The 72,089-nt window shown below is 41.1% G+C and overlaps 1 non-coding gene across 1 annotated transcript; it reads left to right on the top strand.

The window, feature by feature from the left end:
- The first annotated feature begins 37,328 nt into the window (after window positions 1-37,328).
- Window positions 37,329-37,403, top strand: Trnas-cga (transfer RNA serine (anticodon CGA)). The gene has a single exon. It is a non-coding gene; the product is annotated as a tRNA-Ser (tRNA).
- Window positions 37,404-72,089: the final 34,686 nt, after the last annotated feature.

Genomic DNA, 72,089 nt, shown 5'->3' with positions numbered 1-72,089 from the left:
CGGCATTATTACCCGGTTAGAAACAACATACTCTTCAAACGCTGCACTGTTGATGACAAGTTATGGGTACTTTGCATTCCAGACGATTTTGTTAATAAGCTCATTTGGTACATTCATTTCAGCTACGCACATTTTGGTCCACGAAAATGTTAGCATATTCTTCGAACGACTTGTTATTTTAACAATATGGAAAAGAGAATTCGAAGAGTCCTGTCTATTTGTAAACTTTGTCAAAAGGCGAAACCATCTACTATCTCACATCGTGCTCCGTTGTTTCCTATCATTCCTTCTAAATTAAAAGAATTTGCTGCTGTTGATCTCTTGGGACCGCTTGTCAGAACATCTAATAGATTTTCCTACGTTATGGTCGCTGTTGAACTTACTTCAAAATTTGTTTCTTTCACTCCGTTACGTAAGGCCACTGGACGATCTGTATCCAACGCCTTTGTTAAAAATTTCTTACGGGAAGTTGGCCACGTTGCTAAAGTCATTTCAGATAACGGACCGCAATTCAGATCTGCTGTTTGGTCACGCATGCTTCGCAACCATAAAATTAAACCTGTTTTTATTTCATTGTACTCACCACATTGTAACCCCTCCGAACGGATTATGAAAGAAATCAATAAGCTTTGCAGACTTTATTGTCACAGAAAGCATCAATATTGGGACAGATATTTACACTTATTTCAAAACGTGCTGAATGAAATGCCTCATGACTCCACTGCTTTACCACCTACTCTTGTACTGAAGAATGAAAAACCACCGAACAGGATCAGAGAGCTTGTACCTTTTCCGAATACACGTAAACTTCGAAACAAAGACATAATTGATTTGGCTATTAAAAATATAAAATCTGCAGCAGACAAAAGGAGAAAACTACACGGTAAAGCAAATGCAAAGAAATTATATATTGGTCAGAAAGTTCTCATTAAAGCTCATTCATTGTCACATAAGAAGAAACACTTGAGTCACAAATTCTTTCTAGTTTACAATGGACCTTACAGAATCCGACGTATACCACATGATAATTGCGTTGAAGTTGAAACCCTGCGTACTAGGAAGAGTAAAGGTTTACACCACATTTCACATCTAAAACCGTTTATTGAAAGATAATCTGCTTTTTAACTTTGTCTTTGCCATAAAACGTTTCACTTCACATTTCTAGTATGCTTTGTCAGACTTAAGAAACTGTTAACATGCAACAATGTTTGAAGTTAAACATCCAGTCAAGAACCAAGAGAACTTATTTAAACAGAAATTACGAATGCATTGTTATAGTGAACAGACGACACAGTGTTATTGTGTGTGTACATTCTTGCTTGTTAGTTGCACGATTACGTAACGACTATCATGCTTACATACTTAGGACACATACTGGTACTGCTAATGAGATTTTAATGCAACATTTTGGTTTACTTGAATATACATTCTGGAGTTGGTGTGTCAGCTACACGACTATATCACGACGCTACTGATGTGTGACAATTTACAATGTTGCTTTTGCAGTGTTTCTGTTTTATATCTGCACAGTTTTCTGTTTTAATCTGGAAAGTAAAACATGTTTTAGTATTTAACTTTTGTGGTATAGCTACAATGAGACAGCCTTGTCCGTGGCACAACAATACGTCACAGCACAGTACTTTCTTCATCACAACAATAAGCGTAATAACTAAGATATCTATACGCAAAGCATTTCACTTTTGTTTATCATGAGGTAAGTACATTGACTTCTGCAGAACTTTGCTTACAGAGGACGATAACTATGACAGTTCCACAGAGATTATCTTACAACATGACGCACAGTTTAGCGCTACAGTACACGTATTTGAGTGATTAATTTCGCACTTAAAACATTTTTTTTTAAGATATTTGAAGTGCAATGATACAAGGGTTTTCCGTGATACATTTCATTCCATTGCTGTAATCTGTAACACCTGAGGGTATAATTACATTAATCCTCAGGGGGGTACACGCCTACTTTGTGTACCATGTTGTAGGGAAGCAGCCTACTCACGCTGCAGCAAATTCACATCAGTTTCCATTGTGTGTTAGTCAGTCTGCTAGCTCTGACGTCATAGATGTTGCGCAATACCTTAAAAATCAAGCAAATGACATAAAACTTTCCTAGTATGTCTGGAATAATGATAAACTAATGTGTGTTAAATATCAGCTTGATAACTTCAGCCGTTTCCTTTATTTGGACGTTTTTCTATAAAAATAATTGGCGGCACAGAAAAGAGCTAGAGACTGCAAAATTTGTATTTAGATTCAGCTTTCATAATGATTTAATAAAAATAGTACTTTGGATTTCACAAATTAAGATGTTAGTGTAAATTCATGATTTTGTGGTTTTCATCTCAAAACTAGAGGAAGCAAGATAGATTAAGTGAGCTTATAAATCATACTAGGATGTTTAGATTTTAATAGGTTGGAGGTCCGCTATGATGATGAAGCTGTAAAAAGTTTCTTTCAAATATCTATTAAATTATAGCAATAGCGGATCTCAGAAGGGACAGTTCAGAGCCCATCTGCTGCGTGCAGTGCAATTAAATTAAGTCTCTCGCCTAAGTTATTAAAGTTAGCCACGTCAAAAATTTATTATCAATACTTCCCTGCGTGCTGAATGCACAGTTAAATTAGGAGCTTCATCGGCCTTCAGCAAGAGAAGCTAAAATTTATTATGCAACTTGAAGTGGTGCGTTACTAGCACAGCGGCTAGTCGAGACAGCCGATTTGATCGAGCGTTTTCTCAGCGGTCCGCACCCCGGCTTTATATATATAAGAGCACTGTGCGAGGAAGCCAAGGCCCCAGTTCTCTCCAGACGCTGAATGACACGCCATCTGTGTCGGGAATCGCGCCGCGCCAGGATCAGTGCTACTATCAGCCTCGGGTGCCGTTTTCTGTTACTCGAGATGCGCGTAACCAGTAAAGCGTTTCAAGTAATGTGTTAATTCGGGAATGATTTTCATTATCTAGCCTCAGTGTGCGTATTGTCGTATTTTCACGTGCCGTCGCGGGACAGACATTCTACTACTAATATAGCGTGGCGTTTGATGAGATATTTCATCAAATTATGGCGAGCATTCATTTCAACAATTATTTCGGACATTTATAGTTGCATTGGCGCAATAGACTCTGAACTGTTCTGTTAGTTAGGTTGGAGGGATATTTGTGTGTATATTTGTGATTTTGAGAATATACTCAACTATTTTGGAAAGTCGTCTTTGATTAGAAATCCCGAACAACTTCCTGACTCTACAGAGCTACAAGCTGCAGCTATAATTGTAATCTCAAGGAAGTGGGCACTAGGAACTCTATTTACAGGCTTCAGGTTTTGTCAAATCGCTTTCTGGGGGTCTACAAAGTAAATAGAGAGCCAGTGTTGAGAACGGCGAAAGACAGCATTAACAATATTTTAATAGCCAGGAACTGATACAACAAGCAAACATTTGTACAGTCATCATTATTTTTCTCCCAACTTAACCGCCGCCCCACATATGGTGCATCGGCCGGGAAATACTAAGTGAAAGTGATTTGTAACTATTCGGATTCGCGAGCAAAAGAACAGTGAAAGTGTTACGTGTGCATGTGAACGACGCAATTGGATTAACATCGCATCTGGATTCACGGAGCTGGCACTGAGTTTAGCGGTGCAGCCGGCATCGCGGGAAGCAAGTTTCACCTCACCGCAGTCATCCGACGCAGCGGCCGGAGACGCGCCTGCCATTGCGGGCCACGCAAACACATCACAGCCGTCGGAGTGCCATCTGCAGTTCAACGCGTCACGTCGCCTCAGTAATCCTGGTACGCCGCGCCGACAACGTCGTGCAGAAGGAACTAAGTTAAGTGAAAAGCTGTTAAAATTTTTACTAACCTGCACTAAAAGACTGTCAGCGATGGAAACACCAAAAGAAACTGAGTTTAAAATTAAATTAGAACCTATGTCTGTTGAGGGAAATGTAAATTCAGACCATGATTCAATTGGAAATATGCATGAAAGTAGTGTTAAAGTAAAATATGAAGTATTGTCTCCTGACAGTAGTGTGAGAAGGGGCAATGATTCAGTGATAGAGACCCCTGTAGTAAAGCCGAAAATTGAAATTGTAAATTTATTGGAGGATAGTTTCTCTGGTGAATTAAAAATGAAACAGTCATCAGAGATAGTTGAATTTAAACAAAAGAAGTTAGACATGTCTGATCAATCAGATGTTTCATGTAGTTTTGATGATTCTGGTATTGGAGCTAGTTTTTCGTCACCTGAGTGTGAAAAGAAACCAGCTATTGAGGCACCTAAAGATACTGGGGCTGTTGATTTAAATGTTATATTACAAGCAATAGCCGCCTGTAATGCAAAAATGTCAGCCAGTAATGCTCAAATGACAGCTGATTTAAAAGCTGAAATAACTGAGGTCAAAAGTAGTCATGCAGAAATGTCAGCTAGAATGAATGCTGAATTAAAGTCTGAAATTATGGCCAGCCAAACAAATTTTAATAAACGGTTTGAGGCAATGGATAATAAATTAGAATCCAATAAAGTTGAATTAGAAAATTCTTTCAAGGCTAGTTGCAATAAGTTGAAAGACGATCTGGACAGTTTGAATAATAAAATAGATTGCAACCATGAGGATATTAAGAAGAAGGTTGCTCAACAGTTTTCTGAAATGTATAAAACAGTTAAATCCGAAGTTGCTGAGGTTCGCAAAGACTTCCAAATGGAAGATGCGAAGCTGGAGCACAAGTTAACAGAAAAGATCGAAGCGGAATCTGAACTGTGCTCAGATAGATTTAAAGATGTTAATATAAAAATAAACATATGTCAAGCAGACGTAGATGCAATCAAAACTGACACTACTCATATTGTGCAAAGAGTAGATAATGTTGAGATGAAAGTAGAAAATATAAGTACTAACATTGCTAACATTGAAAGTAAAGTAGCTTCGGTAACTTCTGGTAATGGTAGTGTACAACAAGTTGTAGCTGCAAACGCCGCTTTTATCGGGTGTCGGCAGTTCTTGCGGTTCGATCAAGATAAAAATATCCATCCGCTAGATTTCTGGAACGATTTTGAAGATGTGATTCCACCGACTTGGTCTGAAAGAGAGAAAATCTCATTTATTAGAAGTCATTTAGCAGGTGATGCCATGCGTTGGTCAGCTGATGTAATGTTAAAGTGTAAAACATTAGCGGAATTTAAAACAGCTTTTATTAATGAGTATTGGTCTAGCCATAAGCAAAATGATGTGTTAAGAGAATTTTGGAGTGGGAAACGCTTCAATGCAGGCAAAGAATCTATTAAAGAATTTGCTAGGTCATGGATTTCACGGTTGTCACATTTGGACGAAAAGCTAAAACCAGAAATGATTATACTAGGTCTTGAAGCCAAACTGCCATGGTATTGGCAAACTAGAATTATCTCTGCCCCTAGAGACAATCTTGATCGTTTCATTGAATATCTGGAACGTGTAGAACGTGTTGCTGCCAATGAGGAGCAAGCACGTAATAACAGGAATGCCAATAACAATAATAATAATTTTAGGAACGAGCAAAATGGCAATGTAAACATTAGAACAGTAGGTGTTCGCCAGCCTAGGAGAGGTAGGAATTGGGGAAATGATTATCAGAACCAACAATGGCGTCCAAGGGATAATTTTGTTCCAAACAGAAATATGCATGTAAACAACAGTACGGAAAGTAATGCTCAGCCAGTTAACTATAATGAAACTGAAGGAAACAGTAGTAGGCCGAGGCAGGAAAACTAGTTCCCGTCTATGAGGACACTGGCGCTCACCAGGCGGTTACTTTTCCTAGGCCAGTAGTTAAGGGAATTGGTAAGACAGATCAAAATACTCAAACTGAACGTGTGGATGAAGAGTCGGTAGCACCTAAGGATACAACAGAAATAATAGATCACTCACAATATTTGATAGATACCGTGTTAGAGACGCTTTCTAAGTGGGAAGAGAAAGAGAAGGCGCAGCAGTGTAATGATAGGGAGGAGCTACAAAATAATGAATTGACAGGTGAAGAAGCAGAAGAAATTCATGCTTATATTTACGATGAAGATGATGTGCTCTTATCTAAAGTGCCTGTGCAGGATGTTGATAATATACTAATAGATTTAGGACAGGAGATAAGTGAAAATGTAGAGGGTAGGCTGTTGAGGGTCGATGAACCCAGTAGCTGTGACCAGTTGTCACTTGAGAAGGAAACCGACGATAATGGTAAAAGTGGTTTAGCTGTAACTAATGTTATGCCCGGTCTGGAGGCGCAGAATCGCTCAGACTACAGTAATTTGGGTCATGTTCAGCAAACTAAATGTAATGAAGTCGTGCGGTGTTTCGATTTAAAATTAATAGACTGACTGGAAAAGGCAGCGGAAAATGTAATTCAGGAAACCCCTACTCACTGTGACCTAAATGTAATGAAGACAGATGTCGATCACTTTAGTTGGAGAAGAATTCAAAAGGAACTATTAGATGAAATTGAGGAACCACCTGTACAACCTAGAATAAGCCACCCTATAATAATAGTGAATATATTGGGTATCAATGTACGTTGTCTCTTAGACAGTGGAAGTGAGGTGAGTGCAATATCTCAGTCCTTCTTTGACGCATTACCTGGTAAGGACAAGTTTACAGTAATGAGGGTATCAGGACTAAGAATAATTGGTGCTACTGGCAAAGTGTCAAAAACGGTAAAGCAAGAAGCTTTACTGCCCTTTAACATTAATGGTAATTTAATTGATCATCCCTGTTTAATTGTAAACAATCTCAGTATTGAGGTTTTAATTGGCATAGATTTTTTGTCAAAATATCAGAGTGTTGTTGACTTTGAAAGAAGTCAGTTAAAAATGGTCTTGCCAATAACAGGAGTAATTACAGTCCCTTTTAGTGATAAACATGTAGTAACTGATGATGAAACTTGGGAGCTGCCTATACGAGTTCTGAAAAATAGGAGGTATTGGGACGAGGATGTTAACCTTAGTACAAATAAGCTAACTACAGAAGAAGAAGAAGCAATTATTTTAGACAAGATAGAAGCTAAATTGCAGGAAATCGATAAGATTTCAGACGATCAGAAGGAAGAACTGAGACAGGTTCTAAAAAGGCACCATAAAGTATTTTCAGATCGACGTGGCGTGTTCATAGGCAGCCAATGAATGCTGTAGGGAGGAGGTTGTTCTGTAACCTCTACACAGTGTGGCAGCTGTGCAGTCCCAGCTGTGTGAGATCTTCTTTCCCTTTTCAGGTCTCACTCACTCTTCATCTTTCCTATCCATCAAAATTTCGGCTCTTATTTCAAATATTAAATTTTCCGTTGATTATCAAAACAGCATTCAACTAATGAATGCTGTAGGGAGGAGGTTGTTCTGTAACCTCTACACAGTGTGGCAGCTGTGCAGTCCCAGCTGTGTGAGATCTTCTTTCCCTTTCAGGTCTCACTCATTCTTCATCTTTCATATCTACAAAAATTTCGACCTCTTCTTCAAAACAAAATTTTCTGTTATGGCTATCAAGCCATGAGTTATGTAACCATTCTATCTACCGATTAGTGAAGAAAAATACCTGATATGACAAACCTAATAGTGACAAACAATAGAGAAGTATGACGTAATTAAGATACAACTGTATTTGAGTAACAATTATGTATAGTACCCTGGTAAAATAATAAGTACAAAGTGTTGTTTTATTGGAAATGGCCCACCAACAGTAATTTAAAAAGATATATGAATTCGTGTACGAGTAGGATCTGAAGTGGTAGTGAAATCTAGTGTATGCATTAGAGCCAACTAAGAAATAGTAAGGAAGAGATTGCTTAGTGTTATAAGAAAAATATGCAGATAAGTTGTAAAAATAAACTCACCTGGTGTAGCAAGGAAAGGCAATGTAGGAGAATTGAGCAGTGTTTGTGGTTGAGACGTGAAGGACACGTCCCTGAAGTATTTATAAGGTTGGAGCTGGCCGTTATTTTAGAGTAGTGTGTGACAGGATACACCTACACATATTGAGGTTATAAGGTGGAGGCGTGAATGCGACCATAGGTACCCTTATGTTAGATGAGACAGAGTAGCTCATGGTGTCCTATAGGTTTAAGGAAATTAGCATTACGCTCGTCCATAATTATTTGATGCATTTGGTGGTAGGTCTGAGAGAGACTACCTGTGGTTTCAGCGTCCGATCGAGTGGAAATGGATTGCCACGTGAGCAAACTAATCAGCTGCAATACACTATGAATATGAAATAGATGTGCTATCCTATGCTTTAAATATTAATAGAGTGAGTGTTAAATGAGTAATACACTAAGCAAAGTAAATTGAATAACATACTGACAGACGTGAAACATTATTTTAGCTCAGCATAAATACACTTCAAAGTAAGTAAGTACCTAATTGCAGATGTGGAACTGACAACAGCAGAGGACCAATAAGTGGATTTAGTAGTCAACTGAACGTAGTGTGTTTTGCACACTCAGAACTGTAATATTACCAAAAGTTACTCACATGTACAAAGAAGCTAAGAAAACAACTACTAATCAAATATACTCATACTATCTCTAAGAATAAAAAAAAAATGAGTCAGTTAAGTGAATAAAATACAAAGGTGTCAGTGAATGTACCGAGCATTGGTTCAGTGTTCCGGCCCAGAAATAATAAATTCAGACTAAATATGATTTATGATTGTATGTCTTGAGCATAAATTTTATCTAGTACATGACTAAAGGCGTTTTGAGCCATTTGTTTACCAATTTATGACAATTAAGTAACCTCGAGAGTATTATTGAAAAAGATTCTGTTAACTTTGTTCCAGCAACATATTGAAGGCTAAGATGTATATATCCCCATTTCATTGTGACCCACCCTTAGATGTTAAGTGAACAGAGTCTGAGGCACTCTTTTTGTTTGTTCTACAGGACAAACCAGATAATGGCAGCCTGGTAGCTGCGTGAAAGCGTGGAGTGACTTGGACGCAACTCACAGTGACCCCTCCCCTTTCCCCTTGTAATTTAGAGAGATCGAGAAGGACGCACACCATAGCAACTTCCCCTCCTCTACCCTTGTGAATGGAAGTGTAGGACGCCAGCCAAAGCGGCTACAACCACGTGTGTAAAAATTTAGTTGTGAACTTTTCTTTCAGGTTTATAAAAGACTGATAAGGAATAATCATCTGTTTATGTATCATGTTATCTTCCTTGAATTTGTGTGTGTAAAAATGTATTTGATGTATTTAATGTAACTAAGATTTTCACAGTTTTTCAATTTCTATGTGTTTGTTAGTCTAAGGCAATATGTATGCCACATTGTAACCCCTCCGAACGGATTATGAAAGAAATCAATAAGCTTTGCAGACTTTATTGTCACAGAAAGCATCAGCATTGGGACAGATATTTACACTTATTTCAAAACGTGCTGAATGAAATGCCTCATGACTCCACTGCTTTACCACCTACTCTTGTACTGAAGAATGAAAAACCACCGAACAGGATCAGAGAGCTTGTACCTTTTCCGAATACACGTAAACTTCGAAACAAAGACATAATTGATTTGGCTATTAAAAATATAAAATCTGCAGCAGACAAAAGGAGAAAACTACACGGTAAAGCAAATGCAAAGAAATTATATATTGGTCAGAAAGTTCTCATTAAAGCTCATTCATTGTCACATAAGAAGAAACACTTGAGTCACAAATTCTTTCTAGTTTACAATGGACCTTACAGAATCCGACGTATACCACATGATAATTGCGTTGAAGTTGAAACCCTGCGTACTAGGAAGAGTAAAGGTTTACACCACATTTCACATCTAAAACCGTTTATTGAAAGATAATCTGCTTTTTAACTTTGTCTTTGCCATAAAACGTTTCACTTCACATTTCTAGTATGCTTTGTCAGACTTAAGAAACTGTTAACATGCAACAATGTTTGAAGTTAAACATCCAGTCAAGAACCAAGAGAACTTATTTAAACAGAAATTACGAATGCATTGTTATAGTGAACAGACGACACAGTGTTATTGTGTGTGTACATTCTTGCTTGTTAGTTGCACGATTACGTAACGACTATCATGCTTACATACTTAGGACACATACTGGTACTGCTAATGAGATTTTAATGCAACATTTTGGTTTACTTGAATATACATTCTGGAGTTGGTGTGTCAGCTACACGACTATATCACGACGCTACTGATGTGTGACAATTTACAATGTTGCTTTTGCAGTGTTTCTGTTTTATATCTGCACAGTTTTCTGTTTTAATCTGGAAAGTAAAACATGTTTTAGTATTTAACTTTTGTGGTATAGCTACAATGAGACAGCCTTGTCCGTGGCACAACAATACGTCACAGCACAGTACTTTCTTCATCACAACAATAAGCGTAATAACTAAGATATCTATACGCAAAGCATTTCACTTTTGTTTATCATGAGGTAAGTACATTGACTTCTGCAGAACTTTGCTTACAGAGGACGATAACTATGACAGTTCCACAGAGATTATCTTACAACATGACGCACAGTTTAGCGCTACAGTACACGTATTTGAGTGATTAATTTCGCACTTAAAACATTTTTTTTAAGATATTTGAAGTGCAATGATACAAGGGTTTTCCGTGATACATTTCATTCCATTGCTGTAATCTGTAACACCTGAGGGTATAATTACATTAATCCTCAGGGGGGTACACGCCTACTTTGTGTACCATGTTGTAGGGAAGCAGCCTACTCACGCTGCAGCAAATTCACATCAGTTTCCATTGTGTGTTAGTCAGTCTGCTAGCTCTGACGTCATAGATGTTGCGCAATACCTTAAAAATCAAGCAAATGACATAAAACTTTCCTAGTATGTCTGGAATAATGATAAACTAATGTGTGTTAAATATCAGCTTGATAACTTCAGCCGTTTCCTTTATTTGGACGTTTTTCTATAAAAATAATTGGCGGCACAGAAAAGAGCTAGAGACTGCAAAATTTGTATTTAGATTCAGCTTTCATAATGATTTAATAAAAATAGTACTTTGGATTTCACAAATTAAGATGTTAGTGTAAATTCATGATTTTGTGGTTTTCATCTCAAAACTAGAGGAAGCAAGATAGATTAAGTGAGCTTATAAATCATACTAGGATGTTTAGATTTTAATAGGTTGGAGGTCCGCTATGATGATGAAGCTGTAAAAAGTTTCTTTCAAATATCTATTAAATTATAGCAATAGCGGATCTCAGAAGGGACAGTTCAGAGCCCATCTGCTGCGTGCAGTGCAATTAAATTAAGTCTCTCGCCTAAGTTATTAAAGTTAGCCACGTCAAAAATTTATTATCAATACTTCCCTGCGTGCTGAATGCACAGTTAAATTAGGAGCTTCATCGGCCTTCAGCAAGAGAAGCTAAAATTTATTATGCAACTTGAAGTGGTGCGTTACTAGCACAGCGGCTAGTCGAGACAGCCGATTTGATCGAGCGTTTTCTCAGCGGTCCGCACCCCGGCTTTATATATATAAGAGCACTGTGCGAGGAAGCCAAGGCCCCAGTTCTCTCCAGACGCTGAATGACACGCCATCTGTGTCGGGAATCGCGCCGCGCCAGGATCAGTGCTACTATCAGCCTCGGGTGCCGTTTTCTGTTACTCGAGATGCGCGTAACCAGTAAAGCGTTTCAAGTAATGTGTTAATTCGGGAATGATTTTCATTATCTAGCCTCAGTGTGCGTATTGTCGTATTTTCACGTGCCGTCGCGGGACAGACATTCTACTACTAATATAGCGTGGCGTTTGATGAGATATTTCATCAAATTATGGCGAGCATTCATTTCAACAATTATTTCGGACATTTATAGTTGCATTGGCGCAATAGACTCTGAACTGTTCTGTTAGTTAGGTTGGAGGGATATTTGTGTGTATATTTGTGATTTTGAGAATATACTCAACTATTTTGGAAAGTCGTCTTTGATTAGAAATCCCGAACAACTTCCTGACTCTACAGAGCTACAAGCTGCAGCTATAATTGTAATCTCAAGGAAGTGGGCACTAGGAACTCTATTTACAGGCTTCAGGTTTTGTCAAATCGCTTTCTGGGGGTCTACAAAGTAAATAGAGAGCCAGTGTTGAGAACGGCGAAAGACAGCATTAACAATATTCTAATAGCCAGGAACTGATACAACAAGCAAACATTTGTACAGTCATCATTATTTTTCTCCCAACTTAACCGCCGCCCCACAATGTGTTTGGCAAGCACAAGGAGTCCTAGCTATTATGGTATTTGCTTATACAACTTTACACATCGGTACCATATTTCTCTAACACATAAATTACACAGCTATCTGATTATTTAACAAAGAAACAAACATTTTTTTACTACCTCAGTGACAGATGTTTATGTCATTATTCTGTTGGATAACTTCACACTTATGAAATTGCATTTTGTCAGTACTTTGTGAACTGTTCATATTTTTTCAGAACCATTGTGATACTATGAGAGCTTTGAATGATGTATTTGGTATGAGATCATGATTTTTAAGGTACGTTTGAGGTAGATGATACTATTGAAATGAGCAGAGAATATTTTTTAGGGTTTGAAATTATTGCAGAAAGCTATGACGTTTTTGAGATTTGACTGAGGTGTTATGATGTTATTTTTATGACGACGATGTGTATTATGCTGTTGAGGTATGTTTATGATCAATAAGCTGATGCTATATAAGGAATGTGATTACGTGTTTATATGTATATGAATAATGAATAGAAGTTAGGGACAATGGTTTGTGAAAAAGGTTGTTGGAAACCAAGTATCGTACTTTAAGAGTTATGAAATGTGTGTATATGCGTGAATGTATCACAATGCTGGCGAAAATTTTTTGGACGCTGTTATATTTATAGGATTTTGTTTCTACAGATTTGTAACCCAAATTCTTGACCTGTGAAATATACACTCCTGGAAATTGAAATAAGAACACCGTGAATTCATTGTCCCAGGAAGGGGAAACTCTATTGACACATTCCTGGGGTCAGATACATCACATGATCACACTGACAGAACCACAGGCACATAGACACAGGCAACAGAGCATGCACAATGTCGCCACTAGTACAGTGTATATCCACCTTTCGCAGCAATGCAGGCTGCTATTCTCCCATGGAGACGATCGTAGAGATGCTGGATGTAGTCCTGTGGAACGGCTTGCCATGCCATTTCCACCTGGCGCCTCAGTTGGACCAGCGTTCGTGCTGGACGTGCAGACCGCGTGAGACGACGCTTCATCCAGTCCCAAACATGCTCAATGGGGGACAGATCCGGAGATCTTGCTGGCCAGGGTAGTTGACTTACACCTTCTAGAGCACGTTGGGTGGCACGGGATACATGCGGACGTGCATTGTCCTGTTGGAACAGCAAGTTCCCTTGCCGGTCTAGGAATGGTAGAACGATGGGTTCGATGACGGTTTGGATGTACCGTGCACTATTCAGTGTCCCCTCGACGATCACCAGTGGTGTACGGCAAGTGTAGGAGATCGCTCCCCACACCATGATGCCGGGTGTTGGCCCTGTGTGCCTCAGTCATATGCAGTCCTGATTGTGGCGCTCACCTGCACGGCGCCAAACACGCATACGACCATCATTGGCACCAAGGCAGAAGCGACTCTCATCGCTGAAGACGACACGTCTCCATTCGTCCCTCCATTCACGCCTGTCGCGACACCACTGGAGGCGGGCTGCACGATGTTGGGGCGTGAGCGGAAGACGGCCTAACGGTGTGCGGGACCGTAGCCCAGCTTCATGGAGACGGTTGCGAATGGTCCTCGCCGATACCCCAGGAGCAACAGTGTCCCTAATTTGCTGGGAAGTGGCAGTGCGGTCCCCTACGGCACTGCGTAGGATCCTACGGTCTTGGCGTGCATCCGTGCGTCGCTGCGGTCCGGTCCCAGGTCGATGGGCACGTGCACCTTCCGCCGACCACTGGCGACAACATCGATGTACTGTGGAGACCTCACGCCCCACGTGTTGAGCAATTCGGCGGTACGTCCACCCGGCCTCCCGCATGCCCACTATACGCCCTTGCTCAAAGTCCGTCAACTGCACATACGGTTCACGTCCACGCTGTCGCGGCATGCTACCAGTGTTAAAGACTGCGATGGAGCTCCGTATGCCACGGCAAACTGGCTGACACTGATGGCGGCGGTGCACAAATGCTGCGCAGCTAGCGCCATTCGACGGCCAACACCGCAGTTCCTGGTGTGTCCGCTGTGCCGTGCGTGTGATCATTGCTTGTACAGCCCTCTCGCAGTGTCCGGAGCAAGTATGGTGGGTCTGACACACCGGTGTCAATGTGTTCTTTTTTCCATTTCCAGGAGTGTAATTATATGAGACCGTCACTCTAGCAGAAACTGGTGTCATAAATATTTCGGTAAGAAAGTTCAGTGACCACCTGCACGTAATGCATCGTGGGCACCGAGCTGAGTGGCCAGGTGTGTCAGACGCCTGGAGAAAAAGCCATTATTGCGAGCCCTTTGCAGCGGCACAGGTAAAAAAAAAAGGGGGAGGCCATTATCCTCGCTATTGACGTTCCTTTGTAGAGAGCATCGCAAAAACGACAAGGTCGAACTTGAAAACATATGTTTACACTATGGAGCTCTTAATTTATGATATTTACAGAAATGCCTAATGAAATGACGAGAAATATTTTTACATCTGCACACCTGATTCTGACAAGCGTCTTTCTACGAGAGTTGAGAGAATTTCTACTAACTTATGAAATGTCACATGACTATTGAATGATATTTTTATGCTTTGGTCTGCGTAATTGCTTATTTCATTTGATATCTGGTTTCCAGCTGTCTGGCAGCATTGGTTTCATAAAATAAAATTAAATGCATTTGCTAATGTGAACACTTTCTGTCAACAGATCTATTAAATAATTACTTTATGATCCACATTCTTCGAAAAAGGAGCTCTTGGAATGGAAAGAACAATAAGAAGGGACTAGTAACAGTAAATGCATACATAATATTCTTTTCAAGTACATGGTAATATTTTTTTTACAATAAGATGTTGTGGTGCACCACTTGAATTACATAGACATTAAGATGTGAATATACATTTCCCTTGTCTGCATTGTTGTCCTTAGTGTAATATTTTTTCTGCTTGATCTTTGCCATGCTTAGGTATTAATTATAGCATTTGCTGCTGCTGTTTGCCATGCATAGTGCTACTAAATTTCACTTTGTATTATTCTTTTAAGCCAGCTTTACTACTGATTTATTTTTCTTGTTTGCTGCTCACTGCCTTATATTAGTTGTAATTTATGCTGCTTGCTACGCCATTTGTATTTTTGATCATTGCTGTTTGTGTTAATTGTTTTGTGCTGCTGCATTGCCTTGTCCCTTAGTTTAGCATCTGAGCTCAGTAGATTTAAGTTAGCTTAAGAGGGGGTAGACTATCTAAAAGAATGAGTTGCGATGAATTGGAAGAAATGCATTGAGAAGTTATACAAAAAAGTACAGAAAGCAGGTATAGATAGTACTTTTTGGAAATAATGAAGAACGAAGGGAGATCTCCGAGAAGTAAAGAAAGTTTTGTTTGCAAAATACTGCAGTAAAAGAAACCCTGTCCTTTCCTTTTGTGTTATCCCACTATGTGTTTGTGTACCCTTGTGTATTTGTTTTCTTCCTGTCTCTGTGTAGTTTCATAGAATTTTTTCTTCTTCTAATACTAAGCTACATTCACTATGATGAGGAATACTGTTATCCTCAAATATAATTGGCATTAATAATATGTTATTTACCTTGTAAATATGCTTAGACATTATTTATTCTGTTTTGTTTTAATGCTTATGTGTGAAGTTTATGTTTCAAAATTTATTCTGATCTTTTATGTATCTACTTATCTCATAATTCCTGTAACATCGATGTATATTTTTATTTCTATTCTTTTGTAAAGCTTGTACTACAAATGTTATCTGTATTATTATGTTTTTAATGATGTATTTTGTACCTTTGTTATTGTATTCTTATGTTATAAAATTGTAATTGACACCAGTTCATCATATTATTAACTTGTAAGTTACATTTCACTGCACACGTTTCTGTTGGTCATAGTATATGAACAATATGTGAGAAGTAGGGACTGTTAGTGTTTGCACGTGTGTTAATAATTCAGCAAGGGACTGGATAACAGCATTGCTGGTTCTAAGGACAATTCCAAAAACTTTGTGAGTGCACAAGTGGTGGTTATGGACTTGCTATATTATCCGCAAGACTCTTCAATGGTGATTGTGCACCTGCACAGTCACAACAGATGGCTACTGGCCATCTCTACAAGGACTACAGTGGGTCTGCATCTTTGATGGCCCACCAGTACCGTAATCTCTACAAGGACTACAGTGGGTCTGCATCTTTGCTGACTCACCAGTACCATTATTTCTACATGGACTACAGTGGGTCTGCATCTTTGATGGCCCACCAATACCGTAATCTCTACGAGGACTACAGTGGGTCTGCTCTGTGATGACATACCAAACGATAGTCTTCAAAACTTCGATTGACTCCGCTGTGGGTTTGCTCTGTTGTGGCCCATTACCTGTCAGCATGTCAAGAGTCAGCACTGTCTTTCCGTTGGAAGGACAACACTACTTCTTCAAGACTGCATGGAAATCCACTACTTCCGTGTGCATTTTCTTTTACTGCTCAGACTTTGAGAAAAACACTGCAATGTGATGAGGACTGTCTTTATGGACTGTGAGAAAATTTTAGCTTTTGACCAACATTGTATCAATAAGTGTGTGCATTTGATTTCTTTGTTATTGTAATTATGAAAAATTTTTTCAAATCTGCATTGGCCACTCCCCAAACCAATTTGTAAAATTTTTTTGTGGGTAGCATGGGGGCTATGTAAGTAGGCTGTTTAGGTTTTTTTATTGGTAACGCCACCTCTGTATGAAAATCACTGGCTGTGCTGTGTGCAGCCTGTGGCTGCTTTGCATTGTTGTAATACTCGCCATTGTAGTGTTAGGCAGCTGGCTGTGAACAGCGTGTAGCGTTGCGCAGTTGGAGGTGAGCCGCCAGCAGTGGTGGATGTGGGGAGAGAGATGGCGGAGTTTTGAAATTTGTCATGAACTGCTATATTTATATATGATGATATCAAGGTAAATACATTGTTTGTTCTCTATTAATATCTTTCATTTGCTAACTATCCCTATCAGTAGTTAGTGCCTTCCGTAGTTTGAATCTTTTATTTAGCTGGCAGTAGTGGCGGTTGCTGTATTGCAGTAGTGGGAGTAACGAAGATTTTTGTGAGGTAAGTGATTTAGTGATTTGTGAAAGGTATAGTTTAATGTTAGTCAGGGCCATTCTTTTGTAGGGATTTTTGAAAGTCAGATTGCGTTGCGCTAACAAAAAATTGTGTGTCAGTTTAAGCACAGTCCTGTAAAATTTGTTCAAAGGGGACGTTTCACAACTCTCGCTGAAATTAAAAGCAAGGACAGTTACATTAATAGTACAATGGGAATTCTGCTGTTAAATGCAGAGAAGGGAGTGCATAGGTGAAAACAGTACACTGAAGGCGCTACGGGTGGATAGACTTGTCTGATGAAGTGACAAAAGAAGAAACAGAAGTCGACAGGGAATGGATAGGGGATCCAGTATTAGAACAAGAATTTAAAACATATTTGGAAGACTTAACATCAAGTGAGGCAGAAGGGATATCATCGGAATTTCTAACAACATTGAGGATAATGGCGAGATGACGACTATTCAACATAGCGTGCAGAATATTGTATATGAGACTGGTGATATAACATCACATTTTCGGAAAACATGCTCCACACAACTCCCATGACAGGAAGAGCCCACAAGTGCGAGAACTATCGCGTAGTCAACTTAACAGCTCATGCATCCAAGTTGCTAACAAGATTAGTATGAAGAAAAATGGAAAGAAAAACTGAAGATTACTGGGACAGTACAGGTGTTTTTCTATCATTAATCTGCTGAGCAGCTTTCATCAGCCATAAGCGGCGGAGGAGGATCAACCATAAACATATTTCATCATTCTCACAAGACTCTACAAGTATGAAGCTATGTTGTTTGGATGAAATAACGCAGCATACAAAAGTCTCTGTCCTGGCCCAAAAATGGCACGTTGGTGCCACAGCTTTGGCCCCAATGCCTGCGTATAGGGCTGGAGCATAGTTGGCGCTATCAACAGAGAAAAAGTTGCTATGAACAGGGCGCCCAAAGGAAGCAGAACGCTTAGAACTACGGGGCAGCGGGATACTACTGAACGGGTGTCAGTGTGACATTTGGGGAGCGAGTTTTCGTCATTCAGAATCTAACATATCCTCTGTTGTATTTACAAGACAACAACTAGAATCAAAAGTAAAAGTAAGAGGCCAACTGTATGCATAGCATTAGACAAATGTATTTGTTCAAACAAATAATAGAAGTCTTTAATATTCGTGCTGTATATTCTTGAAAGGCTTTAAAAGGAAACGCAAATAGAAACAGTTGTAAGGCGTTTGAACGACAGCTGGTGGCGCTTTATGGCACTTGTAGCGACCCCGTTTCCATAAAAATACCGCCTGACAAACCCTCATCACAATTTCAGTTTTGACATTCTCTCTCGACATGAAAGGGAAGCTGCGGTTGGGAAGGGAGTGAGACAGGGTTGTAGCCTCTCCCCGATGTTATTCAATCTGTATATTGAGCAAGCAGTGAAGGAAACAAAAGAAAAATTCGGTGTGGGAATTAAAATCCATGGAGAAGAAATAAAAACTTTGAGGTTCGCGGATGACATTGTAATTCTGTCAGAGACAGCAAAGGACTTGGAAGAGCAGTTGAACTGAATGGATAGTGTCTTGAAAGGAGGATATAAGATAAACATCAACAAAAGCAAAACGAGGATAATGGAATGTAGTCGAATTAAGTCTGGTGATGCTGAGGGAATTAGATTAGGAAATGAGACACTTAAAGTAGTAAAGGAGTTTTGCTATTTGGGGAGCAAAATAACTGATGATGGTCGAAGTAGAGAGGATATAAAAGGTAGACTGGCAATGGCAAGAAAAGTGTTTCTGAAGAAGAGAAATTTGTTAACATCGAGTATAGATTTAAGTGTCAGGAAGTCGTTTCTGAAAGTATTTTTATGGAGTGTAGCCATGTATGGATGTGAAACGTGGACGATAAATAGTTTAGACAAGAAGAGAATAGAAGCTTTCGAAATGTGGTGCTACAGAAGAATGCTGAAGATTATATGGGTAGATCACGTAACTAATGAGGAGGTATTGAATAGAATTGGGGAGAAGAGGAGTTCGTGGCACAACTTGACAAGAAGAAGGGACCGGTTGCTAGGACATGTTCTGAGGCATCAAGGGATCACAAATTTAGCATTGGAGGGCAGTGTGGAGGGTAAAAATCATAGAGGGCGACCAAGAGATGAATACACTAAGCAAATTCAGAAGGACGTAGGTTGCAGCGAGTACTGGGAGATGAAGAAGCTTGCACAGGATAGAGTAGCATGGAGAGCTGCATTAAACCAGTCTTAGGACTGAAGACCACAACAACAACAACATTTTCCAAACTTCAGGGATGCTTTCCCGCACAACTCGCTGGGCTCACTCGTGCTGGATAGATTGGACAAGAATGCGTCAAGCATTTCTTTAAAGTCTTTTATCTGTTAAACACTATACACTAACTTGAATTTATACTGGACACCATTTAGCCTCAACACAGGCAATGTAATGGCCATGAATTGTTTTCGGGAATTAGTGGTCTTGGAGCTGCATTACCTCCACAGGTGGTGGAACTCACCATCAGGCTGCGAGCGGTAAATAAAGGTGGCTGGTAACTAGAAGGCTGTTTCTCTTTACCATTCCAAGGTCTAAGCTCATGATGGACACTTTGAACAACCTACTGTGAGGCAATCAATAGTAACCTCATCCCTATACCCAACCCTTTGATGTTTCAGGTGCTGACTATTTATGCTCGTTGCTGAACTAAAGAAAGCTTGTTGTCACATTGTATCTGAAGCTTCACAACAATGGAGTTAATTCTGGTCTCATAAGATCTGTACTTGGAGGTAGCTGCGAACAGTTGCGGGATGCGGCCCGTCACAGACTGTCGAGTATAGATGGCCTTACGGGTTGCTGACTGAGCTCTGTCCAGACGTTACAGTGTCATTTATAGTTACTGACTGTTATGACGACCTCACCATCAACTGGTGTCCTATGATCGCTCCTCGAATCCACAGTGGTCGCGGATATTCCTGTTCCTAGTCCGATTTTTCTTTATGTCTTGATGGCAATGTGTATAACTGGCGGTGGCGCAATCCAAGGGATTGTATGAATTGCTTTGGATGCAGGTGTAAAACTTCCTCATCTGATGGACGACGGTGACGAATAGAGTTCCTACAGAAACAAGCGAAAATGACAGACAACCCATGCCCCCTCCAAAGAATTGAAGAATGTTGCCCAAATTTGTCGAAAAATTTGTTTGATGAAATCAATATTACTTTCAGTTTTCAGCTTTAATCAGAATCTGAAAGTTAATTATGCCTCAGTATAAATATACTAACACGAGCTTTCTCAGGATTTTCGGCAGGTATCCACAATTCAGTCTCATCAGTATGTAGCTGGAGTCATCGCAAACAAATACTGCTCATCATGTCTTTCACGTGACGCCGAGCGATCACGGAAAACGTTGTTTCCCGTTAGGAGCAAAACGATTTTTTGTAGCAGAATTTTACGCTCCCTTTCGGTAGAGCGGTCGCAAATTCGTCTAGTGCGATTTTCGTTTCATCGATACGTATCAACAGGAATATTAAAGTACAATGAATAAGCAGTTCTTTAGCCGCCATGTTGAATGGCAATCTAAAATTCCGCTTTAAAAATCATACTGTTTATAACGGGAAATAAACCAATGGTTTCGCCGACGCTGGGAGTCGCACAAAGGACGTGTTGAGCAGTATTTGTTTCCGCTAACTGCAGCTACACACTGCAGTAATGAAATTGCAAGTATCTGTCAAAAGATCAGAAGCAAAACACTTGGTGAGTCTTAGGAACGGCAGCCAGTGTGTAGTTTATCACCTGTATCAAGTTTTTCACAAAAGTAGTTAAAAGCACTAATATATTATTAGATATAGAAACTTTCTCTGCAAAGATTTCAATGATTTGATGGAAAGTCGTCACATACGTCATGTGGATTGCAGAAAAAAACTGATAAATAAACATAACCTTCCATTTTACTAGTAGACTCTACTTTCACTGCTGTAGATTTTTCTTCCAGCAAAGGGAGTTGCAGTCTGAATGTACTGTTTACTTGTAGTAAATCCCGAGCTGGTGCTGGTGCGATCTCAGTGGCGTACGTACCATTCAGTTTTTGCCGTATGTTTTCTGCATCTGCAGCAGTTATTGGCTGCAAATTATGTGCTTTTGCATGTAGTTCCCTACTTGACTGGTGGGAGTGACGCAGTCGTCTTTAATAATAAAGGAAGACTGTCATAAATTTGTTTTTATTTGAGGTACTCGAATCCATTACCCACTTCAACAACAAAATTTCTATTAAAATCTCATTTCTTTTGCTACACTAATCACTCCAGCTCTCTCTCTCTCTCTCTCTCTCTCTCTCTCTCTCTCTATATATATATATATATATATATATATATATATATATATATATATAATGGCAAAACAGCAGTTGGGTAAAAAACCGTTTACGTGAATTCAGTGGGTTACAGTGGAACAGAAATGTAATCAAAGTCAATGTGCATCCCGTATTAACGTTGTAGTATCGCAAGAGAGGCTCAGTGACGCAAGACTGGAACACACAACTGAAGGGAGAATGATAACTTCCGGAGACCTCTTATATTCCTTTAAAGCAACATTGCTGGGCGAGGGGGGAGGGGGGAAGGGGGCGTGTCCATGGAGCAGCCATCAGTTGTCAGCCTGGATGTTGTGTCGCCGGTCTCGTGGTGGCACATGGACGGAGTAAATGACATTGCCGGTTTTTCGATGATGTTTGAGGCACATTTAAGCTGCCTGACGACCATGTTGATATCCGTTCAGACTGTAGGTCTCTATCTGAATTCGAAAAGGTACCTTTTCGTTACCCAAGAAATGAAAATCTTGTGGCACCGAGTGAATAGAGATAGAGTCTATTCCGATCCAAGAGAAATAAAAGTAATCGTAGATCTCCCGACTCTTTGCCATGTTCGTGATGTAAGAAGTTTTCTCGAAAGATGTCCGTACTGCCTGCGATTCATAAAAGTGAACGTTGGTGATTTTATTAAATTCTTATCACATAAGATCACATATAGGAAAATTGGTAACTATATTCGACCGTTATCAAAATACTCAACAGTGTCTAAGATAAGAGGTTACCTCGTCAATTGGCGTTAGTGACCAAGTGTCAGGTTTTCTTAGACAGAGCTGAGTATACCTTCATCTGAAGGCGACCCGTCATGCTCGAAACTGGTGATAACTTTGAAAATGAAAAATTCATAAAATAATTTACATGTACTGAAATAATACATCGTACCTGTACACTGACAATGTCAGGTAACTACCATTTATAAAGAACTTACGTGCTAAGGAATATTCCTTGCAACAAATACTGCAGGGGGGCACCTCCTACAACGAGGTGCAAGCCAGGTCTTTCCGCCGGCCACGGTGGCCGAGCGGTTCTAGGCGGTCAGCACGGAACCGCGCGACTGCTACGGTCGCAGTTTCGAATCCTGCCTCGGGCATAGATGTGTGTGACGTCCTTAGGTTAGTTAGGTTTAACTAAGTTCTAGGGGACTGATGACCATAGATGTTAAGTCCCATAGTGCTCAGAGCCATTTGAACCATTTTTTGAAAGGTCTTTCTTCATTCCTTAAAGAGGCGCTAACACCATCTCCAGTTCTAGAACTATACGAGGAGCATCCCGAGACAGATCTTTGCACTGCGTCTGGGGTTTTCGAATAGGGGCAGTTCTAATATAAATTAATGGCGGTCCTGAAGAAGTAAGAGCTTATGCTTTAGGACTGCCTCCAAGCCCGGGATGAACTACTCTACTACCGAGAAAGAGCGGCTTCCAGTTGTTCCAGCCTTGAACGAATTCCGGCCGTATGTACTTGGCAAACCATTCACCGTTGTGACGCACCACGATTATTTTTGCTGGATGACTAGCGTGCAGGATCCGTCGACTGGCGAGTTGGGCTGATAAGTACGAAGTCGCAGAGGTATACAGAAGTGGAGGGGAAACACAGGGATGCTGGCAGCCTTTAAAGGAATCCTTTGACAGAATGAAACAACGTGGATGAAATTTGTGTCGTCGCAGCATTAAATACCATTGATGTTGAACAGAGGGAAGATCCAGCATCGCTGAAAACCATAGACGTGAAGAATAAAGAACCAACGAAAGGAAGATTCGAATTAATAAATGGAAGATTTCATAAAAGGAATTAAAAACTGTAAGAACTGATGGGGCAAAAACGATTGATTTTCATCCCAGCTCGTCTGCGACCTTCAGTTCTAAAGTATTTCCATGGCGCTCCAATGTCTGCTCACAGCCGGCCGAAGTGGCCGTGCGGTTAAAGGCGCTGCAGTCTGGAACCGCAAGACCGCTACGGTCGCAGGTTTGAATCCTGCCTCGGGCATGGATGTTTGTGATGTCCTTAGGTTGGTTAGGTTTAACTAGTTCTAAGTTCTAGGGGACTAATGACCTCAGAAGTTGAGTCCCATAGTGCTCAGAGCCATTTGAACCATTTTTTGTCTGCTCACCTGGGACTCGCGAACACTCTAGAACGAATCAGACGCAGGTATCAGAGGCCAGGTCTCTACTGATCCCTTAGACACTATGTGAGCCACTGTAAACAGACAGTGACAGAAACACGTGATGCAGTTTTGGGCTTCTGGTACCAACCTCACCCACAGCAGAGCCATATTACCGAAGTGGACTCGCTTGCTTCAGTAGGTTCCCGAAGAAGATGAACGTTAAGTCGATGGATGGTAGTCTGCAATGACTATCTCACTCGCTGTGCTGCCAAGGAAGCCAAGAGATGAAGCTACGAAACTTGCGAGTTCCTTGTAGAATACATCATTCAGAAACAAGAAGCATGATGTGTGAAGATCTCTCACTGTGGAAACGTTTTCGCGTCGATTTTAGTAGCAGAAATAATTTCACGTTGTTACATCACCTACAGGATAAAAACTACATAGCAGCCACACACTAACTGACCTAACAGAACACTTCAGCAAGACGTTAACAGATACGGTCTCGCTCTACGTTAATGTCGAACACAGTGATTCTTGTAACCACAATTTCCTGGAATGATTGCCTATCGTAGTCGCGGGGTCGAAACGATACATATCGAACGTGCTATCGCAAATCGATCACGCGACTCTGGTGGCGGTCGTTATGATCACTTATCTGTGATCGTCATTTTTATCTGTTTTCCGTCGTTCCCTTAGTTGCTCTACATTAGATACCTCCGCGAATTATATGTGAGTTGCTAGGGAAACCCCGACGATTTATGTCGGTAGTGAGTGGGATGTATGGTGTTCTTGACGTTTCTTTGGCGGATTCTCTCACGTGGAAAAATCTAATTCCATGCTTATCCGCAATAGAAAACTGTTCGACATTTTGTCGCAAATATGGAGTACTAATGGACGAGAAAATGAGGGACTGTTTAAACTGTGTTGGTGTGAGGTGCATAAAACTTCATAAGAACAGTTTCGATGCTGAAATACCGTTACAGTTTCATTGCGGACAGTGTGGAAAACGAAAGAATATCAGAAATAATACATCGTTCGACTCTTCCAAATTATCCATCCAGACCAGCGTAATGGACTTTCACATGACGACAACACCAACGACGAGTAAAGGTAAGCCGTCTCCTTTGTAATTAGAAATATTTTTGTAACGTTCTTCTTTTGTCGCTGCTGTAGTGACCACCGTAAACATACTCATAACGCCCGCCACCAGAGTCGCATGATCTATTTACGATCGCGCGTTCAATATGTGTCGTTTGGACCCCGCGACTTCGACAGGCAATCATTCTTGGAAATTACCGTTGTAACATACGTATACAACACTGCAGGCTTCACACCGTTCTGCTCCCAGGTCGCATGCCTGAAGGAAAGTGAATCCACTGTTCTCATTTCAGCGGACGATACGTAGGATGACTACTTGAAACACCTCTCCACCAGGACCCAAGAAGCATGACAACTGGCTCACATACAGATCTTAGATGCCCAGCAGAATGACCAAGACCGCTACAACGCCGAGCTATGGCGTGTCAGTTAAGTGCCAAAAGACTCGGTATGGAGTTTTACGACTGTACTGGCTTTGGTTCAAATGGCTCTGAGCACTATGGGACTTAACATCTATGGTCATCAGTCCCCTAGAACTTAGAACTACTTAAACCTAACTAACCTAAGGACAGCACACAACACCCAGCCATCACGAGGCAGAGAAAATCCCTGACCCCGCCGGGAATCGAACCCGGGAACCCGGGCGTGGGAAGCGAGAACGCTACCGCACGACCACGAGATGCGGGCTACGACTGTACTGAAAGGCGGCCGATCAGAAAAGTTACTAGATTGCTACCTTACGCCGTATCATATCCTTCTTCTCTTGTCTGACCACATTAAGTCGAGGAAGAAGATAAAAGTGCAGAGCCGTCGTCCATGTCCTCCGTATGAAGACATGCTACGGTCCACAGGCGCAGACAGCCAATGGGATGTTCAATGAATCTAAAGACTCACTCGAATCCAGAAGCTTCGACGCCAAAGGCTGTCTTCGATGCTCATCACAGAGAATGGAAAATAAGAACGTGATGCCAACGCGATGATCCGGAAGTTGTGCTATGCAGAGGACCAGTTACAGGATCTAGATCCATGCTGCGGCAATCCGTTGCATTGAGAACATCTAAAACTTGGTGTCTTTCTTTTTGCAGAAGAAGGGGGTAATTCCACGAGCAGTGGAGCACACAGTGTGGCGTAGCGGTTAGCGTCGCTGGCTAGTGTGGGCCTCAAGTTCAAACCTGACCACCTGCAAATATACAGTATTTATCGTTTCTGGGAAGACGTTGGAATATATGATGTTTATGATGTTTTTACTCTATATTCTGAAATTTTCGGTATTTTTATACATGTCAGCATTTGTGAATATTCGATATTTGTGATAATACACTGCACAACATAATTCGAGGACCACTTTTTCGAGCCGGACGGGGTGGCCAAGCGGTTCCAGGCGCTACAGTCTGGAACCGCGCGACCGTTACGGTCGCAGGTTCGAATCCTGCCTCGGGCACGGATGTGTGTGATGTCCTTAGGTTAGTTAGGTTTAAGTAGTTCCAAGTTCTAGGTGACTGATGACCCCAGAAGTTAGGTACCATAGTGCTCAGAGCCATTTGGACCATTTGAACCACCCTTTTGAAACTACGTGCTTGTCTCCCATTGCGACGATTAAGTTTGAGATTTGCTTAAAGGTGCCTACAGCCTTCCTCTGTATTGGTGCAAAGACGTGGCACTCTGCAACCTTACCCTCCGGCTCGGCGATGCTTCAGAGAGCGAGTTGACGACTCGTGCGAATAGAAGATGAGAGCTCAGAGGCTCATGTGAAGTGTAAGGTCGGTTAACGATGCCACACTGGCACGAAATTCCACCACATTTCTACCCAGTGGCTCTGTAGACGTCTCACGAGATGGCAAGAGCGTCGCACCAATTCTAACCCACATGTCTCTCCTTCTTTTGAATCTTCGGCGGCCATGGACGCCACAACCGCGACGCCAAGCGTTGAAATCACTCGATGTATGGTCAAAGCTGTGATGTCACCGCCAGACACCACACTTGCTAGGTGGTAGCCTTTAAATCGGCCGCGGTCCGTTAGTATACGTCGGACCCGCGTGTCGCCACTATCAGTGATTGCAGACCGAGCGCCGCCACACGGCAGGTCTAGAGAGACTTCCTAGCACTCGCCCCAGTTGTACAACCGACTTTGCTAGCGATGGTTCACTGATAAAATACGCTCTCATTTGCCGAGACGATAGTTAGCATAGCCTTCAGCTACGTCATTTGCTACGACCTTGCAAGGCGTCATGTTCAGCTACTATTGATATTGTAAATAATGTACAGTCAAGAGCGACGTTCACCGTTTATGGATTAAGTATTCCACCAGCTACGTCCGTTTTTTCTAAAGTCTAATTTCCTTGACCTGTACCAGAACTCACGCCAGCCTGCGTGAGCTAAAACGCGTGCCTTTCGGCTTCCTCTACTAAACCGGTGTTGGCTCTCCTGCCAACCCACAACAAAAGCAACCATATCAGGCACAACGCCGCCGCTCAGAACCGACAGGAAAGAGCGTCAAGGGATGGCATAAATGAACACCCCCCCCCCCCTTTATTTAGGGAGTCGATTTGCACAAGTTTCCGGAACGACTTTCGCGGTCACCTTTGACACTCCTGAGACCTACGAGCCGATTCAAACTTCCATAGAGAGATCGTGGTCCAGCAGCCATACTGAACTTAATATCACCCCTTTGGAGAGCAGTGTAACCGCAATTTTTCCTCTGGTGTACAGATTGAAACCACAAGGGATCGCTCAAAACCATTCAACGAAATCTGAACATGATTCGAAGCAGCAAAGGGTGCTTATGCCCTCCTGTTTCTCGTTCTCCTGTGGTGTGATCGGGATGGAGTAGTACACTGACACATGGGTGAATAAAATGGCTCAGACCACCCTATTCGGCACCACTTTCGGTGCCATCCACCCCCATTTATAGACCCTTTATAGATCTACCTGTACAGGGACCACGGCACTAGCAAGTAGGCAACCGCCTGAAACTCTTCCAGTCATGTAGTTCGCTAGCAGGCCTTAAAGCGGCAACAAGTAGGCGCCTAGGACTCCGTCACAGCTTGTCCCTGTAAAGGTAGATTTTTAAAGTGTTCACCGAAGGAGGGCGGGTGACACCGAGGCTGCTGCCGATCTCGGTGATCGATCTTGGACAGACTCTTTGCCTTCTACGTCACCACCATCCCCACCCTGACTCCATGTTCACGCCACAGAAGGGCGCGAAACCAGATGGCTTAAAAAACACCGTTTGTTGCTTCGGGGAACATTCTAGGCTCGCCGAACGATTTTTGAGGATCCTTAGTGGTTCAACCGTGCACAACAGAGCACAAGCTTCGGTTGCACTGACCCCCAAGTGGGGAGGCTCACGTTCAATTGCGTACCTGGGCAATGATACCCTAGAGAAACATTGAATCATTCAATAGGTCTTAGCAGTGTCAAAAACATTGTTTCTCTTCGCACTGCCAACTGTCATTTTAGATCTCGAAATGTGTTGGAATTAACGCCCGAAGCAAAGGTGTGGTTTCAATGACGCTCTTTACATAACCTCTTGAGACTCTTCTGTCTCGATTCTTAGGGGCAGTTTGTCTAAAATATTTTCCTCGGCCATCCATAGGAATATCGCACAATTTCAGAGCTGATCGGTACAGATCTAACCTCCATAACAGAGGAGTCGAAAGATGGGATGACAAACATATAACGACCCTCCTATCCCGTGACGCGTCCACGATGGCATTGGGTACAGTTATGGTTGACATTTGGTGCCAGTGTATATAATCAACGCAGCACGGCGCATCAGTAACATCGCAGGGCACCACGGTTTTGCACCATGACAGAGAAATATTGTAGGCACCTTCGAATCAGATTTCAGACTTACGCGATACAGTGGGAGACAGCTACGTTGTTTAGAAAAAAATGATCCTTTAATTGTACGTATTGCGCAGCATGGCCGCAATCAGCACTCAGGAATTCTGTTATGTTCCGACTTTTCTGACCTTCCCCCTTGCTCTTTTAACTACACTAGTCGTAGTAATAAAGAAATGAACAAACTTCACAAACTACAGGCTTAGAATGAGTTTGCGTAATAAATACATGTTAGAAACAGCAAGATCAAATAAAATACTCATTGTTATTTCTGTTTGACTGTGAGCTCGTTGAAATTGTTGTTTTGCTGTTTGTCTCCGTGGTAGATCTTGCTTTCTGGCAGACAGTTTGGTTGTAACTGGGAAATACATACGCAGAAATTATGATGAAGCCTACTTTCTTCGCATTCAGTTTTTCATAAACTTGTTTCAACTCTAGGTAACAAACACTGTAGCTTTGCAATATCTCAGATCTGCAAAACAAACCAGTTCCTTCAAAAGTAAAATGTTCTGGCATCGAAGAGCAACCGCAACAGACAGACAACTACTTTCTCTATTACTGCATTATTTCACGACAGACAGAGTCCAACTACTTACAATATATATATACTCCTGGAAATTGAAATAAGAACACCGTGAATTCATTGTCCCAGGAAGGGGAAACTTGTTCGACACTTTCCTTGTCAACTCCTGTTAACTCAGACACTGCTCTGATTGTTAAACGGCGATCTTGTCGAACAAGTTTACCGATTTTTTCAATGTTTGCATCAGTTTTTGCTGACAATGGTCTGCCAGTGCGAGTGTCATCACTGGTGTCTTCGCGGCCATCTTTAAATCGTTTAAACCACTCAAACACTTGTGTTCGCGATAAACAATCATCGCCGTACACTTGTTGTAACATTACAAACGTTTCACTTGCAGATTTTCCTAGTTTGAAACAAAATTTGATGTTAACACGCTGTTCTTTCTGTACACTCAACATTTTCCGACGCACAGACAAAACGTCAACTACTTAAAACAGACGCCACGGTCAGACTGAGTGCAGGAGGCAGATGAAACTCGAGCAGTAGGCGGTGCGAGAGTCACGTGACAGGCCACGCGACTTTCAGCCTTATTGCATTCGTTTTATTGTTTCACCAGTACTAGTCCGGTTTTTTTCTAGCCACACCTCGTATACCAACAAGCACAAGTACACCAACGAGCTCACCAACTGAAAGAGGGCTGGGAATAGATCCTGCTAGGATTTACCCCAACCTGGAGTATGCTTTACAGCTGTCTAGACTGGAAGAGCCGGCCATCCTCACAACAGCCTTAAGGCATGTGGTGCGTGTCGGCCATGAATATTGCAGAGACATCACATTCCCAGTGATGGAGGCTGTAGACAGAATACAGCCTAAGACAATGAATCTCCCCACAGACTTCGGAGCCCTGCGGGACTTAGTTAAGAAGGTATTCGACAGGCGAAATGAAAAGTTCTACCTCAATTAATTGTACAACCAATCTGTCATCACTAACGGCAGAATAGCACACGACTGGCGCAAAAATTGGCCGGAATCTCACACCCACACATACTTCCCATGTGAGCCATTTAAAAGTGGGACGGATAAACACACACAATAGCAAACTGGTCCTGCAGGAACTCCGAAGAGTGGTGGAGGAGAAGAGTCTGGACGTACTCTGTTTGCAGGACTCATAGTCCCTGGCTGGACGGATCCTGTTCACTGCAGTGAACTGGCAACAAATCTATAGCGGAGCGGAACCAAGAGCAGCAGTCATAATCATAAACAAAGCATTGAGAGCCACAGTACTAGCGCAATTTTCAGACGACAACTGCAACGTCGTGGAGCTTCACTCACCAGTAGGAGTACTCTACATGGTGAACATGCACTTCCAGTACGGAAGACAAATAGATGAATTCCTGGACAAGCTTGTTCAAATAGCCACGGCGTTGCAGAGACGCAAAATTCTTGTGACAGCAGACATTAACGCAAAATCCTCTCTGTAGTTCAGTGGTACTCAGGATGACCGAGGAGAAAAAGCTGTCGACTCAGTCATGGCACTACAACTAATGGTCGGAAACAAACAGGGGAACCCTCCCACCTACACTGGTGGTGGAGGGCAGGGCACAAACATCGACGTTACTCTTGTAACGCCGAACCTTGCAGCAAAAAGCTGTAGAAAGATGTCTGAAACTGTAAAAAGATACAGATACTGATTAGGTTACAAGTACGAGAGTGGTTACGCTACATTAATTTTCATGGGAAACAGATATTTGTACAAGTTGAGGACATAAAGGTATTAGTTCAAATGTTGATGTATGATGCTTCTTTGGAGCAAGATTCAGAATTCACTCCAATGGCCATCACAGGATTTTAATTTAGCAGGAAGTTTCAAAACATTGCTCATTCCATAGCAGAGTTTTTCATTGGGCAAAGGAAAACGTTTCTGTCATGTTCACAAACGGCAGTAGTATTACAGTCCTGTAGACTCCAAAAAACATTTACTCCTGTACACAGAACAATGCAGACCACAAAAGAAACAGAATTTGGAAGCCACATCGAGCAATTTGAAACCAACAGGAAACCAACCGCACACTCAGTGCTTATAAAAGTTTGGAAAATTCTCCCATAGACTCGATCGAAATCCAGCAAAATGGAATAGATGAGATTTGGAATGTGGAAGTTCTAGACGAAGACCGGAAAATCACAGTGATACCTCAAATGCAAAAGAAAAATAGCACAAAAAACTTTCAGAATCACAGTGGCACCACACTGCTGATGGCGATCTACAAAATTTTGTCTCCTATCATGATGGCACGATTTGAATCCCAAGTTGAGGATTAAAATAGCCAAACACAAAAAGCATGTAACGAAAAATCATTAAACTGCCAAAAAATTCCATAAAATCAAAACAATAATCCGTCACTATAAGCATAGGACCAAACAGTATGAATTAAAGTCTGAGTACCTCGAGAATCCTTTAATAAAATTCTTCCTATTAGAGGTTGATGTTTTTTTAAGCATTCTTACAGAATGCAGTGTTGATGAGAAACTGCTCACTACAATTAAGGCCGAGTCTGATGACTTCCGATCCAGGGTATAGTTCATAGAATGTCTCTCGAATTCCTTTGAACAACGAGTTTATTTTGATTCTGCGTTACCTTTCAATTTTATTTCTGAAAAGATCATCCTAAACTAGCGAATAAAAAAAACTGATTTAGAGCTGATTCATCCCACTGCGAATGACAATCAGAACTGAAGAAATCATTGTACAGTATCTAGTGCTTAAAGACAACATCACCATCCTGCAAACGGCATGGAAACCACCAGATTCTGAATCAAAGTACTAAAGTAAATTATCGAATAAGCTTGATTACATATCTTCACCAACAACAAGGAGGTCCCGTCAAAACTCCAGACAAGATACGAGACGTCAGTTAAGCGGAAACTATTTAAGCACCTAAAGGAGTTCAAAATTGAAAACGCCTTGAACAAAGAAGCACCTCAGGAACCAATATTTAATCTCGATTCAGCTACACTTCAAAGATATATATGAAGGTGTCATTACGAACGATATGTTTGATCTTTTCGATCCAACGCCCCAAGCTGCATTGCCCTGATTTACAATTACGGGAGAAGATCTTACGTCACTAGGAACCTAATCTAAAAAGTCTTTTGATAAAGATCATTTCCAGAGAAGGGTAGTTATAAAAGTGATAAGTTCAGGAAAACAGCTAAACAGAACATCCGATGTCCCTGGCATGAGAACTGCAAGCAAGCCGGCACAAAAAGAAATGAGCAACGTTGGGCGAATAAGAAAGTCAATCGCATTACCAAATACAAAACCACTTAACGTGGATTGAATTACCACGTATGAATAAACAGTGCATATATGAAATCAGATCAACAGATTACTGAAGATTAACAGCAATAGTGAATCACATATAACAAATGCAATCAATGCACTCTCATTTACAGGTGCGAACGTATGTCATGCAAACGACAAAGACATGATACCTGCTGAGACGACAGCGTCGGTTTCTTTGCAATACAGGAATCCCATCATTCAGAGCGATTGAATTTATTTTGAGGTGTACAAAGATAAGGCTACATTAGCGTTAAGCCATACCAAGCGGAGGAGTACTTTACATTTTAAATAGTGTGAAAGAAAGTTGAGCACTTTTTCCTCTCATTTGTAATGCAAAACGGAAGACCATTTTACTCTTCGCAAGCTGGTTGCGTCAGCGGTACACAATTGAGTCTGAAACTATTTAACGTAAAAGTGTCGGCGGAAGATAGTCTGTAATTAAGTTGTAGTTGTTCCAACTTCTGTAGAAATTTAATATTATCATCTCCGTCGTAATAACGGACATATTACTTTTTGATGTATGACAAGGTGTAAGTAACGGAAAAATATTAACGGCATCACCCTATAATCCCACTATGCTTGGACGAAAAATAAAGCGATATAGTTTCTACGCAACATCATTTAGGCGACACATAATTAGATTACACTAATCGCCATCCATGTGTCCCGTGGTTTGGAGGCTCTGCTATGTGAAAAATTTTCAAAGAACTAAATTTTCTGTAAGTTATGTGCAACCAAAAACTTGCCATTACAGAAGGTAACTGTATTGAATTACTAATGTTAGTTACGTCCATGAGGCACAAGCCTTAGAACTGAAAGCACGTTTATTACTGACACCAACGTACAGTGTAATCGAATTCCACAACACGTCTCTTCCTTCGTGAAGTACTGAAGTAGCTGATACACTACAAGTGAATATTTAAATTCAATATTGTAATCATTCTGTTTGTTTCCTGTAACTACTCAAAAAGTTAAAATTCACAGAAAAGTGCTTTTTTATGAAATAGAAATTGACTGTGCATCTTTGGTTCAACGACATCGATAATACTGTAAAATTATGCATTCCAGAAGGGCGTCTTCCTCCTACTCATTAAAACTCTAACGTTTACAGACTGCACTGCGATCTATGCACGCCGAAGCCGATTGTAAATTTTATCATTTTTATATCAGCGTCACTGTGTTGTCCCTAAGTGCTGCTGTCAGTGGCCACTGAGTGAGATACGATTCCTGTGAATCCCGAAAGCTACCTAATGCGAACCTCACATCATCCTCTAGTTGGAGCTCGAATGGGAAATGACTACTTCTCACACCGAATTCTGCGAGCTGAAATCGAAGTGTTTTTCTCACTAGCAGCAGGCGAAGTCTCCCTTAGTTGCTTCTAGCTTCCTTCGTTACATTTGCTCCTTTTTCGAGAGCCAATTCTAGCCTCTCACAAGCAGTCATCCTACGTCGTACCAGGTCATAAGTAAGATAGTCCTCAACGGCATGGAAAAGAAAAGAGCAAATTATATATTTTGTGATTTACAGTTAATTTAAAGGCTCATCACAGAAATTTAATTGGAACAATATAGCATAAGGTAATTCTTAAGCTATCATAGTGAAAGGTCTCTAAGGCATATATTATACGGACAATAACAGGTTTGTCTATGATTCTGTTAAGATGCTGGTGATCATAGTGTAGGGGAATGGTGGTTTTAAATCCATTAGTATTCTCTTAAAGCATATGTTATCGATAGAAAAATATTTGTGGATACTAGCAAGCAATAAAAAATTATATTCTTGTATAAGAGACATCTTTCAGGACGAAAATGAGACTTCTGTCTTCATGAGGATTGTTGTATCGCGTGTATTGATTCCAGGAGATGGACTGTTGTGTATGAGAGACTTCGTTAAAGAATAAAACCGTATGCTGTGATTCACTGGTCTGGTTACCTGTACCTTGAACAGGCTTTTTCTGAAACCTTTTTGAATTCCCATCACACCGTATTCATGTTACTCACTACTGAACCTACCTTGACATGATGATTTCCTCTAAAACGTGAACTCAAATGAGACTGTGGAGAAATGTTTGCGACATACACTTATGAATAGAAAGTTCTCGGGTTTCTAGCTGCGCCAAGTGACTAAAATTGCACGAGCATTTGGCCAAGGACTTCTTGGGAATTGTAAAGTGGTATGATTATCAATGGGCTGCTGGTACGCACCTTGAATACATCAAGTGTCGGGTGTGACGTCACTGTGCTAGAGGCATCACTATGTATGGGCAACCTTTGACTCGGCATTCGATGTACCCCATGCCGTTCTGTATTTAGGGTGTTGACAGAGCAGTCTTCAGGAACAACGGCTGTAGCGCTCATAAATTCAGTTACGTGATTACAAGCTAGAGTCGCAATAAGGCCATCGACGGCGAGTAGGAAAACAAACGTGCTTTTTTGCTGTTCTGTGGCTCTGTATCGGGAAAAGTAATCCAGCTGCTGAAACGAGACAAGATCTAACCCACCTTCGGGGCTGTGACAAACATTCGTCAATTACTGGGACCAGTTAAAGACCAGGAAGTATCAGAACATTAGGGGTCCACAATATAAGGGACGAGTGTAGCCAGTCTTACGTCGGACAAACAGTAGGCACTGTGCAACGTTGCAGGAAGGAACATGAGAAGTCTTGTCTTCTACAATATCCTGAGAAATCTGCTTTATCTGAGCATTTCGTACAAAACGTTCATCGGATAAAATTTGACGAAACCTTAGTCGTGGCTAACGGCTTGTGGGACTGTCTAAGAAGCCACTGAAATTAAAATCCTCTATAACACCCTAAATAGCTCAGCGAGGCGTGGGATGCAGGCACATCGAAGAGGGCACATCGAATGCCGAATCAAAGTGTGACAATACACAATGCTGTCGAGAGCACCAGTGACGTCGCAGCAGGCAGTTAGAATTACGAGTATGTAAAGGCGTACCTGTTACCCACAGGCATTCGTACCCCTTGACAGTGGCGAAAGAATGCTTGGCCGAAAGCTCCTTCTATTTTAATTACTTGACGCTGCTGGAAACCCAAGAACCTTTTCATTCATTTTTACCGCCATGAAGTTCTGCATTTTGCCCTATACCTACATATTTTACAATTAGATGAGTTATGTCTGACAACATTGCATTCCAAACAAAATTTGTTTTTGCGTTTCAGAATTCTGCTGCTCCCAGCTGAATTAAAAGTCATATCTTAAACTGAAGAATTGAAAAAAGTCAACATTTTCTATCTCGCTCTTCCCGTACTTAGCACATGTGTTAATTGCGAAAAACTTGCAGCTATTGAACTCCATTTTTATTTTAGAAGTTTAATGGGAGTTACGTGGATAGAAACTGTTTACTGATGTCCATAAAAAGTCGCTTTAGTTTCTAAGTGTAATGGGAATTACGTGGATAGAAACTATTCATTAATGTCTACTAAAATATCGTTAAAGGCTGTTTATAATGTATCTATGTTTCTAAGACCTTAAGACATGTTTCCTTCCTACGCCACCATGGGAAAGAAATTATCTAAGCGATGAAGATAATTATAAGGTTTCCAACATTTTATAAGGAGTAAGTTCGAATTCACTTTCACCATTCAGGAACTGCCTATGGCTTCAGAATAGAACATGGGGTTTCATCATAGCTTTGCTCCAATTTATTCAGTGTATCATAAGATTTCACTCTTGGTAGCAAGGCACACTTTAGCCAGGAACTTTAGAAGTAAGGTAAGTTATAGGCCGTCAAGATTGCTCTTAGATTTCATCATTAATACGGAAACTGAACTCAAATTGTGAAGATACGCTTAACGTTTGGGTTTCTGCACGAGCTGTGAGACATGGTTTTTCATAAGCTACAACAGGGAGAAAATATCAAAGTGACTTTTCGTTTTGTTGTATCCCAAAACCTCTATGCAAAGAGAACTGTTACTTGTTTCAGGAGCAGATACTTGCTGTCTAGCTCACTGTGTACCGTGGAAGACGATACAAATCGTAGTAGACCAACACGAAGTCGGTTAGTAAACAACTCAGATTTTTAGAGGTAAGACCAGGATGCTGAGCTTGAGTGTCTTATTAGTTGAATAATGTTTACGATGTCATACATTTATAAATCGTATTATACTAATTTACCTGTTATTAAACTGAATTAATCAAGTAAGAGACAGACTGCATCAGTAAGAATGTGCTGGTAATTACAAGACAGGCAAAGAAACAGTCACATCTCTGAAACTTCCTGGCAGATTAAAACTGTGTGCCCGACCGAGACTCGAACTCGGGACCTTTGCCTTTCGCGGGCAAGTGCTCTACCGCTGCAGAGTGAAAATCTCATTCTGGAAACATCCCCCAGGCTGTGGCTAAGCCATGTCTCCGCAATATCCTTTCTTTCAGGAGTGCTAGTTCTGCAAGGTTCGCAGGAGAGCTTCTGTAAAGTTTGGAAGGTAGGAGACGAGGTACTGGCAGAAGTAAAGCTGTGAGTACCGGGCGTGAGTCGTGCTTCGGTAGCTCAGTTGGTAGAGCACTTGCCCGCGAAAGGCAAAGGTCCCGAGTTCGAGTCTCGGTCGGGCACACAGTTTTAATCTGCCAGGAAGTTTCATATCAGCGCACACTCCGCTGCAGAGTGAAAATCTCATTCTGGAAACATCCCCCAGGCTGTGGCTAAGCCATGTCTCCGCAATATCCTTTCTTTCAGGAGTGCTAGTTCTGCAAGGTTCGCAGGAGAGCTTCTGTAAAGTTTGGAAAGTAGGAGACGAGGTACTGGCAGAAGTAAAGCTGTGAGTACCGGGCGTGAGTCGTGCTTCGGTAGCTCAGTTGGTAGAGCACTTGCCCGCGAAAGGCAAAGGTCCCGAGTTCGAGTCTCGGCCGGGCACACTGTTTTAATCTGCCAGGAAGTTTCATATCAGCGCACACTCCGCTGCAGAGTGAAAATCTCATTCTGGAAACATCCCCCAGGCTGTGGCTAAGCCATGTCTCCGCAATATCCTTTCTTTCAGGAGTGCTAGTTCTGCAAGGTTCGCAGGAGAGCTTCTGTAAAGTTTGGAAGGTAGGAGACGAGGTACTGGCAGAAGTAAAGCTGTGAGTAACGGGCGTGAGTCGTGCTTCGGTAGCTCAGTTGGTAGAGCACTTGCCCGCGAAAGGCAAAGGTCCCGAGTTCGAGTCTCGGTCGGGCACACAGTTTTAATCTGCCAGGAAGTTTCATATCAGCGCACACTCCGCTGCAGAGTGAAAATCTCATTCTGGAGTCACATCTCTGTTTATAAGACAGAAGACCAGAATAAGTCCAACAATCTTCTGAGCTTGCTGTAACCACTACACAGGATGGTAGTCCCTCATTGTCAAGCTTCGATTTGTGACAACGGAAAGTGTATTTCACTCGTTTTGAAACACTGATTGCTTTGCTTCATCGATTTATTTAAAAGTGAACTTCACGTGCACGCATTTGTGTGTTGTTTGTGTGTGTGTGTGTGTGTGTGTGTGTGTGTGTATTTGTTTCCTAATATCTCGGACGCCTGGAGCCAGTTCGACCAATCGTGGTGCACATATGACTTAAAACAAGGAGAAAATTACAGTGTAAATAAGACATCCCTAGTGCCCCACGTTTTGGAAGAGGGTAGTTTTGACAAACAAACATCATACTGTAGAATTCTTAGAGAAATTTCAAAAGATCTTAGTATTTACAGAACTGAGTATTTATAAAAATTTAACGTTGGAGTAAGAACTAAATCTCTTACTCTATGAGTGGGGCTGACGTGTAAGTATAACTTTGTAACCGGTGAAAATTTTAACCTACGTTCCTGCGCTATGTAGGAAAGGCTAGTATGTTAGTAAATCATAGTATATCATATTTCTTTCATTATAAACAAATTACATTTCTTAATCTATTTAATATAAGCTTATGATAAATAATTCTGGAGTTCGGGGTAATCAGCAGTTACCAAATACAGTACTTCATATTTTCTGTCGTTACCTTGGCATGGGCAAAGCTGAGGCTAAGCGCTTAATCTTATACTATTCCATGGGGCAACTCGAGGTCTACGTCGCTACAGAGGTAACTTATTTTTCCAATGAACCTTCCTTAAATACTCCTCATCGCTTTTGATCACGGAGAAAATAAATCGTCTGGGAAGTTTTAACTACAACTTCCAACTCTATGAATTTTCTAAGAGCAAGGTGAATTGCAGCTAATGGGCACCAGAAGTTGTCTGCCCCTCCCACTCCACTGTGCTGACGCGGCACGTCATCTTTAAAGACTTGAGGAGTGCTGACGACAGCCGTATTTCAGACGTTCTCTCGACGATTTGTCTCATTTAGGAACCATTAAACGCTTTGTGCAATTGAATAGCCCACACATTAGCGATTAATACCGAGAAAAAAACAAGTTCCTTCTGCGAGAGTGCTACATTTTCATACTTCTGGCCGCTCATCTTTTACTTTTCTAATGTTTTAGTTTACGCAAGATCTACAGGTATTATAAATAGCCTGAGTGATGAAACATCTGCCACACTGGTGTTATTGGATGGATTAAAATATCCTTTCATTTTGTTTTCATTAGTACAAAGTTTACACACTCAAGCTATATACAAAAGTGTTTTCCTTAATATAAAACGGTATTATTACAAATGAGTAAAAAGCTCCGTAATGACGTATATGAATTTAGTGTGAGTCACTAGGAGTCGCAAGTTTTGGGAAATACCCCAAAAGGGGACGACAAATGGTGTACATGTGACATCACCGGATGACGTACCTCCCTGCACGTGCAATTGTTGTGCCTATCGGCATGTGGCACATGGTCACCTCAATTCAAATCACAGACTCATGTTAGTGTGGCTGTGGGTTACGTTGCGCTGCTTTGGCCCGTGGAGCCTACGCTTCGGGTATAGCTTCCAGCAGGCAGCATTTTTTCATTGTGTTAGACAACTACGTCTCGCTGTTTCCGCCGGTTTATTGCAAAGTACAGTACAAAAAACTACCCTATTCCTTCGCAAGTACATGAAACAGATCACATTTACAAAAGATGACCGATACTGCCACTGTTTGTTCGATTGCAAGTAGTGCATCGCTGCATTATCCCTTCACACCAAAACCCAGCCGCTGCACGTGTGGCAACGTATGTTATCTGGTGACGCCACATGTTCAACGCTTCTCATCCATTATTGGCGCATTTCACGTCATTTGCGATCTCATGTACCGATTATTAAATTACTTATCTCAGCGTCATCTACATTGCTGCGAGGGTTTTTAAACTGAAACACCCCCTTAGAAAAATTTATGAATGGCTGTGCTTATAAATCCCTTACGTTATTTGATTTTCAAACAGATGAGCAAAACTGAACGTATTCAGACATTTCTCTCTTTACTTATTCTGATCGTCACTAAACTGACACGCAATATTTTTAGCGCAACGCAATCTGACTTTCAATAATCCCTACAAAAGAATCGCCCTGAGTAACAATAACCTGTACTTTTCATGAATCACTTACCTCACAAAAGGCTTCGTTACTCGAACTACTGCAATACAGCGAGCGCCAATACTGCCAGCTAAATACAAGATTCTAACTACTGAAGTCACTAACTACTGATAGGCATTGTTAGCAAATGAAAGGTTTTGATAAAGAACAAACAATGTATTTACCTTAACTGTGTTCAAAAGTCATATATCAGTTCATGACATCCAGTCATACAAATTTACTCTCTCTAACGGACACACGTCCAGATCATCCGCTCTCAAAACTCCACCGTCTCACTCCCCACATCCTCCAACTGCGCAACATTACACGCTGTTAATAGCCAACTGCCCAACACTACAGTAGCAAATTCCAACAATGCAAACCAGCCACAGACTGCACACAGCACAGCCAGTGATTTTCATACAGAGCGCTACGTGGCGTTACCAATATAAAAACCTAAACAGCCTACTTACAAAACATACTAATAACTCTGTAGTGGGTGAAGCAGAACGCCATCCATAAGCTTTCTGAGGTTGTTCAAGGGTAGCTTTTAAATGTTTTGGTGTAAGGGACCTGTAGTTTCCGGCGGCTCGTTACGGTTACTGCATTTCATCTGATTTCCTGCCCCAAGTATATTTGTATGTCTATTGTATTGCATTGGAAATAGTGCACAACAGTGAAAACGTCGACGGTATGAGATCTCTGTCTTCTATCGAAAAAAAATTCTTTTATTCACTCACGGTGTTTGGTGTAAACATCAATAACGCCCAGTTTAATATTCTCTTGTGGTTCCCGAAATTTGGGAGTATGCACCCCCAAGGAATAAAATGAAATTTTTTTGATAGGTAAAGATAAATGGGTTCAGTTTCTAGTGTTAAACGGTTTTTTGCTTTTCGTATTTAACCAAATATAACATTGATGATGATAATTTATGGCAATGTTTGCCGACAAGATAAAGAATGAAACCTTTAACACTAGATTGCGTACTCACGGCAGTTCTCCTTGACCGTTTTTTGGTACGACTTGGAAAGAGAGAAAAATTAATGAATGATCGACGATGCGTCGGTTCTCGATTGTGTTTAGGAGACGTACGGATTGATTGCGTGAAAATAGTTTCTCAAATGACCTCTTAACCCGGATTGCTTTCACGCAATCAGACTCTTCAATGAAATTACCTAAGGGACCTATTTGAATAATAAAAAAAAATGCAAAACAGTGAAATTTTGTAAAAAAAGTTGTCAGATCGGAAATTGAACACATTAATGGTCTCCCAAATACAATCGAGACACCGCGATAAAGAGCGAACCTGTAACAGAGTTCATTTAAACATAAACATTATTTGTGGTCAATTTAAAGAAAAGAATAAGCAGAGATTTTCTGTACAGTGAAACATCAATATATTCTCAAAGAACAAAGGCGTTAAACTACAAACATTAACAAATTTACAATGAATACAAAACTTACATTTTTATGTTTTTCTCATACATGGAGCAGTCCAACAATCGCTGCTTTTGTCAGTGTGATATTTTGTAAAAGTTAAATGTCCTGGCGTGTGCGTAAGTATTTTTTATCGTCACAAGGTTTACAAAAGCGTTTCTTTTTCCTTGGTGATAACGTGGTTTTTCACACTAAATGAAATATAACTTGTAGCGGTGCTACACAACACGTCTTAACAAATCGGCAACCAAACATCAAAGGTAATGAAGTACATGTTAACATATCGGCGACCAGAAGTACAACTAACTATAAAGACTCTAGAATTTTCCTAACAAATGATAAATTGTTCTTTCTTCTGTTTCGCAGCTTCTTGCTATCAAGCGCTGCGGCAATGATTTTAAATATCTGCGCCCAGCGAGTCATAGTGTACCTTTTAAGCGCTGGCCGCGCGTCTTGGTACAGGCGCACGTTATAAACAGATTTCATTTCTTTACTCTCGCGTTGTCATGCTTAGTATTATTACAAACTACAGCTCGGTGGCTATCCTTTTCTCATATGCAAAATGTCTGAAATCCAATAATATCACATTGCTTCCCGCGTGAGGAGCGATGACTCCGTCAGGATCATCGCGACTCACGCGTAGTCGTTATATTATTGCTTTCGTGAAACAAGTTAGTAGGCCTATTACTTGCAAAAATTCTTTACAATAGATTTTACACACTACATCAGCAAAGTGGTTAACATACAGAGTATCAGGTAAGTATATTCGTACGACTGAAATTGATAGTAATTTCTTCATAGGGTAACTACATGACAATTGAACTGTGCTCTTTCTAATGTATTGTACAAGGATAACAAATGTTCATTTCTCGGTAAAAGATAATGAAATTAAGATAAAGATACACATACATAGATACATTATACATGGCATAATAAATATTAAAAAATAACAAAGAAATAAATTACTTGACTTCGCAGGAAGTCTGGGTGCTGTGAGCACTCATGGAAAAAACATGTTACAAAAAATTGACATTCTTGTTTTACAATGACATATTACAGGAATATTTTTGTCGTTGTTTCGTCGAAGATTTCTCGCAGTAAATACGTAGCACTTTACTTATTTGTGGCTTTCATGACCTGCAAAAAATGTTTCACTACACTTGGGTAGGTATGAGTTGCACTGGAGTGGTAGAACTTCGGGTATAAATGATAGGACTGCACTTGAGTGGGGAAATTGATTACACTTTCACAGTGGAGAAAAAGTAGGGCATCACTTTCACTGTGGAAGTAGGAGTAGTTGTCGGGGTGTGATGTTGCGTTGGAAGTACGTCGTGGGTCAGGAACTGGAAGATTGGTTCTGCAACATGTTGAGCCGTATGGTGGCGGTCTCTATTTCACTTGACACATGTCCGTGCTTCCATTTATGTTTTCGTACATGAAAATTACAGAAAATAATCTGTATTAGAATGTGCTTACTTACTAATAACTTAGTCTAAAAGAAAATTGGATTAGGTAAGGATAACAATTGTTTATGTACATAAGGTCTCATTCTCTTAGGAATGCTTAGTTCTCATATTTATCTATTTTTCTGGTTTTATTTGGTTCGACACGTTTTCGTCATTACTCGGCCTAGTCAGTAAATTCGGTAGCAATTGTCAAATTTGAGCTTAAGACTCTTCCGATTAGTGTCTTTATAATTTCACAAGGTACATGAGTACTTAATTCATTGCTATATCATATTTTATTTTGAATGGATTTCAAACACATTTGGCATCCGCGCTCGTTGTGCAAAGAAAAATGGATTGTTGAGCGCTCAGCGTACACAGTGTTACGTCCGTTGGTCACAATCACGTGATAATAACTTGACAGTTCCACAACGTTAGCAGCAGTATTCTGCGAGAAGCAGAGCGTTTGGTGTCTACTGGTAGTGGTGTGAGTTTTTACACAGTTTTTCATCGACTCTGGATTACGGAATCAGCCAGATGCGGCGACTCCCGCAGCTGTTTCGAAGAATGTGTCCGTGGAAATGCGTACAGTACCGTTTGTGGTAAGTACAACACATTCACTTTCACTCTTCGGCTTTCTACATCGTGGTTTCGTGGTACAAGTACTTATAACATTACTTCACACGCGGTATTTCACACGTGTCCTTGGAGTTATCACCTTTCCAGTTCACACGTTATTATTAATTCGTGTTCACATTTATTTGGTCGTCATGTTAAGGTTCACACGCACCACTTTTATACGTGTCCATTAATTACTTGTCTCTAGTCGGTTCACACGCAGCAGCATATACGTGTCCATTTATTACTGACTGCATTATTACTACAAAGTACAGTTAACATTTAGTACATATATCATGCCTAAAAATTATTTACAAAGAAATATTTAGTCTCTGTGACTACAAGGCCTGACGAAAAGCGTGTCTCTTGTTCGTAGTTTGTGCTTCCTAGGCACTTTAGGTTTACACTTTGTTCGAAATCTTGTTATTCTTTTCTTTTTAGAATAGTTACTCTTTTCTCAAGTTCAGCTCTTTTATTTTCTCTCTATTACGTCGTTAGTTTGAAGACATAATCAATGTGGCTTCGTTTACGTGATGAACAGTTCGTGTTCAAACTACCATTAGGGAAATTAGGAAGCTTGGTGTTCCCTGTCGTGCAATTGCACATAACAAATCTTAACTGAACTCGCAATTTGCGGAGAATAAGCATAGCCCGTCGACAACCAATGTGTCACGACTATCCATTCGTATAGCCTGTATGTATCAATCATGCAACCAGCCCGTAAAATTCACTTCTCTACTGGATAAGGTAGGATGGTAAGGATACTGGTTAGAGGAAAACACAAAAGACTTTTATGGAGTGAAGAGATTTGAATACACACTGTTAATGACGTATGATATGATGAGCTTAACATAAATTATTATCACCTTAGTTTTTCATGACAAATAGTATAATTAAATCGATACAGTAGTTTCAGTGTCGTCTGATCCAGCTCTCTAAACAATTTTCTATGCATATCTAAAATTACTTAAACCATGCATTAGCAGTGAACTGTGTCTGTTAACTATCTTCTGTTCCATGTATCGTAAAATTGGTTTCCTAAAAGAAAAATCGTCATACTTCGAGGACCTGAAATAGATATTTCTAGTACTAAATTAGTTTATTTATAAATGATCTTTGTAAGTATTTCAGCTGAACTGTGCCGTAAAATTCTTATGTGCGTATACGGTTTTCTCCGTATTATAATAAAATAATTGAGTTGCGCACTTCTTTCCTGCTACCTGGATCGTTATTGACTTACTTGATTCTTATATGCTAAGCTGCTGCTTTTTCCCTGCTGTGTTTCATAGGTGGTCTCATAAAATTTGTTGTCACACACTCCTTATGCATAACATATCATTTACGTCATTAGAGTGACCGACCTTAATCAATTTTTTTTAACCTACGAGCAATCATTCTGGTCTGAATGATCATTTTAATTTATTTCATTCAAGAGGAGAGAGCTTTGCTATACTTAAAACTAGTGATAGCAGGTGGCATTTAGCACGTCCCTACTATAATATTTATTTGTCAGCTCTTTCGGCTGTGGCCGTTCATGGCTCAATTAACTTAAAACTAACTTACATCTAAGGCAAATCTTGCTCTCCTACAATAAATGTGTTTTACTTAAGGTGCTCATATAAATTACTTATCTTGCTGTGGCAGGTCAACAGGGTGCTAGTCCTGTGCATTACTCTTACATACGTTGGTACTTCACACATAGTATGACAACTTCTAGTGTGTGTATATTTTATTTTAGCAGCTTAACTTAACAGATATTTTCAATGGTTGACTCTGTATTTCTTCAAGTCTGCGTGATGAAACAATCCTTTTATTCGTCCAGATACAGGGTCAGCAAATAGATAGCAACCAATGAGCGGCTTTCTTAATATAATATATGGTCCTTCATACAAGTGCTGCCACTTGCGATTCTTATGATGAATCAAAGATGGTTTGAAGTGGGTCTTTAATAGCACTCGTTCATTTATACGATACGATAAGACTTTGCTAATGTGTTTGTCGTGCGCCTTTTTTCTTAGGTTGGCATGAGTGGTTAAAGATATGAGAGCTTGTCTTAACTTGTCATCTAATGTTACTTCAGGCTGTTGTAATTTTGGGATATGGTCTACCCATTCATTTCTTTCTAGTCGTTTAGAGACTAGTTCTGATGGTGTGAAACCAGTTGATGTGTGAGGTAAATTATTAACAATCTCTTCAAAGGGTGTGACGAAATCAATCCACCGTGTCTGCTGGTTTGGAATATACGTTCGTATGAAACGATTGAACTCTTTGAATACTCTTTCTGTGGGATTACTTTGCGGTCGATACCGGGATATCAAAATTTGTCTGATGTCGTTGGTTGCAAGGAAATTTCTCCATCGTTTCCCCACGAAAGTTGATGCGTTATCAGATAACATGGCTTCAGGCTTGCCAAAGCGAGGAAAATAGTCTTTCTCAATACGTCTAATTAGTGGAAGTATATTAGATGACTTCATTGCATAGATTCTCACGTGTTTGGTAAAAAGATCTAACAATACGACCAGATACTTCACACCTCCTCTTCCCTGAGGAAGTGGACCTGCATAATCCAAACTGACGATTTGGTTTGGTCTTTCTGTACGTATCGGGTTTAAAGGTAAGGCATTTGACAAGTTGAAAGGTTTCGCCTTTTGGCAAATGGAACAATTTCTTAATAATTGGTGCACCTTCGTGTGAAGATTAGGTACATAGCAGTATGTTGAAATCTTGCGTTTGCATTTTTCTGGGCCATAGTGACCCCAGGAGAGGTGAGTGTACCAAATGAGATGTTCAACATAATCTTTAGGAATACAGACACACCACCTTCCTGTCAACAGAGAAGTTCGGTGAAATAAAACTCCATTGTGTACTTTATAAAATCTAGACAACGAGTGATCAGGGTTGTTTTGAAGAAGCTGTTTAATTTCTAGCCAATTGCGATCTGTGTCTTGAAGACGCAAAAAGTAACTCCGATGTAGAGGATCTTTCATAAGAAGAATTTTGTGATTAGAAATCTGTTCTATTAATTCAGTAGGCTCCGGCAATCCTTCCGGCATACGTGACAATGCATCAGCAATGATGTTATTCTTGCCCTTTACGTAAATAATTTCAAAATCATACTCTTGTAGAAATAAACACCATCGAGTAAGCCGAGGATGATACAGTTTGCAAGAGAGTAAGAAGCTCAGTGCTTGATGATCTGAATATACTCTGATTTTGTGACCATAAATATAGTAATTAAAGCGGCGAAAAGCCCACACAACGGCTAATCCCTCTAATTCGGTTACCGAATATGATCTCTCACATTCGGTTAAGACCCGACGGGCAAAACTGATTATTTTGACTTCCTCCTGCCCATCAGTTTTGTCTATTTGAAATAAACATGCACCTAATCCTTGAAACGATGCATCGCAAGAAATGCAGAAATCTAAACTCATGTTTGGATGACTGAAAATGTTACTCTTTAGAAGAGCTTCTTTGATCTTGTCAAAGGCTTTTTGGCATTCAGAAGTCCACATCCAGTGGACGTTTTTCTTGAGCAAATTTAACAATGCGGGATTGTTCATTGATTGATTCGGAATGAAGCGACGGAAGAATGAAGCTAATCCAATGAAACCTTTTAGTTGCCTTTTAGTGCAAGGCACAGGGAAATTTTCTATTGCTGTTAACTTGCTGGGATCAGGTGAGATCCCTTCCGAAGAAATTATATGTCCTAAAAACTTGACTTCTTTCTTGGCAAATTTGGATTTTTGTAAATTTGCAGTAACACCAAAATCAGAGAATCTTTGAAAGATCTTTTGTAGGAGAGTTAAATGTTCTTCCCAGGAAGTCGTTGCGATCAGTAAATCATCAACATAGACGGTGACTTGGTCAAGTAACTCTGGTCCTAGCACATGATCAAGTGCTGTAATAAAAACACCAGAACTAATGTTGAGACCGAAAGGTACTACACGAAAATGATAGGATCTGCCGGCAAAGATAAAGGCTGTGTACTTCCTCGATGATGATGATAGTTTCACCTGCCAATAGCTACTTCGGAGGTCTATTGAGGATAAGAACCTCACACTATGGAATTTTTGTAGTTGTTCCTCCAGTGGTTCTGGTCTTGTGCATACTGGAATGATGATTTTATTAATATTCCTTGCGTCCAAGACAAGTCTGACGCTTCCATCGTTTTTGAAAACAGGTAACAACGGGCTACTGTAGGGAGAGTCGGACGGTTCTATGATTTTCCACTTAAGCATTTTACGTATTTCTTGTTTGACGGCTTCTTTACGGGACTGCGGAACTGAATAGGTTGTTTTGCAAAAAGTATCATGGGGTTTCACTCTCATGTTAAATTCATAGTCTGCTATGATACCTGGTTTTCTGGAAAAAATGTTCACAAATGTTACTAATAGGTCGTGTAGTTCATACTTCTGTCTGTCGTCGAGTCCGTCTGTTTCCACAATTTTTATGCGTAACTCGTCGGCAGTTGGTAATAACTCAGGGTCATTGTTGACGTCACTGAACTCGTCAACCGCACGGTGATAATGTTACCTGTCAGAAAGTCTACGTATTTTCACTTTACGTTCCAGGTTGGTTATCCTGACTTTGGTTCTCATTAGATGAATGACCAGTGTCCTATCATCTAGTCTTAACGTGCACTTACCTTCAGCTAAATCAATGATGGCACGATTTCTTCGTAGAAAGTCCATTCCTAACAAGCATGGCACTGACAGGTTCTTTACTACTAAAAATGTGCACTGTATACAGTCGGATTTAAATTGTATTGTTGCTTGTACTTGCAAGCTAACCTTCTGTACTAGGGAGCCTACTGCTCCGGATACAGTACATCCTTGTACAGGAAGTGAAGGAATTTTTGTTACAGAGCATACCTTTTTATATACACACATAGACATAGCAGTAATATTGGCACCTGTGTCGATGATGGCAATGATTGGTATATCATAAATGTGAATCAGAGTTGACGCTTGTACTTGGTTTTCCCAAAAGTCGTTGTTTTCGTAGGTGTTCTTTTCGTCTAATAGTTCGTCCCGTAAGTCTCTGTCGTCTTCGTATCTAATTACGTTGATATGTCTTTTAATGAAGTTGCCCCCCATTGGTTCCGCAGCTTCCCAGTGGAGGCCTAAAGAAGCTGCTAATGGTTTTCCGACTGGGGTGGAGCTGAAATGTCAGTTATTTTTACTTGACTAGTATTTTGCGACCTACCAGGTCGAAAATTCGCGTTCGTATCCCATACGACTTGTGCATCACTTGATTGCGTGTTATTTGACATCGCGTTTGGTGCTTGGTTCGCCTGTGTGTAGAAAATGGTCGGATTTCCTTGGCTATTATGACCGGCGGAGTTAGGAAAAGCATGCGACGAATCGTCCTGACTATTGTTCCTGAACTGTTGGTTGGGTTGGTGAGAAAATGTCGCATTTTTCGGCTGTGAAAAATTTATTTGCTGAGAGGGAGTGAAGTGACTCGGCTGACTGTACTGTTGTGGTCTGTTATAATTGTTCCATTTCTTTCCCTTGTGACGATTTCCATTATTTGTCTTGTTGTTCTGGTACTGGTAATTACCGTTGTGATTTATCGGTGAATTACCGTATTGTTGCTGTGTGTTTTGATAAATCGGATTGTATCTATTCTGGTGTGGATATTTGTTATATTGTTTTCCATTACGGCAGTTGAAACTGTTATGATTGCCGTAAGGCTGAGCGTTTGGTTGTCCCGTGTTATGTTGGTACGACATTCCATTGACGCAATTTGTCATGTGCTGCTGCGGAGCGGGCGGTCCGTTATTATAATTATTCCGCGCGCTCGCACGCACATCCTCATAGATCATATCCAAATTGTCAAGAACAGAAAGAAAGGCTTCTAGGTCTTCTTCACTCACATTAACTAGTTTTTCTCTTATTGACACTGGGAGTTTTGACTTTAAGATCATGATTACATCTTTGGTTGAAATGGGCGTGTCCCAATACTGAATTTTACGTAGCTATTTTTCAAAATAACGTCTCAAACCTCCTCCTTTGGTGTTGAAAGGTTCGGCGTTGTAAACCTCCTTTCGGAGTCTTTGTTGTATACCTGAACTCCAGAATTTATTCAAAAAATGCTTTTCAAAATCTGCATAGGTGTGACATTTATCTATTATTTCTGTACCCCAAATTGATCCTTCACCGTGTACATAGCCTAAAGTGAACTGTATCCGCTGCCTGTCGTTCCATGATTCTGGAAAAGCACCTGTGAATGATTTTAGAAACACCATGGGATGTATATTTCGTTTTTCAGGTATAAAAGGCTGAAAAACTCTGTGTTTTAGCACACTCTCGTCGCGCATTAGTTCAACGAGTGTTAGTTGATCGGCATGACTACGTGACGTAGAAGTTTCGCCACGCGTATTATTTACTGTTGGTGAGAATTGTACCTGACACTCGGGATATTGACGATTATCGTGTTCTGGCGGTAGCGAATACTCACTTTGATTGTCACCTTGCAATTCCGTAACTTGTCGTTTCAGTTGATCTATATCATTGCTTAGCTGACGTTTCCATTCCGGAAGATCGTGGCTAAATGCTCGTCTGATTTCACCTAATTCACTGGTTAAAGTGTCACCAGAAGTACCGGGAGCGGTTAAGATTTCTGCTGTAGCAGATTTAACCGTACCCTTTAGTTCAGCATGTACCTTGCTGACAAAGTACTGTTCTTTGGATTGAATCCACTCTTCAAATTCCCTATTAAGTGTATTGCTTATACCGGTGTAGACATCTGCGATCTTTTTGTCAATATTGACATCGGATATTTGCTGAGCAAGGTCTTCGACTCGCTCGCCAACGTAGTTGACACTTTCTGTCAATTGGCTTACTCTCTTTGAAACATCACTGTAATGTTTCAACGAGTCACTCGCAGTTGATTTACACACATCTATTTGGGCCTGCATATCTATGAACTTGCTACCAATATTGGTCTCGGCGGATTCCACCATCGAAAGAACACTATCAATTTTTGCGTGTACGCTTGCGTTTAGCTCGCTTGCGTAAGCAGTGGTAATGGCTTTAATTTTTTCCTCCATGGTGTCATTCGAATTTTTGATTTGTGCTTGGATGTCGGTAATAACAGAATTTATGTTGTTCATTCGCACTTGAGTGTCCTCTATCCTTGATTCTAAACAGTTGAACCTGCTGTCACTTTGATTTGCTAACTGACTGATTTGCGTTTCAATATTGTCACTTTGGTTTGTTAACTGACTGATTTGCGTTCCAAGATTACCCATGTGAGCTTCAATGTTATCACTCTTGTTTGTAAGCTGTGCCATTCGAGTGTCAAGATTACCCATGTGAGCTTCAATGTTATCACTCTTGTTTGTAAGCTGTGCCATGTTTGCTTCAAAGCTGGTTTTCATATCAGCAAACAATTTTAGTATATCTGACAGCGAGCATTCACGTGACTGCGACGCGGGCTGTGGCGCCGACAGCTCACGTGTCGCTTCGTCCTCTGTTGTTCCCCCACTACGAGATTCAGGTTTGTTTACACCCGCGCGCGGTCTAAGTTGCCTTGGTTGCTCATCAGCCTTCGTAAATTTAAAGTAGTTACACTGCACGAGCTAGAAAAGATAACTTTTTTTTATTATTATGATTTTCACTTGTCAGGTGCGCCAAGGATTTCGCGTCCTGATTTCACAGATATTGCTTGCGCGTTATAAACAATTGAAACTCACACACGAAAATGCCAATATGGCAACGGGAGTGATAAAATAAATGAAAAACACTTATAGAGCACTGAAACTGGCACAGATAGCGGCCATTGTGATTCACTAAAATACACAACAATGGAAATTCTTGCTAACTATTTCTAACTATTATAAGCGAAATGATGTGATAGAAGCGGATCTAATAGCAAAAGGAAACAGAAATTTGGAAATTAAATTGCTTGAGGAAAAGGAAAAAAGCGTAGAGAGTGAATGTCACGAGCCGACTGAATGCTCGGTACGCAAAGCTTCAAACGTAATGAAAAATCGTACTCACGTTAGTTGTCTTACGCGCTGCTATTTATTGCTGTTGTGGATTCTTACTGCGATTTTCTGCATATGCGTCCTTTTTTTATCACTGGTTTAGGCTTCCAATTTTCTCCAGATGGTAGCATGAAAATAAAAAGAACAAATTAGTTTTTTAGTTAGGTCCCTGTTCGGGCGCCACATCTAGCGTTAAAAGGTTTTTTGCTTTTCGTATTTAACCAAATATAACATTGATGATGATAATTTATGGCAATGTTTGCCGACAAGATAAAGAATGAAACCTTTAACACTAGATTGCGTACTCACGGCAGTTCTCCTTGACCGTTTTTTGGTACGACTTGGAAAGAGAGAAAAATTAATGAATGATCGACGATGCGTCGGTTCTCGATTGTGTTTAGGAGACGTACGGATTGATTGCGTGAAAATAGTTTCTCAAATGACCTCTTAACCCGGATTGCTTTCACGCAATCAGACTCTTCAATGAAATTACCTAAGGGACCTATTTGAATAATAAAAAAAATGCAAAACAGTGAAATTTTGTAAAAAAAGTTGTCAGATCGGAAATTGAACACATTAATGGTCTCCCAAATACAATCGAGACACCGCGATAAAGAGCGAACCTGTAACAGAGTTCATTTAAACATAAACATTATTTGTGGTCAATTTAAAGAAAAGAATAAGCAGAGATTTTCTGTACAGTGAAACATCAATATATTCTCAAAGAACAAAGGCGTTAAACTACAAACATTAACAAATTTACAATGAATACAAAACTTACATTTTTATGTTTTTCTCATACATGGAGCAGTCCAACAATCGCTGCTTTTGTCAGTGTGATATTTTGTAAAAGTTAAATGTCCTGGCGTGTGCGTAAGTATTTTTTATCGTCACAAGGTTTACAAAAGCGTTTCTTTTTCCTTGGTGATAACGTGGTTTTTCACACTAAATGAAATATAACTTGTAGCGGTGCTACACAACACGTCTTAACAAATCGGCAACCAAACATCAAAGGTAATGAAGTACATGTTAACATATCGGCGACCAGAAGTACAACTAACTATAAAGACTCTAGAATTTTCCTAACAAATGATAAATTGTTCTTTCTTCTGTTTCGCAGCTTCTTGCTATCAAGCGCTGCGGCAATGATTTTAAATATCTGCGCCCAGCGAGTCATAGTGTACCTTTTAAGCGCTGGCCGCGCGTCTTGGTATAGGCGCACGTTATAAACAGATTTCATTTCTTTACTCTCGCGTTGTCATGCTTAGTATTATTACAAACTACAGCTCGGTGGCTATCCTTTTCTCATTGCAAAATGTCTGAAATCCAATAATATCACAAGTTGTCTTTCAGTCACGAAATAAAATTATTCTTTTTAAAAAATGTCTTTGCTATCATCAATATTTACTAAGACAGAAGTGCTGATTATATATGCTACCAATAATTACCTATTGTTTCAAATTCTATTATTAATACGTGACGCAGTGAAGTCGATGCTACAGCTTGTGAAACGGAGATGCTAACATCTTCCTCATATAGCCCACGCATACACACATACTTTGTAATTTTCACTGTGCATTTATGATAATAAAATTGAGCAATATGCCTTACATAATAATCATAATTTTTCCGTTTGGGCAACATGTAATTGTGAATTGAAAAAGTTCAGAAAGCTTGGAATTATCGGAACGTGTCACTTGATGTATTAGCCCTTTCTGTTCCTCTTTCGTCAGAATTTACGATAAAACTACAATAAAAGTTGACGTCGTTTACCGTTTCGTGGTTACGTAGCAGATAAATGAGGTATCCTGTAGGTTTTACTCTCTATGCAAATAAAGTGAATCTTTTAGTTTGTGAAAAATTTGTTGATTTCTGGAGCTCGAATTATGCTCATATATTTGGATATGATCGGTAAATATTTGATCTCTGGATTCTTCTCCTAGTTGCAACAAATTTAGAAACCTACCAAAATTTGACTAGTTAGTAAGAAATAGTATTTCCATTAGGTACTACTATAACAGCTTTATTTGAAGCTATACCTTTGGATGTCAGTTATCAAGAAGCTTCTTTCTGTCAGTACATGTTCTGTTCCATGCGTCATGACATTTCGTCAAAGTCTTCTTGTTGGCAAAATGTACCCTGTGTCCTCTTTGGCGGTTTTGTCAAGGACCAGAGTAAGTCAGTCATGATACACCATTTCATTTCTTGTTGGAAGACAGAGTGAGTACCCCATGAGGTACCATTATTACAGACTTGAATTAAACGTTATCCGCCTGTTACTCTTTCGCGAGCTGTACTCATCTTAACAACGCTACGGACACGCGGAAGAAGAAGCAGTTAAAACCTAACTGAATAGATAAATAATTGAAAAGCCGCAATCGCTTCAATATCGTTCACTAGATGACCGGTTTCAGCACTATGAAGGTGCCATCATCGGATCTGAAACGTGGATTAACATTTATAAAACTACACTCCTGGAAATGGAAAAAAGAACACATTGACACCGGTATGTCAGACCCACCATACTTGCTTCGGACACTGCGAGAGGGCTGTACAAGCAATGATCACACGCACGGCACAGCGGACACACCAGGAACCGCGGTGTTGCCCGTCGAATGGCGCTAGCTGCGCAGCATTTGTGCACCGCCGCCGTCAGTGTCAGCCTGTTTGCCGTGGCATATGGAGCTCCATCGCAGTCTTTAACACTGGTAGCATGCCGCGACAGCGTGGACGTGAACCGTATGTGCAGTTGACGGACTTTGAGCGAGGGCGTGTATTGGGCATGCGGGAGGCCGGGTGGACGTACCGCCGAATTGCTCAACACGTGGGGCGTGAGGTCTCCACAGTACATCGATGTTGTCACCAGTGGTCGGCGGAAGGTGCACGTGCCCGTCGACCTGGGACCGGACCGCAGCGACGCACGGATGCACGCCAAGACCGTAGGATCCCACGCAGTGCCGTAGGGGACCGCACCGCCACTTCCCAGCAAATTAGGGACACTGTTGCTCCTGGGGTATCGGCGAGGACCATTCGCAACCGTCTCCATGAAGCTGGGCTACGGTCCCGCACACCGTTAGGCCGTCTTCCGCTCACGCCCCAACATCGTGCAGCCCGCCTCCAGTGGTGTCGCGACAGGCGTGAATGGAGGGACGAATGGAGACGTGTCGTCTTCAGCGATGAGAGTCGCTTCTGCCTTGGTGCCAATGATGGTCGTATGCGTGTTTGGCGCCGTGCAGGTGAGCACCACAATCAGGACTGCATACGACCGAGGCACACAGGACCAACACCCGGCATCATGGCGTGAGGAGCGATCTCCTACACTGGCCGTACACCACTGGTGATCGTCGAGGGGACACTGAATAGTGCACGGTACATCCAAACCGTCATCGAACCCATCGTTCTACCATTCCTAGACCGGCAAGGGAACTTGCTGTTCCAACAGGACAATGCACGTCCGCATGTATCCCGTGCCACCCAACGTGCTCTAGAATGTGTAAGTCAACTACCCTGGCCAGCACGATCTCCGGAGCTGTCCCCCATTGAGCATGTTTGGGACTGGATGAAGCGTCGTCTCACGCGGTCTGCACGTCCAGCACGAACGCTGGTCCAACTGAGGCGCCAGGTGGAAATGGCATGGCAAGCCGTTCCACAGGACTACATCTAGCATCTCTACGATCGTCTCCATGGGAGAATAGCAGCCTGCATTGCTGCGAAAGGTGGATATACACTGTACTAGTGCCGACATTGTGCATGCTCTGTTGCCTGTGTCTATGTGCCTGTGGTTCTGTCAGTGTGATCATGTGATGTATCTGACCCCAGGAATGTGTCAATAAAGTTTCCCCTTCCTGGGACAATGAATTCACGGTGTTCTTATTTCAATTTCCAGGAGTGTATTATCAGTGGCACGGGACAGAAAGAATATAGTGGTCAGACACTAAGGAGTCTAGCAATCAAGTTATTTAAAAGCTATATACCCATTACAGTGTATTGTATTGAACTGGGGAACTAGAAACGAGGGAGAGACTTCGCCCCCGCCGTAGCCCTCAGTGGTTCACAACCCCACAACAGGCTACAGCCGTCCACTTTCCCCACAGGTGTCTTTCACCAAACTTCAGGTTATTGTGCGGTTCGACCCCAGTGGATTCCCCCGGGAACGTCTCACACTCGACGAGTGTAACCCCAAATGTTCGCGTGGTAGAGTAATTATGGTGTATGCATAGGTGGAGACAGTGTTTGCGCAGCAATCGCCGACATGGTGGAACTGAGGTGGAATGAGGGGAACCAGCCCACATTCGTCGAGGCAGATGGAAAACGGCCTTAAACATCATCCACAGACTGGCCTGCTCACGGGACCTCAACACTAATCTGCTGGGTGGATTTGTGTGGGGACCAGTACGCCTTCCCATTCGGAAAGCAGTGCCTTAGACTACACAGCTAACCAGGTAGGCACTGTATACTTAAGTATAGTTCACTTATTATAATGCACTTGATTGTAAACAACGTGTGTGTAAAGCAAGTGCTGCTAGGAAGAGGAATGATGCAGAGGAAGCATGTTTTGTAACAATAGTGTACATCAATATGGCTTGTTTTTCCAGAAATGTAAGTTCTGATACACAGCAGTAGATAAGTGTATATTTTAACTCCCAGTGTTTTTCTCAAAGTCTGAGCAGTAAAAGAAAATGCACACGGAGGTAATGGATTTCCATGCAGTCTTGAAGAAGTAGTGTTGTCCTTCCAACGGAAAGACAGTGTTGACTCTTGACATGCATACAGGTAATGGGCCACAACAGAGCAAACCCACAGCAGAGTCATTCGAAGTTTTGATGAATACTGGTAGGTAGGTCATCACAGAGCAGATCCACTGTAGTCCAGGTAGATATTATGCTATCGGTGTGCCACTAGAGGTGCAGACCCGCTGCAGTCCTTGTAGAAATAATGGTACTGGTGAGTCAGCAAAGGTGTAGACCCACTGTAGTGCTTGTAGAAATTATGGTATTGGTGGGTCATCAAAGATGCAGACCCACTATAGTCCTTGTAGAGATGGCCAGCAGCCATCTGTTGTGACTGTGCGGGTGCCAATCACCATTGAAGAGTCTTGCAGATAATATAACAAGTCCATAACCACCACTTGTGCACTCACAAAGTTATTGGAATTGTCCTTAGAACCAGAAATGCTGTTAACGAGTCCCTTGCTGAATTATTATCTCACGTGCATGCACTAACAGTCCCAACTTCTCACATACTCTGCATATATTATGACCAACAGAAATGTGTGCAGTGAAATGATATTTAATTTGAAGAACTAGTGTCTATACAATTATAAATTTACAACATAAAAATACAATTACAAAAGTACAAAATACATCATTAAAGAACATAACAGTACAGATAACATTTTTAGTAACACAGGCTTTACAAAAGAATAGAAATAAACAGGAATTATGATATCAGTAAATACATAAAAGATCAGAATAGCTTTCGAAACATCAACTTCACACACGAGCATTGAAACAGAACAGAATAAATAATGTTTAAATATCTTTACAAAGAAAATAACATATTATTAGAAAAATTCTACAACGTGACTCTTATTAGCTAAACCCATAAAGACAAGAAAAACACAAATTCACATAGCGTAATAACACAAAAGTAGGACAGGGTTTGTCTTAATTGTGATATTTGGTACAGCAGTCCAACCCAAAACTTCATTCTGTAGATCTTTCCTCTTATTTCAACAATTGTTTCCACAAAAAAAAAAATTATATCCAAGCATGCTTTCTGTATTCTGTTCACATCCTCTTTCAAAAATAGTTTTTCTCCACTGTACACTACTTTTTTGGCCACACCATTTTCTTATAGCTTCTCAATGCATTTCTTCCATTCATCATAGTTAGTTTCTTATATAGTCCACCCCATCTTAAGCAAACTTAAATCTACTGAGCTCAGATATATATAAATATAAATATATATATATATATATATATATATATATATATATATATATATATATATATATATATATATATACCAAGGGACGAGGCAATGCAGCAGCACATAACAAAATAACAGAAACAGCAATGACAAAAAATGGAAATTGGCAAAGCAAGCAGCAGTAAATCTAAATTTGAAGAGAAAATGCAACATTATCACTAATATGAGCCAATGTGCATCAAAAAGAAAAATAAATCATTAGTAAAACTGGCTTCAGAGAGTAATACAAAGTGAAATTTAGTAGCACTATGCCTGGCAAGCAGCAGCAGCAAATGCAATAACTTATACCTAAACATGACAAAGCTCAAGCAGAAAAAATAGTACACAAAGGACAACAATGCAGATAAGGGAAATGTCTGTTCACATCTTAATATCTATGTCATTAAAGTGGTGCACCACAAGAAGTTTTTCTACCAAAAAAATTACCAAGTAGTTGAAAAGAAAATTCCGTATGCAATTCTTGTGAAGGGAAATGTCTTTTTGTGCTCCTTCGTTTTTTTTTGAAGTACATCATAAAGTTATTATTTACTGTATCTGTAGGCATAAAATATTTATATTAGTACATCTATAAAATTTTATTTTAACCAATCCTGCAGTGGAGCTAGATAATAGATATTTAAAAAATGAGCAATCTCTCAACTACAAAGACAATAGATATAAAATGTTTCTCATCATTTCATTAGGCCTTTAGTAAATATCATCAATTACGAGCTCCACAGTGTAATCATATGTTTTCAAGTTTTCTACAAAGAAATGTCAATAGTTAGGATAATGGCCTCCTTTTTTCTCCACCTGTACCTGTGAAAGGCACACACTAATAGCTTTTTTCCAGGCGACTGTCGCGCAGCTGGGTGCCCATGACGCATTACGTGAAGGTGGTCACTTAACTTTCTTACTGAAATATTTTCGACACCAGTTTGCACTACAGTGACAGTCTCATATAAAAATTTCACAGGTCGAGAATTTACGTTGCAAATCTGTAGAAACAAAATCCTGTAAATATAACAGTGTTCAAAAAGTTTTCGTCGGCATTGTGATACATCCGCGCATTTACACACATTTCATAACTCTTAAAGTACGTTTCTTGGTTTCCTACATCCTTTCCCACAAATCAGAGTCCCTAACCACTACTCATAATTCCTTGCTTTATTACACATATACATATTTGTAGACACTTCTTCAATATTTCATCATAATAAATATGTAGCATAATCAAATTCGTCATACAGCATCAGCTTATTGATCATAAACATACCGCAACAGCGTAATACACATCGTCATCATAAAATCTTAAAACCTCAGCCAAATCTCAAAATCGTTGTAGCTTCCTCCAATAATTTCAAAACCTAAAAAAAATTCTCTGCTCATGTCAAAAGTGTCATCTACCTCAAACGTACTTTAAAAATCATGATCCTATACCAAATATATCATTCAAAGCTCTCATAGTATCACAATGGTTCCGAAAAAATATGAACAGTTCACAAAGTACAGACGAAATACAATTTCATAAGTGTGAAGTTATCCAACTGTGTAATTGTGTAAATATGTGTCACTGATGTAGTGAAATAAATATTTGTCTCTCTCAGTGAAATGATCAGATAGCTGTGTAATTCTGTGTTAGAGAAATATGGAACCGATGTGTAAAGTTGTATAAGGAAATACCATATTAGCTAGGGCTCCTTGTGCTTGCCACACACATGGTTCACAAGGTAAGCGTGTACCCCGCTGAGGATTAATGTAATTATACCCTCAGGTGTTACATATTACAGCAATGGAATGAAATGTATCACGGAAAACTTTCTTTGTAATTCAAAAATATTGAAATATAAATGGTTTAAGTACAAAATTAATCTCTCAAATGCATGTCCTGTAGCGCTAAATGTGCGTCTTGCTGTAAGATTATTCTGTGGAAGTGTCGTAGTTATCGTCCTCTGTAAGCAAAGTTCTGCTGAAGTCAATGTATTTACCTCATCATAAACGAAAGTGAAATGCTTTGCGTATAGATATCGTAGTTATTACGTACCTTACCATGATCAAGAAAGTACTAAAATGCAACGTATTGTTGTGCTACAGAAAAGGCTGTCTCATTGTAGCTATACCACAAGAGTTACTACTAAAACATGTTTTACTTTCCAGAATAATACAGAAAAACTGTGCAGATATAAAACAGATACATCACAAAAGCAACAATGTAAATTGTGTCACATATTAGTAGCGTCGTGATATAATCGTGTAGCTATCAAAGAAACCAAATGCTAAGTCATCTTTAATCTCACCGAATGTACTTCAAATAAAGAGTATCTTTTCAAGTTAACCAAAATGTTGCATTAAAATCTCATTGGCAGTATATGTTCTAAGTATGTAAGCCTTATAGTCGTTACGTAATCGTGCAACTAACAAGCAAGAATGTATACACACAATAACACTGTGTCGTCTGTTCACTATAACAATGCATTCGTAATTACTGTCTAAATATGTTCCCTAGGTTCTAGACTGGATAGTTAATTTTAAAACATAGTTGCATGTTAACAGTTTCTAAGTGTGACAACACGTACTAGAAATGTGAAGTGAAAAGTTTTATGGAAAAGACAAAGGTAAAAAGCAGATTATCTTTCGAAAAACAGTTTTACGTGTGAAATGTGGTGTAAACCTTTACTCTTCCTAGTACGCAGAGTTTCAGCTTCATCGCAATTATCATGTGGTATACATCGGATTCTGTAAGGTCCATGGTAAACTAGAAAGAATTTGTGACTCAAGTGTTTCTTCTTATGTGACAATGAATGAGCTTCAATGACAACTTTCTGACCAATATATAATTTCTTTGCATTTGCTTTACCGTGTAGTTTTCTCCTTTTGTCTGCTGCAGATTTCATATTTTTAATAGCCAAATCAATTATGTCTTTGTGTCGAAGTTTACGTGTATTCGGAAAAGGTACAAGCTCTCTGATACTGTTCGGTGGTTCTTCATTCTTCAGTACAAGAGTAGATGGTAAAGCAGTGGAGTCATGAGGCATTTCATTCAGCACGTTTTGAAATAAGTGTAAATATCTGTCCCAATGCTGATGCTTTCTGTGACAATAAAGTCTGCAAAGCTTATTGATTTCTTTCATAATCCGTTCGGAGGGGTTACAATGTGGTGAGTACAATGAAATAAAAACAGGTTTGATTTTATGATTCCAAAGCATGCTTGACCAAACAGCAGATCTGAATTGCGGTCCGTTATCTGAAATGACTTAAGCAACGTGGCCAACTTCACGGAAGAAATTTTTAACAAAGGCGTTGTATACAGACCGTCCAGTGGCTTTACGTAAGGGAGTGAAAGAAACAAATTTTGAAGTAAGTTCAACAGCCTCTAGAACGTACGAAAATCCATTCGATGTTCTGACAAGGGGTCCCAAGATATAACAGCAGCAAATTCTTTTAATTTAGAAGGAATGATAGGAAACTACGGAGCACAATGTGAGATATTAGATGGTTTCGCCTTTTGACAAAGTTTACAAATAGACAAGACTCTTCGAATTCTCTTTTCTATATTGTTAAAATAACAAGTCGTTCGAATAATATGATAACATTTTCGTGGACCAAAATGTGCGTAGCTGAAATGAATGTACCAAATGAGCTTATTAACAAAATCATCAGGAATGCAAAGTACCCATAGCTTGTCATCAACAGTGCAGCGTTTGATGAGTATGTTGTTTCTAACCAGATAATAATGCCGAATCTGAGTGTGTGTCTTTTCATGCCATTTACTTTTGATATCTTTAAAAATCGGATCTTTATCTTGTTCATGAGGAATGTCCTTTAAACATGTGGTGATGAAGTTATCAAAGGCGACTTTCTGAATGTAAAGAATACTGAAATTATTCTCGAGGTTGCCTTCTGTATTACTTTTCTCAAGCCCAGCCGGTGCGCGTGACAGTGCGTCCGCAACAATGTTCTCCTTTCCGGGAATGTAGACTATCGTGAAGTGGAATTCTTGCATATACAATGCCCAACGTTTTAACCTGTCAAGATTTAATTTTGAAGACATAAGAAATTGTAATGCACGATGATCACTGTATACTTTTACGTGCTTACCAGAAAGAAAGAAACGGAATTTGTTAAATGCCCAAACGATAGCTAAAGCTTCTAATTCAGATCGGAATAATTGTTTTCAGATTTTGTTAGCACTCGGCTAACAAAGGCAATGGTTTTCTGAACAGTAGTGTCATTTTCTGTGGCTTCTTGAAATAAATGAGCACCAAGACCGACTTTAGAAGAATCCGTGCTAAGGTAGAAATCTTGTGACAGATCTGGATGAGCTAGTATTGGCGCGTTAAGTAGCGGTTCTTTCAAAGAATTGAATTCCAACTGTGCTTGTCCGTCCCAGTTCCAAATAGTATGTTTTCCAGTGAGAGAACAAAGTTTTGATGTAACTAGAATTTGCATATTCAGAAAACGACGGTAAAAATTTACGAGACCTACAAAACTTCGGACTTGTTTTTTTGTGGATGGAACTGGAAAGGCTCTGATTGCTTCTAACTTTTCAGGATCCGGCTGAATGCCTTCAGAATAAATAATATGTCCCAAAAACTTCTCCTTTGTCCTCCCGAATTCGGACTTTTCCAAATTAACTGTAATTACAGATTCTGTAAAAATATGTAACACGCTGTTGAGGATGCGATTATGTTGTTCCCATGAGGCTTCTACTATCAAAATATCGTCCACATATAAGGTGATGTGACGTTTTAAGAACTCAGGTAATATGGAATTTAGCCCGCGAATGAATGCTCCGAAGATATGTTCAAACCAAAAGGAAGTTTCCGAAACTGATAACAAACGCCGAAACAAAGGAAAGCTGTGTATTTTCTACATTCTGGATGTAGTTCCATCTGATAAAAGCTGGATCTGAGATCAATAGAAGACAACACTTTTACAACATTAAAATTTTGAAGTGGTTCTTCCAACGTTTGCGGCCTGTCTGTTTCAGGAATGATGATAGTATTGATTTGTCTCGAATCTAAGACAAGCCTGATCGATCCATTTTTCTTCTCAACAACATGTAATGGATTGTTGTATGAGCTTACTGCAGGCTCAGTAATGCCCTCGTCAAGCATAGATTGTATTTCTGTTCTAACACGGTCCCTATAATGTGCTGGAATTACGTATGATCTAACACATAATTTAGTATGGTCACGAACTCGAAATTGGTATTGTAATCCCTTGATTGTTCCTGTTTTGTGAATAAAAACTGTGGAATGTGCTTGTAAAATCTCAATAAGGTCTTGCCTATCAGTGTCATTACAATTCTCAATTGTTTGAATTTTATTCTGAATTAACTCATTAGTATCAAATACGCCGTCGATATCATCCCTGTCAGAACTTGCAGAGTGATTGTTAGTGTCAAGTTTCGTCGAAAATTCCGAACTGTTGTCTAACAGGAGGTAAAGCCGATTAATTTCTTCGTCATGGTTTGAGAGCCAATCTTCAAATTTCAAAGCTATTGACTTACCTTCTTACTCTAAACTTATTTCAGCATCATGAAAGTTTAAGATTGCTTTGTATTCATTCAAAAAGTCTGCTCCCAATATAATTTCCGTCGACAATAATGGAACAATAAGAAAGTTCATAGAGAAGCTGTGGCTTTGACAAAAGAATTCTAAGTTGGTTTGTTGGCGTACATATACACTTTTTCCAAAGATTGCACCTTGTAATTTAATCTTACGTAACGGAAGTGTGGGGCAATCGTTCGATTTGTTGCATTTGCTAAAGGCTGTTTCACTAATTAGTGAAATGCGACTGCCAGAGTCAAGTACTGCCGTAAATTTTACATTTACTGTAATGTGAATCACAGGATATGCAATGTTGTTATGTTTTGTGTCATGTTCCTGGAGTAAGATGTCTTCCATTTTTACGTAATTACTAGCTACGGCAGCTGCATCGTCAGGTTCATAAGTACGTTTTGTGGCTGCCAGCGGTATGAGTCATTGCCTATTGTGTCTTTGTTGGCGTGCGTCGTTATTGGGATTTGGAGACCTAACTTCTACAAATTCACGTTGTCGAGAGGGCCCTGCCCTGTTTGAATCCCGCCAGTTCTGATGCAATTCAGCTCTGTCGTTACGATCATATCGTCTGTCGTCATGTCGGTAGATTCCATAGTTTCTTTCTTGTCGCCAACGTGGTGGAGAATTTCTCCCTGAATCGTAACTGCGCGCCAGACTGTTGCGTCTAAAGTTATTCTGTCTCCCTTGATATTAATTATTTTGGTTCCCATATTGTCTGTTTTTCTGACTGTCTCTGTGATAGTCACTACTGCGGAGAGGTGATCTTTCCCTGTCATTATTACTACTCTGCCAACGGTTGTCATATGGGTGGTGTCTGTTTTGGTCACGATTTGTGTTGGGAGAATAGCCTTGTCGTGTCCAGTTATAATCTTTCATCGCAGAATTGCGACGGATGTGACCTGTAAGTGTTGTGTTCCTGTTTTCGCATTCCGCGAGTGTCAGTGTCAATTTCTAATTCTTGTAAGAGTCCCTGAAAAGCTTAAATGTCCTCTTTGGAAGGTCCTGCCAAAATAATATGTCGTAAATGTTCAGGTAATTTGATTAAGCAAATGCGGATGAGTTCTGAGGGGCTGTATGGGGTTGACAGGTACTGATTCTTTGCAACATGTCTTCAAAATATTTCACAAGACTGGAAAATTCAGATAGTTCGAAATGTTTCATCATTATGATGCTATGTTTTACTCAGTCGTCTGTAGCTTGAGACCAATATGCTGAGAGGAAGGCATGATAAAATTCTCCTTCACTGTGGCAATCGTGAATGACCGATCGCATTCTTACAGCTGGTTCATTCTCTAAATAGCCACACACAAATTCTAATCTGTGCTCTAATGACCAGTTGGGAGGAAAACAATGAGAGAATTGATGAAGCCACGCTTGTGGATGAATGTCGTTGCCGGAATTCTTAAATGTTTTGAATTTACGTGTAGTAATAAAAAGCTTATAGTCAAAATCTTCATTTCGGCGAGTCGCATGTCGGTCATTGTTACGTCGTTTCGGCGGTTCCATCTCAAAATACTGTGTACCTTTCCAATGTCTTTCATAATTTCCGGAGTGCCCTGTGTTATTATTTAGTGGCTGTTCCGTATTTCTATGTCCCTCTTCCCGTAATGGAGCGCGAGTGTCCTCAGAAATACGTAATTCTCGTATTACCTGTGTCAGCTGATCTTGTACTTCCCGGATTTCTCTTTGGTGTTGCGTATTAACTTGATTCTCATTTTGTTTCAATTTACTAATTTGTTCACACTCTTCTGTGTCATTAAAGACTACCGGTTTTGTGTCATTCAGATTATCATCTACGTTCGTAGATAAATTATTTAGCTGATCCGGAAGTTCAACTACTTTCTCTGATAACGAACTAATTTTCTCCATGTGTCTTTCTGAACTAATTTTAAGAGTATCTACTGTGTCCTTTAAGTTTCCTGAGTTTTTGCAAGTTGCGTAACCGAATCGGTAGATGCAACTGAGTCAATTTTAGCTTGTAAGGTCTCATGATTTTCATGAACAATAGTTTGCAGTTCTTTTATGGCTGCTTCGTGATTCTGTAATGTATTTTAATGCCGCCATAAAATAGGTTGAAAATGCTTACAAATTAGTGTTTTTACGTCGTTACAGACTTTTTGAGATTGCGATTCAATGTTATGTAACTCAGTAGTTAAATCTTCACGTGTTTGTTCAAGCGTGGTGTCTAACTTTTGAAGCTTTTGCTGTGTTTGTCTCTGATTTTGTTCCATTGTGTCTAACTTTTGAAGCTTTTGCTGTGTTTGTCTCTGATTTTGTTCCATTTGTTGCATTAATTGCAATAATAATGTATTAGTGTCTGGAATCTGTTTCTCTGTGCTTTTTGGCAGTGCATTTTCGCCGGCAACATTCACATTTTGACAAGCAGAAAATGTGTTTTGACTCATTTGAGAAAACGGTGAGGACCCGAATCCTGAGTCTACAGTATTTGCAATATTGTGTTCTGTCATTTCGTATTCCTGAGGCGAGCTGTTGCCAACCGATCGATCGATAATGCTTCCCTGTTCACTACTTGTTTCATTGTCTACACCATTATTTGCCGCCCGCTCCATTTTCCTATGCACAATTACCAAATTACTACTTCGAATGTCTGTTAATTCATTACACAGTGGTTCTGGTAAGCTACGCTCGTCGTCACTATTATTTCTCAGTTTACTTTGGAGCCTAGTGTTACGTTTTTCACACGCCATAATTGTCACAATATTTCACACGATAACACAGAAAAGCACAATCGGAAGAGCAAAAATAAGGAAACACATTAACATAGCATTGAAAATAATATCTCGTTAATTGCTAGTGCAGCTGCGAAATACTTCGTGCAAATCTTCCTGCATGCCACAACTGTTTTACTGTACAACAATGAAAGACTGCAACTACAATAACTACACTAATTACACAAATTACAAGAAAAAAATCAGAAGATTGCAGTGAGGTATCCTTGGCTAAGGGTCGACATACGAAACGTCCCCTTGGAAAACTTGTACATGACTGTGCTTAAACTGACACAATATTTCTTTAGCGCAACGCAATCTGACTTTCAGTAATCCCCACAAAAGAATGGCCCTGATTAACATTAACCTATACCTTTCACAAATCACTTACCTCACAAAAATCTTCGTTACTCGAACTACAGCAATACAGCGAGCGCCACTACTGCCAGCTAAATAAAAGATTCAAACTACGGGAGGCACTAACTACTGATAGGCATAGTCTGCAAATGAAAGATTTTCATAGGGAACAAACAATGTATTTACCTTAATAGTCATAATATACACTCCTGGAAATTGAAATAAGTACACCGTGAATTCATTGTCCCAGGAAGGGGAAACTTTATTGACACATTCCTGGGGGCAGATACATCACATGATCACACTGACAGAACCACAGGCACATAGACACAGGCAACAGAGCATGCACAATGTCGGCACTAGTACAGTGTATATCCACCTTTCGCAGCAATGCAGGCTGCTATTCTCCCATGGAGACGATCGTAGAGATGCTGGATGTAGTCCTGTGGAACGGCTTGCCATGCCATTTCCACCTGGCGCCTCAGTTGGACCAGCGTTCGTGCTGGACGTGCAGACCGCGTGAGACGACGCTTCATCCAGTCCCAAACATGCACAATGGGGGACAGATCCGGAGATCTTGCTGGCCAGGGTAGTTGACGTACACCTTCTAGAGCACGTTGGGTGGCACGGGAGACATGCGGACGTGCATTGTCCTGTTGGAACAGCAAGTTCCCTTGCCGGTCTAGGAATGGTAGAACGATGGGTTCGATGACGGTTTGGATGTACCGTGCACTATTCAGTGTCCCCTCGACGATCACCAGTGGGTACGGCCAGTGTAGGAGATCGCTCCCCACACCATGATGCCGGGTGTTGCCCCTGTGTGCCTCGGTCGTATGCAGTCCTGATTGTGGCGCTCACCTACACGGCGCCAAACACGCATACGACCATCATTGGCACCAAGGCAGAAGCGACTCTCATCGCTGAAGACGACACGGCTCCATTCGTCCCTCCATTCACGCCTGTCGCGACACCACTGGAGGCGGGCTGCACGATGTTGGGGCGTGAGCGGAAGACGGCCTAACGGTGTGCGGGACCGTAGCCCAGCTTCATGGAGACGGTTGCGAATGGTCCTCGCCGATACCCCAGGAGCAACAGTGTCCCTAATTTGCTGGGAAGTGGCGGTGCGGTCCCCTACGGCACTGCGTAGGATCCTACGGTCTTGGCGTGCATCCGTGCGTCGCTGCGGTCCGGTCCCAGGTCGACGGGCACGTGCACCTTCCGCCGACCACTGGTGACAACATCGATGTACTGTGGAGACCTCACGCCCCACGTGTTGAGCAATTCGGCGGTACGTCCACCCGGCCTCCCGCATGCCCACTATACGCCCTCGCTCAAAGTCCGTCAACTGCACATACGGTTCACGTCCACGCTGTCGCGGCATGCTACCAGTGTTAAAGACTGCGATGGAGCTCCGTATGCCACGGCAAACTGGCTGACACTGACGGCGGCGGTGCACAAATGCTGCGCAGCTAGCGCCATTCGACGGCCAACACCGCGGTTCCTGGTGTGTCCGCTGTGTCGTGTGTGTGATCATTGCTTGTACAGCCCTCTCACAGTGTCCGGAGCAAGTATGGTGGGTCTGACACACCGGTGTCAATGTGTTCTTTTTTCCATTTCCAGGAGTGTATATAGCAGTTCATGACATCCATTCTTACAAATGTACTGTTTCTGATGGACACACCTCCAGATTATCCATTCTCAAAAATCCGCCATCTCACTTCCCACAATCACCACTGCTGGCGGCTCACCTCCAACTGCGCAACGCTACGCCCTGTTCACATCCAGCTGCCGCTGCCCAACACTACAATGGCAGACAACAATGCAAACCAGCCACAGACTGCACAGAGCACAGCCAATTATTTTCATACAGAGCGCTACGTGGCGGAGGCGTTACCAATATAAGAACCTAAATAACCTACTTACACTTTCTATCCCCCCCTTTTTATGTAATCATTCTGTATTTTTGCAAAGCCAACTGGCTGAAGAGTGGCGGACTGTGCTGCTGTCAGCCCTCCCGTACCCATGTGGGGCATGGGGGTGAAATTACAATGACGAGAAAATACAGTAGGGATTGATACAGTGATGAAGAGAATGCCTCACATTTGAGTTCACTGAACGCAATGGAAAAGCGGAAAAACAACACCATCTCCATCTACATCTACATGACTACTCTTCAGTAAATTATTTACTTAGCTTCGTTAGTCGCTGCTTCCTGCATTAATGTTCCAGCCTATCATGGCCATACTTGTGAATGAATGCTGCTCTGTGATGTCCAGGCCACATATGTGCCTCGTAACATCTGCACAGAAAACCTAAACACCTTCCATCCGAAAAAAAGACTACCAGTGAGCCGCTGCAAGGAACTGCCCTAGTCGTCCCCTCCGTGTCACCTCTCCTATGCTTTTGTAGGAGCCGACGAGATCTACGTGCCCTGCATCGAATATGTGACGTCACACTAGTCGGCTTGTTCTCTAAACTTCGCGAAAGCTCGGTTCGGTGCAGGGCACATGGGAAAAACGACGATTTTTGGTCGTGTGCCACCGATGACTTGCAAGCATTTAAACAAGCACTCAAGAATTATTAAACTCGTCTGTAATACGAGGGCAGTTCAATAAGTAATGCAACACATTTTTTTTCTGAAACAGGGGTCGTTTTATTCAGCGTTGAATTACACCAGGTTATTCCCCAATCTTTTAGCTACACAACACTGTTTTTCAACGTAATCTCCATTCAATGCTACGGCCTTACGCCACCTTGAAATGAGGGCCTGTATGCCTGCACGGTACCATTCCACTGGTCGATGTCGGAGCCAACGTCGTACTGCATCAATAACTTCTTCATCATCCGCGTAGTGCGTCCCACGGATTGCGTCCTTCATTGGGCCAAACGTACGGAAATCCGACGGTGCGATATCGGGGCTGTAGGGTGCATGAGGAAGAACAGTCCACTGAAGTTTTGTGAGCTCCTCTTGGGTGCGAAGACTTGTGTGAGGTCTTGCGTTGTCTTGAAGAAGGAGAAGTTCGTTCAGACTTTTGTGCCTATGAACACGCTGAAGTCGTTTCTTCAATTTCTGAAGAGTAGCACAATACACTTCAGAGTTGATCGTTTGACCATGGGGAAGGACATCGAACAGAATAACCCCTTCAGCGTCCCAGAAGACTGTAACCATGACTTTACCGGCTGAGGGTATGACTTTAAACTTTTTCTTGGTAGGGGAGTGGGTGTGGCGCCACTCCATTGATTGCCGTTTTGTTTCAGGTTCGAAGTGATGAACCCATGTTTCATCGCCTGTAACAATCTGTGACAAGAAATTGTCACCCTCAGCCACATGACGAGCAAGCAATTCCGCACAGATGGTTCTCCTTTGCTCTTTATGGTGTTCGGTTAGACAACGAGGGACCCAGCGGGAACAAACCTTTGAATATCCCAACTGGTGAACAATTGTGACAGCACTACCAACAGAGATGTCAAGTTGAGCACTGAGTTGTTTGATGGTGATCCGTCGATCATCTCGAACGAGTGTGTTCGCACGCTCCGCCATTGCAGGAGTCACAGCTGTGCACGGCCGGCCCGCACGCGGGAGATCAGACAGTCTTGCTTGACCTTGCGGCGATGATGACACACGCTTTGCCCAACGACTCACCGTGCTTTTGTCCACTGCCAGATCACCGTAGACATTCTGCAAGCGCCTATGAATATCTGAGATGCCCTGGTTTTCCGCCAAAAGAAACTCGATCACTGCCCGTTGTTTGCAACGCACAACCGTTACAGACGCCATTTTAACAGCTCCGTACAGCGCTGCCACCTGTCGGAAGTCAATGAAACTATACGAGACGTAGCGGGAATGTTTGAAAATATTCCACAAGAAATTTCCGGTTTTTTCAACCAAAATTGGCCGAGAAAAAAATGTGTTGCATTACTTATTGAACTACCCTCGTAGTTACTCACACCCCTCCAGAGGTGGCTGCTGGCACCCGTAAGAAGACCTGTAGTGTGACGTGCTGTGACGCTAGCACTGCGACCTGTCTTTCTTCGGGACCTCTGCTTATGTGCAGTGGCGTAACCATCTAGCAGCCTGAAGTGGAACACCACTGGGCACTGAAAAAATACTGGAAGATTTGGTACTCTGTCTCTTTTCTTGTATAGACCTCTCTTTATTCTACATACAATACTAGCCATTAAAATTGCTACACCAAGAAGAAATGCAGATGATAAACGTGTATGTATTGGACAAACGTATTATACTGGAATTGACATGTGATTACATTTTCACGCAATTTGGCTGCATAGATCCTGAGAAAACAGTACCCGGAACAACCACCTCTGGCCGTAATGACGGCCTTGATACGCCTGGGCATTGAGTCAAACAGAGCTTGATTGGCGTGTACAGGTACAGCTGCCCATGCAGCTTCAACACGATACCACAGTTAATCAAGAGTAGTGACTGGCGTATTGTGACGAGCCAGTTGCTCGGCCACCATTGACCAGACGTTTTCAATTGGTGAGAGATCTGGAGAATGTGCTGGCCAGGGCGGCAGTCGAACATTTTCTGTATCCAGAAAGGCCCGTACAGGCCCTGCAACATGCGGTCGTGCATTATACTGCTGAAATGTAGACTTTCACAGGGATCGAATGAAGGGTAGAGCCACGGGTCGTAACACACCTGAAATGTAACGTCCACCGTTCAGATTGCCGTCAGTGTGAACAAGAGGTGACCGAGACATGTAACCCTATACCATCACGCCGGGTGATACGCCAGTACAGCGATGACGAATACACGCCTCCAATGTGCGTTCACCGCGATGTCGCCAAACACGGATGCGACCATCATGATGCTGTAAACAGAACCTGGATTCATCCGAAAAAATTACGTTCTGCCATTCGTGCACCCAGGTTCGTCGTTTAGTACACCATCGCAGGCGCTTCTGTCTGTGATGTAGAGTCAAGTATAACCGCTGCCATTGTCTCCGAGCTGATTGTCCATGCTGCTGCAAACGTCGTCTAACTGTCCCTGCAGATGGTTGTTGTCTTGCAAACGTCCCCATCTGTTGACTCAGGGATCGAGACGTGGCTGCACGATCCGTTACAGCCATGCGGATACGATGCCTGTCATCTCGACTGCTTGTGATACGAGGCCTTTGGGATCCAGCACGGCGTTCCGTATTACCGTCCTGAACCCATCGATTCCATATTCTGCTAACAGTCGTTGGATCTCAAGCACGCGAGCAGCAACGTCGCGATACGATAAACCGCAATCGCGGTTTATCAAAATCGGAAACGTGATGGTACGCATTTCTCCTCCTTACATGAGGCATCTCAAGAACGTTTCACCAGGCAAAGCCAGTCAGCTGCTGTTTGTGTATGCGAAATCGGTTGGAAACTTTCCTCATATCAGCACGTTGTAGGTGTCACCACCGTCGCCAGCCTTGTGTGAATCCTCTGAAAAGCTAATCATTTGCATATGACAGCATCTTCTTCCTGTGTGTTAAATTTCGCGTCTGTAGCACGTCATCTTCGTGGTGTACCAATTTTAAAGACTAGTAGTGTAGTTTTGGTTTCATTGCTTTAACGAATTGTAATTACTTTCACATTTGATGAATAACTGATTGAAATATTGTCGTGGTAATTGTCATATTTTAAGGTTTCTGCAGTTAAAGTTTGTTTTATAGAAGACCTCTTATCCAGGCCAAAGTGTACGGAAGGACATGTACACTAGGTAGCACGTATATAAATCTCAGATTTCTTAAAAATGAGTATGCACAGTCATCACCGCAATAAACTTTTTATATGAGGTTACCGGTTTCGGTCTCTTCTACACCATCTTCAGATCTAGTATCATGATGGTAGATGGTGGCTGTGAACGGAGCAGGCGCTACACCTCCACGAACACTAACTGCTCAAACAGTTATTGTTCCTGGGGCTGCAGCGCCTGTTCTGTTCACAGCCACCATCTACCATCATGGTGCAAGGTCTCTAGATGGTCTAGAACAGAT

This window comes from Schistocerca nitens, chromosome 6 (genome assembly GCF_023898315.1).
Source record: "Schistocerca nitens isolate TAMUIC-IGC-003100 chromosome 6, iqSchNite1.1, whole genome shotgun sequence".
In the NCBI taxonomy this organism is placed as follows: domain Eukaryota; kingdom Metazoa; phylum Arthropoda; class Insecta; order Orthoptera; family Acrididae; genus Schistocerca; species Schistocerca nitens.
Note: the sequence above shows the minus strand (reverse complement) of the source record. Positions and strands in the feature narration are given on the sequence as shown.